The 62013-nt window shown below is 44.3% G+C and overlaps 2 pseudogenes; both read right to left on the reverse strand.

Moving 5' to 3' along the window:
* Window positions 1-17401: 17401 nt before the first annotated feature.
* LOC146170711 (uncharacterized) lies at window positions 17402-18168 on the reverse strand (annotated as a pseudogene).
* Window positions 18168-50998, reverse strand: LOC146170712 (uncharacterized; annotated as a pseudogene).
* Window positions 50999-62013: the final 11015 nt, after the last annotated feature.

Raw genomic sequence — 62013 nt, forward strand, 5'->3', positions numbered from 1 at the left:
CACACGACGTAAAACAAATCGAGGCAACAAAACTTCCTTGTTGCACTGAAGGGAAACGACGATGAAGCAGACGACGAGATACCCCCGTCGGCATAGAGTTTCTTACTCTTACCTAGAGGGAAAGCTGTGCTGCCGTCTATGGGAGTTTACATGGAGTTTTCAGATGCCAGTTCAGCCACCATGGGCGCTCAAAGCATCATGGGCCGGAGAGCTACCGAGTGCAGAACTACAACTTTTGGCCAAAACTAATGCAAAGATAAACGTTGTTCTACCGTAAATAATGTCCTAAGATTGAATATTGTGACTATAAATAACAAAAAGAGAGAGAAACAGAATGCCAGTGTGAGATTTATCCAATATAAGCGATGACTCTTTCTCCTATTGGCTTAGTTTTGAGGAGCACAAATACCAATATTTCGCACTTAATAGGCAAACTTTGAAATAAGAAAACGTTATGAAAATATTTATGGCTGTACAATCACTTAAGAAAGTTTTTAGTGGAATTTCGGGAAACAGAAAGCATTTATTGACGACGTCTGCTTTAGCGCCTTCGCTACTATGGCTTTCGCGGTCTATGTACGCACCTTCAGATGATGATGATGACAAAAAAGAAACATCGCAGTAACGCCACTCCACGTACCCGAGAAAAACCGACTGTCCCGCAACAAGTAGCACACCGGCCCATGATTCTTAGCGCGCCCATGGTGGCTGAAGTGCAGCGCCCTCAGCTTTCCCTCTAGGTAGTGTAAGGAACTCTATGCCCGTCGGCGTGTTGGCAAGCAAGCGCGCCAAAACGGAAGTTTGGGGCGTGCGGCGCAAAGCAAGAAAGTAAAAGCGCAAATGCGTCAGTTGTGACGTGTCAGTGGGCGAGGCCCTTGGAGGAGGAGCAGCCTTTGCACATGCTAGAAAGTTGGAAGGGGGAGAAAAGCCGCGAAAGCGCAGATATTCAAACTTTGATTGCAAATAATTCTGCTTCCAAATGCCATACTTCAAAACTTTTTGCGGGAAGGTTGTCTTACATCGACACTTTTTCTATGCAAAAATTGTGTCGCGAGCTCTTTAGAGCCCCTTCAAGAGAATTGGGCCCGTTGCGTGATTGTTTGCCAATGGCAGCCGCTCATTTTCCGCGTCGCAGCTTATCACACTTGAATAAGATCTCTGAATCGGTATAGTTTGGTGGGCGACAGGTCTTCGACAGCTACCGCGGTCAACCGATCGAGCTGCTGCACATATTTTTATTTTATTTTCAAATGAACGGTAATTCGCCAGACAAAGCACGCTTGCAGGGTGCTCATTTGGTCAAGTGCTCGAATGCGTATCACACCTCGCGAATCCCCAAAATAGCAGTGATTGTAGTCATCCATACATATAATACACACATTGGATCCAGAGTTAGCCTAATTACTGCATAATCAAACAATCAAGGAGTTGTTGCAATAAATCAAAAAGATATTGAAATCATCAGCTTCTCTGTGCTCAAAATGCGACTCAGATGAGCTCATCTTTTGGACTTAAGTTCCTGATGGCCCTTCATAAATTTCGCCCGAAACAAATTTAATTCTAGCATATTCCTACATGTGATATATGCTGAAGTAAATGTGAAGAAAACATTGCGCATTAAGAAAAGAATATTAATATAACAAACAAATTATTTGCAGATATATCCACACAATCACTTCGTCAACTGCAGCATGAATAACCAGTGTGAATAAGTGAAAGTGAATGCAGATTGGCCGCACAAACTGACGCACACAATCTTCCTTATATGTGCATAGTTTGTGCTTTCTTGGACACCTGGCAATAATTTGCAAGAAATGGTTTGTACTGCTCTAAAGGCTGACTCAAAAAACAGCTGGTAAATGGAGCTTCATCAGCTGTATGAGCAGGTCAACACATTCATTAGTTTTTCATGTTTGATGACACACTACTAAATGTGATGACTTTCTGACAGCACCTTATATTTACCCAATTCAACAGCTCTGTCCTCGTCTATTGCTGCGCTATAGTGTATTGGAGATTGAAGGTTTTTCTGCATATGCAGTGCACAAGAGTATTGCAAGTGTGCATAAGCACTCAATAGAATGTGGGCAAGATGTATACACAGAATCAAAACCAAACAAGCGCTGAGCATGAGCCTCAGTTCACAAGCAAACATTTCAACAAGAGGATCAGTCTTCACCAGGACAAAGAGAAGTTCTCATGTTGAAATGTTTGCTTACAAACTGAGGCTTCCCCTAAAATCTTGTTTTTATTTGATATTACATGTCCAACACTTCAATTTGTTACTTTTCTAATGCTCTATTTTCGCACTGTTAAATTCAAGGTTGAAGGCACATCATCTGGCACCATCAGTAATTGGCATGTGCCTCCTGCACCTGATATCAGATTGCTTGTTCTCTTTACAGCAAAGCATTTTCAACATTTCCATCCAGCTGAAGATTCTGTTGCATCCTACTATGCACTGTATAAGCCACACTGACTCGACGACAAGTTAGCTCTGAAAGGTGTCACAAACTGTTTTCAGTAAGCTCGCAGAATTGCGTTAACAAAATACTTTTGCATCAACATCTAAATAGTAGCGACATACTGTACATACATGACTACATGTCTGATCGACATATATTTCCCTTGAGACATATTGCTTTCGGCCACTTTTTCACTTTTCCAGCTTACATCTTTGAAGCTAAGCAGGCAACAGCAGCAAGCATGCAATTGTTCGAGTTGTGCGAAACAATAAATAAGCATCAGGTAAAAAGAACATGAGATATGACAGCCATAAAGCATAAGTACACATTATTAGTTTCTCTACAGTGCAGCTTACATGAAAGGCAAAACTACTTATTACATACAGACAAGATAATCAGCACAGCCTTTGGCTGGAACATAGTATTTCCACAATCACTGAAGCCACGCTTTATGCTTTCACTTGGGATTGACACATGAGTATTATCTATCAGTGTTTAAATTTCAATGCAGTGTTTTCCTGCTACAACTCTGACATTACTGTAGTCAGCGTGCAGTGAGTAGGAACTGTGTTGTTTTTCTCATGAGAATGCACACTCAGACATTACACATGAATTATTTTTATTAAAAACAAGGGAATGATACACTAGTTTTCTCCATGACAGCTTTGCACTCTTCTTCTGTCCTAACCTTTGAACAGCTATAACAAACACATAAGGTGGCCCTGTCCTCAGTTTCAGCAATGAGCGCAGTTACATACAGTGTCAAAGATGTTGTCTTCAACAAACACCAGAATTCGTATCATTTTGTGTAGTTTGACGATATAAGACCAGGAGGCATGCTTGAAGAGGATGGTGACAAAGCATATATTTAGTGCATAATATATATTCAGAGTAAAACTGGAAGGACCAAAAATGAATTAACCAAAACAACTACTTTCACCTTGTTAGGGCCTAAGCACCTGAATGGTTACAACCTAACCATATTAAATGACTAAGCATGGAGTACAAGCTCAAAATGGGCTGGACTACCTTATCTCAATCCCTTGATTAACAAAGAAATAAGGGCAGTAATTTTCAGTGGACAAGCCTACAAGGTTTAATAGGAATTGAGCTAATTATCTGAATGATATATGAAATGCAGAAGAGGTTCGAAACAAACTGATGGTCTTGTATAAAGATGCATGAAGCCTGCTCGTTTTCATAAATAATTTTTAGGTTAAGAAAGCAAGCTTAAGACTATAAGTTACAATGTGTGGGGTATGTGAGGTACTAGAAAATGTTTAAATTGAAAAATTGTCCCTGTATGTCCTAAAGATTTGAACTTTATGTAATCATCATCATCAGCCTGACTATACCCACTGCAGGGCAAGGCCTCTCCCATATTTCTCCAATTAACCCGGTTTTGTGCTAGCTGCATCCACTTCCCCCCTGCGAACTTCTTAACCTCATCTGCACACCTAACTTTCTGCTGCTCCCTGCTATGCTTCCCTACTCTTAGAATCCAGTTTGTTACCCTAAGCGACCATCGGTTATACTTTCTGCACACTACATGTCCTGCCCATGCCAATTGCTTCTTAATTTAAATTAGAATGTCAGTAACTTGAGTTATTTTTCTGGCCCACTCTGCACGCTTCCTATCTCTTAATGTTACCCCAACCATTTTTCGTTCCAGAGCCCTCTGCGTTGTTCTCAACTTAAGTAAAACCCTCTTGGTTAGCCTCCACGTTTCAGCCCCATAGGCGAGTACAGGTAAGATGCAACTGTTGTATACTTACCTCCTAAGTGATACCAGTATGCTGCTAATCATAATCTACGAGCGCTTTTCAAATGCACTTCATTCCAATTTTATTCTTCTTGTTATTTCCTTTTTATGGTCCGGATCTGCAGTTACTACCAGTCCTAAGTAGACATATTCGCTTACTAGCAGTGCTTCGCTACCTACCGTAGATTGCTGTTCCTTCCCGAGGCTGTTGAACATTACCTTAGTCTTCTGCATATTGATTTTCAATCCTAACTTTCCACTTTTCCTGTCTAGGTCAGCAATCTGCCTTAGCAGTTCATCTCCTGAGTTACTTAGCAAGGTAATGTCATCAGCAAATCGCAGATTACTGAGGTGTTCTCTGTCTACCCTTATCTCTAGCTGCTCCCATTCCAAATCTCTGAATACTTTATGTGGAGTGGAGCTTTATTGTACAAAATTATGAAGTTACAATCATAGATAAGCACATTAGTAAGCTCAAGGGAGTCTAGTTTTGACAGTCTAACAGTTTGTGAACAACCTTACTGAAGATCCGGTGCCTGAATAAATATTTTTACCTCCACCAAATGGCAACTAGGAATGCCCGACAGCCTTTATGAAAGAAACCGTGACTGTTGCTTTGTACACTCTTAGAAACAAGTCTTTAGATCCATAGAGTGCCGCACTGTCATAGCATAGATTCACAATACACAATAATCAGAACCGGAAAAGTCAAAGCCAACTATTTTAGATTGCATTCAGGCGCGTTGAGTCAACCACCTACCATTCAAGCGATCCATAATTGAACATAATTTACCAGCTTCATGGGCACAAAGCACCCACAGACAGGAAACTGGACTGAGGTGATGCTTATCTTGTATATCTCAACTCAGTGCAAGATAAAAAATTTTCTTTTGGCCTTCAAACAATCGTGTCTAAAGTGTAGACAGGTTTATGTTTAAGATTCGAGTAAGCAATGGATAAATATCTGATAGAAATTTTGCATGAACTATGTCTGCACATCTGCAGATATAGTTTGTAAAAAATGACAAAGAATCGAATTTTATTTCTTAGTCATGCAATACAGCACCATGCTATCTTCACGCTATAAATTTCTACAAGGTATGGAGCACCCTTTTCCTGGAATTATGAATGTTTTAGTCTTTGTGGGTGTTACTTGGCATACACTAAGTGGCATAGAAGCAAGCCTTGTTGTCTGCTAAAGATGGCATGCGCGATAATTGCAGTGATGCAATCCTTTTGATATCTAAGCCACTCAAGTGAATGTTCAGTGTCGTTTACTCGACTGTTTTTCTTTCATCTTTTGCACAGCATGTTCCACAAACATGCACTCGCTAGTCCTTTCGCATCTTTCTCCAGAAGCTATTTAGCCTTGGAAGCTTCAGTGAAGTAGGGTGACGCAGACGGCAGGTCTCTTCAGTGCATTGTTAAAATACACAATCAGAACAATGACAAATACTAGCAGTAAATGAAAAGAGCACTATGCTTCATTGAAATTGCGTAAACATAAAAATATGGTGAAGAAAGCCTCTGCAAACTGAGTACAAATAGAATAAAGAGTTAGAAAGTGATATTGGAGAAACAAATACTTCCTTTGCCAAAAATATGTAACATCGTAAGAAACATATTTAAAACAACTGTAGTGTGGTAATCTTCGTCTTCATAGCCACTGTCATGCATCGCGTGCTGGCACACTCGAGGACGAAGAAGTTGGTCGCTGCCTAGCTGATTCCCCACGCCTGACGCTCCGCAGCGAGTTCCTCCTGAGCGACTGCATCCGTCTGGGTTTACCGAATAAACGCACCCCTACAATTGGTGGAGGTGCGGGGTGCAACGATAATTCAACAAATCGAAGTCTTCGTTCGAGAAGAGGTCGCCCGCCAGCTATCACTGGTCCCTCAGTTACAAGATACTGGCCGCCTTGTTCCTGACATGGCTCCGTGTTTGGCCCCTACCATACGGGGTGCCGTGCAAGACCACATCGCTGATGTCCGCCTAGTTCCGTGCTCCCGCACAGCCCAGTGCTGCCGACCAGCCCCGTGCCAGCGCAAGTAACGGCACCATTAACGTACGCCAGAGTTGCGGCCAGGCCGCTAATGCCATCAGGACCTCTTTCCAACCAGGCCGCTCCTTCTAACCTTCCTTTGCCTTTGGCTGGGTCTGCATTCAATCTCCCTATTCCATGGGTATGCCAATGCCCTACGAACCCTTGGCGTACCGCGGACAACCGGCCAATCTGCTACTCTTGTGGGCTGCCGGGTGATGTCGCACGCCTTTGCCGCCAACGCCTTCCACCTTTTCGCCCTAACCTTTAGAACTACTCTTACGATACCGACCAGCCCTCGCCGAGAACTCCGCCCGGTTCCGACTTTGTATCTCGCGACAATCAAACATATACCACTCGCCGATCATCTTCCCCTCGTCGCCGTTCGCCATCCCTGTACGATGTTCTACCGGCGCTGTTGAGGGAAACTAGCAGTCGCAGTTCCCGGGGCAATAACTGCGCTTGGTTCGAACTCTTCAAGTCCTCCGTGTTCTCCCGCTAACGTAATACAAGTGTTTGTCGACGGCGTCGCAATACTCTCTCTTGTCGACACAGGCGCTACCATATCCGTCATCAGTGAAGCTCTTAGCCGTCGTCTTCGCAAGGTGACCACAGCGCTTTCCGACTTTTCGCTTCCACCGCCTCATCACAGCGCATTCCTCCCTCAGCGGCGTGCACGGCCCGTGTTCTCATCGACGACGTCTTATAGACCATCGAGTTTATTGTACTGTCTCAGTGCTCACACGATATCATCCTGGACTACGATTTCTTTTCCGCTCATCGCGCCGTTATTGACTGCACCCGCGTGGAAGTTCCCTTTTTACCTCTTTGTGATACCGTCTTGTGTGATGTCCCTACCTAGTCTGCAAAACTCCTTGTCGCCAATGACACAGACATTCCTCCATTTTCTGCTGCCCTCGTTCCACTCTCCTGTGAAAGCGTTACTACTTCGACTGTCTTCTTCACACCTTCCGACGCCGCTTCACGCCATCCCTGCCTCCTGCTCCCATTTGCTGTTCTGAAGTTCGATGATGGCCTTAGTGGAATGTACGTCTCAAATCCATTTTCGTGCCCGTCCGTCATGCTACGCGGTGAGTGTCTTGGTCGTATTGAAGAAGTTGATCCTGCGCTTGCATATACTCTTCCTCCCACACCTACTTCATTAGACGTTAATGTTCTCAGCTCTTGCGATATGGCGACCGCTTCGACACCACCCAATGCTCTTCAACAAGCTATTGACGCAGACGATCCACCCACACAACGCGATCAACTCGCCCCTCTTCTACAGAACTTCACTTCCGCCTTCGACCTTCCTCACAACCACGCTGGGTCGCACGTCTGTCTATACGCACACAATCGACACTGATACAACCGCACCTTTACGACAGCGTCCTTATCGCGTGTCTGCCTCTGAGCGCCAAGTCATTGCTGATAACGTGGACGGCATGCTTCGCCGGGGCGTCATACAGCCATCTAACAGTCCATGGGCTTCTCTGGTTGTTTTGGTCACCAAGAAAGATGGTTCCATCCGGTTTTGCGTCGATTACCATAGGCTAAACAAAATCACGCGCAAAGATGTCTATTCTCTGCCGCAAATCCACGACGCCTTGGACTGTTTACAGGGAGCTGAGTATTTCTCCTCTTTGAAACTGCGCTCCGGCTACTGGCAGGTACCGATGGCTGATGATGACCGCTCGAAAGCTGCCTTTATAACACCGGACGGCTTATACGAGTTCAACATTATGCCCTTTGGCTTTTGCAATGCCCCAGCTACTTTCGGGCGCCTGATGGACACTGTTCTTCGTGAACCCAAGTGGCAGACCTGTCTTTGTTATCTAGATGACACCGTAGTTTTCTCTACCGACTTTTCTTCTCACCTTCTCCGCCTAAAGCGTGTCCTCACGTGTTTCGCCGACGCTGGGCTTCAGTTGAATTTGAAGAAGTGCGACTTTGCCGCTCAAAAGCTTACAATTGTAGGCCACGTAGTCTCTAAGTACGGCATTCTCCCGACTCCACCAAACTTCGCGCAGTGGCAGAGTTCCCGAAGCCAACCTCCCTGAAGCAGCTTCGGAGCTTTATCAGCCTCTGCTCCTACTTTCGACGCTTTGTCTTGAACTTCGCCTCAATCAATTGCTCCTCTGACCCGGCTCCTTGCCGGCCGTTCCGACCTTTCCGCCTGGACTTCAGCCTGCGATAATGCCTTCGACACTTTACGCCGCCTTTTAGTTTCGCCTCCCATTCTACGCCACTGATCCGTCTGCGCCTACGGAGATCCACACTGATGCCAGCTGTATCGGGCTTAGTGCCGTCCTTACACAACGTAAGCCTGGTTACAGCGAGTATGTTGTGGCATACGCCATCCGAACATTGACGAAAACAGAGTTCAATTATTCAGTCACAGAAAGAGAATGTTTGGCCATTATTTTGCCATCGGAAAAGTTCGTCCCTATGTGTATGGCCGACCGTTTTATGTTATGACCGATCACCACGCTTTGTGCTGGCTGGCCTCTCTGAAAGACCCATCCGGTCGCCTTGCTCGCTGGGCTTTCCGCCTCCAGGAGTATGACATCCATGTGATTTATCAATCAGGTCTGAAGCATACGGACGCGGATGCTCTTTCCCGCTCGCCATTGCCGAGTGATACCTCGTCTGACCTCGTCCGTGCTTACGATTTGTCGACTCTTGCCACTATCGACATGGCTATCGAGCAGCGGAATGACCCCTGGATCAATGCACTTTTGGATTTTCTCTCAAGTCCTACTCCCGGTCATTCATCCAAAGCACTCGTCCGGCAAGCCCACAACTTCTCCATTTGTGACGGTCTTCTCTATCGCCGCAATTATTTGCTTGTTGGACGAAAGTGGCTTCTAGTCATCCCGCGTCATCACCGTGCCGACATTTGTGCTGCGTACTATGGTGACCCTCAATGTGCTCACGGTGGCGTATTGAAAACCTACGCGCGCCTAAGTCTGCGATTTTACTGGCGTGAAATGTACCGCTTTGTGCGATATTTCGTGCGCGCTTGCGAATCTTGTCCCCGCCGAAAAACTCCTCAGAAGTCCCCTGTTTGGTTGCAGCCGTTACTCTGTCCTGCTCGCCCATTTGACCACGTTGGCATAGATCTCTATGGCCCTCTTCCTAATACTTCAACTGGAAACTGGTGGATTATTGTGGCAGTAGACCATCTTACTCGCTACACTGAAACATCACCGTTACCCTCTGCCTCCGCAAGAGACGTTGCTTTGTTCCTTCTCAACAACTTGATTCTTCGCCACGGGACTCCAAAGGAACTGCTCAGTGACCGCAGACGCGTTTTCTTGTCCGACGCTCTTGAGGCCCTACGGGAAGAATGCCGCATCATTCATCACACCGCTACTTTTTACCACCCTAGACGAATGGCCTGACTGAATGCTTCAACTGTACTCTGAGTCACATGCTGGCCATGTACGTCAACGACGCTCATTCCAGCTTGGACCAGGTTCTTCCCTTCGTAACCTAGGCGTACAATACTGCGATACAGACAACCACTGGATTCTCTCCCTTCTTCCTTCTATACGGGCGCGAGCCAACCTGCACAACGGACGCGCTTTTTCCCTACCGCCCTGATGTTTCTGAATCAACGCCACTCTCGGAAGCCGCCCAGTACGCAGAAGAATTGCGTCAGCTCGCTCGTTCGCTTACAAAGGAAAACCAGTTGCACCAAAAACACCATCGTGACACTGGCGAGGCGCCGTCATATGCACCCAACTCCCTGGTGTGGCTCTGGGTTCCTACCACAACCTCCGGCCTTTCAAAGAAGCTTCTTGTTCGGTATCACGGTCCATACCGAGTCCTTCAAAAAACATCTGTCAACTACGTAGTTAAGCCTGTCACCCCCTCTGAGGACTTGCGTGGCCGTGGACGCGACAGTTCATGTGAACCGAATCAAGCCCTACTACGATCCGTCTGTTCTTTCGGCTCCATAAGTCGCCAGGATGGCTCCTTTTCTACCCGGGGGGAAAATGTAGTGCGGTAATCTTCGTCTTCATAGCCACTGCCATGCATCGCGTTCTGGCACACTCGAGGACGAAGTTGGTCGCTGCCTTGCTGATTCGCCACACCTGACGCTCCGCAGCGAGTTCCTCCTGAGCGGCTGAATCCATCTGGGTTTACCGAATAAATGCACCCCTACACAACAAATAAAAATAACAATCATATGTTGTTCCACAGTATAGTAAAAAGGTATACCACAATAAAGGTTGTTATGGTCCGAATGATTTAGGCACACCAATTTAGGCATCCGAATGAGAAAGGCACATGCATCCAGGGCATGTGCCTTGTAACAGGTAACTACAGTGTAGAGTGCAGAGTAGAGAAGCCAAAGGTGCCATAATAATTTCACTTTCACTTCAGTTGTTGAATGATTTTGCTGGTGCAAGCATCAAAGGAGAAAGACGAAATTTAGGGTGATGAACCATGCAGTCCACCAGAAAGCACTGTTTTATGGTTTAATTTCTTGTCTGCACTTTTAGCCATTTTCTCAGCAGCTTTTTTAACCCGATAACTGGGTTGGAAGTACTTTGCTGAAAGGTAGACAGCAAGGGGGCCGAGCAGCGTGTGAATATGACATAATTTGGAATTTATACTAACAGGTTTCAGGGTCACAGACCACCTTGGGGAGCAAGAATTCCCAAGGGCCTCGCTAAAGAACGAGTTTATAGTATTCGATAGCGTACTAGAATACATACGCGGATGAGGCGACGTAGACCGCAGGCATTTCGAAGGCATCACTTATCACGCTTGCACTCTCGAGGAAAGCAAATGGATACGTGCACGTCACACTCAGTCGGCGTAGCGACATAACACGCAAACGCAAGACACCTGCGTGCTAAAACTGACACTGAGCAATGCAAGCGGCACTATCAATCCCGAAAGAATTGTTGCAGTAGTTCAGTGAAAGGCGTCTGATTTTAAACGGCACTATCGTGCACAAGCCAAACCTCATCAAAAATCACATTTGTTTAAAATAATTCTGATTACTCTTCTTGCCATGTATGCCTTCATATTATTCTTGGAAACGAAAGCATACTGCAGACTGGAAAGAAAGAGGTTATCTGCTGATAGCTATCAAACAGCGGCAACAAGCTCGACGACCAGACGCTCGTACGATGAGCGTGGCGCCTTTCCATCCACGCTGAATAATTGCGAAATCGTTGAGGTTTTACCTGTTATAATATGTAAATACAGTGCAGTGCCAACGTGCTTCCGTTTCTCAGAAGCATCGGCAACGCAGTAACATGTCGCTTTTCTCCCCGGTAGATTTAATAAACACGTTCTTCAGCTGATCACTATTTCTTCAGGATCTCCAGCGGCACCGGCGCCTGAACTTAGTTTGATAGTCTCCGGTGCACTTGGGGCATGTCAGAATACAGCATGAACCGTCACAAACGAGATCACTCTTCAGAAAACACCACATATTTCGTCACAAGCAAGGAACCGCAATGCATTTTAAAAAGATGAGTTGCGCACAGACTTTAATATTGCCGCCCTCTTGCCCAATCTGGCCAGACTTCGCAGCGCACCTTGTTGTGGTGGTGGTAGTGGTTATTTTATTTATATACAAAAGAAAGGAAAAGACATTTGCCAGCCTCGGTATCTGCTATCTGATATCTGAAGCACCTGAACTGGGGCAGCAAAAATAAAGGGATGGCGAGGAAGGGATAGAGCAAATCAAAGAGATGAGCGATAGGGAGAAAGGAAAGGGTAGGTAAAAATAAAAAAGAAATATATACACTATAGAGCAATATACAGTAGTTTGCTTGAGGTCCACCCGCAACCTTGTTGTAGCCGAATACTTCATTTTTCTCTTCTCTTTCCGTGCACGCCCACCTTATCGCCATCATGACCTTTTTTTTCTCAAACCTCTATATTTATTCTTTTTTGTCTGTTACAATTGTCACAGGCATATACAAAAGGCATCAGAATAAACATACGTCAGTCTACTTTTAGTAAAATGGAAAATTGCTTTCAGGATAGTACCAGAGTCCCTCAATACTTCTTTTCTATTCACGAAACTCCGGCCAAAATCGCATATAGAGTCAGCGCTGGCCGCTAGAGGCGCAGTTGGGCTCTGAAGGGCATGCCTCCGCTGCCGGAGCTTCAGGCGACTGTCATATTTCTAGATTTATTTGCCCCTAAAAGTTCAAATTGTCTCGTGATTGACGTATTAGGTGACGTAAGGATGTGCTACCCATTAGGCAATTGCACGAGAGACGAGGACAACGCTAATGATAAATGCGTATGCCTCACCGGAGCAGACGGCAGGCGTGAAACTAACTGCACAGCATAGAACCAGCTTTGAATGAATTTTATAACGTAGCGGCACACTTAGTCCCACTCCCAAGCACCCTTTACTTGTTTCCTGCCTACACGCTGCTCTCTCCGACTGCAAAACGTGCAGTACCCAAGCGAAAACGCCCCCCCCCCCCCCAAGTCCGTGTTGAATACGTAGCGCGTCATCGCTACGCTAAAGCATAGGCACATGTCTTCGTCACCCGATATCGGTTGACAGATCGTCAGCAAGCACATTTCCTGTACTTTATTTGACCTTGTCGCTCTATGGTGATGGTCAGTGGCGTGCCGATGTCAGGTTACAGTGTCACCGATGCCACCACGTCGTCGAGATCGGAGCTGTCGGCCCGCGTCCGCCTGCACGTCGTCGCGGTGTTCTGCTGTCCTCGCCGACCAATAAACGCCGCCATTTTCTCTTCAGCCCGCCCACAGCCGCGGCGCGCGTCTGATACGGATCCCGTGGCGTTGATTTTGATCTCTGCTTCAAGCTTTTTTCGGCCGCTTGTTTTGCACTTATGTCATGAATTCGAGAAACGAATACTTAAGGATAACAGCACAAGATTCTGCACTTCGCCAGTGTGCGCGATGTTTTCCCAGGAATGCACCGATGGCGACGGCTGCACCTCGGACAGAGTACCCTCGGCGCTGCGACTGTTTACTTGCTGTATACCAACAAATATCGCTGTTTACGTCGCGTAAAATGTAATCTGAGCCAGCTCAGCTCTCTCTGTTATCACTAAATTCGGGACCTTCGCGGTCTCCCCTGTTTTCCGGGACGAATTGGTGCCGGTCGTCGGAAGATGGGTGGACGGCCTCGTCAACATCCTTCAGTGCTTGCATAGCCGGAAAGCCAATGACACACGGACGAGGAAAATGACTCCTTTATGGGTCTTGTAAGGCTGCATGGGAGTAATTTTTTGGTGGTGCACGTGAGAGTAAAAGTTTACGGCGGCCGCGCAACCGCAAGGCCAGGCAGAGCGCTTGGGCTAGTCGATGCGTGCGGACGTGAGCGTGTTCAGGCAAGGATGTGATCTGCTAGTGTTTGGGACTTCGATCAAAACTTACTATGTTAACAGTCGTTATGCTGAGGCACTGCGAGTAGCTAACATCACACGTTTTACCCTTCCAACGTTATCGACACTGAATCAGCTCAGCAGCGACCTACCTGCAGCTCTACCCTCCTTCAGACGCACCCGATATCGACATCCCTGCATGCAGATAAGCACTCTGTTACTCTCTCTTTCAACCTCTCTTTTTCCTATTCCTCTCTAAATGCCTCACTTTCAATTGTTTTGGATTCAGGCTGAAAGAGAGAAAGAAGATAACTTACAAGGTAGGAGGGAGCATTGAACAAGGGTAGAGGGGGGAAGCCTCAGTTCGCAGGTCGAGCCAACATTTCAACAAGTGGACTTCTCCACACGAAGACAGGTCCACTCCTCGAAACGTTGGCTCGACCTGCGAACTAAGGATACCTCCCTCTACGCTTGTTCAGTCCTCCTTCCTTTCAATTATTTTGTGACCAAACATCTAAGTGCTTATTGTTGTCACTAGTTGCATAATTGTTACTCAAATATTTTATAACCCATATCATTATATTTAACTAGTCTTAATTGGAAGTTTATAATTGTTGTTTCTAATTTTATAATTTAGTTTGGTATGTGGGGTTTAGTACCAAAGCGACTCAGGCTCTGCGAGACGCCGTAGTGGAGGACTCCGGAAATTTCGACCACCTGGGGTTCTTTAACGTTCACCAACATCACACAGCCATGGGCGCGTTGCTTTTCGCCTCCATCGAAAACGGCCGCCGAAGCTAGGATTAAATCCCGCGCCCATAGGAACAGTAGCCGAGCGCCGTAAGCACTGCGCCACCCCGGCGGGGCATCCCACCTTCTGTAAAGTAGGCTCTATGTAAGCTGTGGTAACAGTGCATTTTTGTCGTAAGCAGCTGTGTTATTAACTGCCACATAGCTCATGGGGTCTGCGACTCATCATTTGATGTGTCTAAAGTTCCTTTTTCTTGCATGCCTTAGACGAATTGTTGGTACTTCTACCATTCTAAAATTCTAAATGATTACAACAATATGCGCACTGGCCAATTTAATTGGCAAACTCCTAGGTTACAATTTACTGCTCACCCACCTTATTCCGAGTGCTCTTCATAATGCCGCTCACAAATTTAATTTATTTTAAATTGTTGCACCATCAAAAAGCTATCGAAAACTGCAAACATTCTCTACATATTTTGCACAGCGACAATCAATCTTTAAAAAATCGACCTATACATAGCAGGGTTGACAAAACTACATATAAACGATTAAAAAATAAAAATACAAAATAGGTATTCACAGATAGTCTTGTTTAATATGTAAAGACAGGAAAATATCATTACACAGCTGATACCAGGCATTATTGTGTACACATTTTTGAAACACGCAACCCACAAAATGCTTCTCAGAAAGCATTTTTTTAACACCAACACATATTGTACATATAGTGGAAAGAAATTTTTGCTAAGTACTTATACGATGAAATATTCAAGACGCAAGTTTCATAAAGATGAGAACACATTTGTAGCTAGAAATCAGTGAAATGAACCTCTTGCAACAGGACATTTCAATGCAGGGAAACAATAGACTGTCTTGTAGTAGAGCTTGTAAATACAAAGGAAAAGAAAGCAACCTTGAAAGTCAGCAGGCAACTCTGTGTATGAGAGCAAAAAAAAGCAGCATGTCTTCGTTGACTATGCAAATATACAAGACAAAATTATACTTTTTAAAATGAAGAATCAGAGTAATGTTCAATGCACTGGCATATAAAAAAACGATTAATGTGAGCAGTAATTCCTTTATTGGGGCCCATATATATAGTGACAGGAATCCCTGACCATAAGAATAAAATAGCCAAACAAGAATGTGCTACAGAATGTTTAGCAGGTAGTCTCCATTTCAACTCATTTCCAAAAAGGAAGATGACAATTGGTACTGGCACTAACATTTCAATTAGCAGATTAAGTACATTTCAATTAGAAGTTTAAATTATCAGTGGAAATTACAAGAAACAAAATAAGGTGTTGCATTAAATAAAGAACAAACGTACCTTAATAATGTTTTAATTTACTACACTGCCAGGGCGGCCTTCTTTTAGCAGCTAAAGCGGGAGTGGACAAAGTACGAAGAGCTTATGTAAACAGGTGCATGCGTCATATACATCGAGTGTGATGAATGTTAAACAGATACAACAGGCTGCTTTAAAAACAAGTCATGTGTGCAAAGTTTGACGAAGTGTTGTGCATCCTACAAAGAAGGAAAAGGTATATATTGAACTGTGATCAGAAAAATAGACACAACAGTTACATCACCAACAAGGCATGCGCAGAGTTCTACAAACTTTTGTGTGTTTGTCAAAAAAGAAAAGGTCTTACCTTTTGATGCATAGCCAAAAACCAAAATCACACACATTGTAGCCATAAACAGAGGAGCCAAGCTTATTTCAAGAGGAGCAACTGAGCATGTATTAATAACAGACTACCCATTTTTTACAGCAGAGTAGATGCTAAGAAAAATTAGCAGAGTGCGGCAGAGATTCAGGTGAAGAGACGGGCTTAATGTACAACAGACTAGCATAGTGTGGTTCCCAGCAGGCGCAGGGTAAAGTTAACGAAAATAAATGAGAAAGGCCTCATTCTGCAATGAATGCAATTTAGTGTGTGATTGTGATGTAGCTCCTTTCACTGTTCAGATTAAGATACCAGCTTTCTTCTACCACCTGCTGGACATACGGCACTCCCAGTGGCCCGCATCGGGTCATTCTTTTCCCTTATGAAAAAATGCAAGCATGTCCTCAGGAAGAAATGAACCACTTCTGCTGTTGTGCTTACAAAGGGAGAGTTACACCCAACAGCAGCCAAAGCAGTACGGCTGTCAAGCAGAACCTTCTCAACAATGTTCATGTAGATGCTAGTGCAAGCAATTCTGTCCACTGTAAGTGATTCGATGTGGTCATTCACAATTTTGAGCAGAGACATTAGCTGGTTTCAGGGAACTTAAAGATATCCTTAAAATCTTGCAAGTATCAGGCCAGAAGGGTTCGGTTGACACTTTTCAGTGTTTCCACACAACTGGAGCAGCTCAGTGTTGAGAATTTTTTACCAACAAGACCTGCGAGGTAGTCTAGTATACCCTCTTTTGGGGAGTTCTGATGATGGGCAACCTGGACATCAGGTGTAGTCACCAGGCTCAAAAAGGACGTCGTCCAGAAGACTGGCCAAGGAGTCAGCCTGAAATTTAAATTGGATTTTTTTTCGAGATGCAGTGCTGATTATAGAAAAGCAAAGAATTATTAGTACCGTTTCTCAAAAAGGTGGTAATTTTACTAAAATGATTAGCAAGGTTACTAGCTTTTGTAGATTGCATTTGCATCTGACAACACTTTCACTTCAGTTACACTTTCATCAGTAATTCACCTATCTACATCCCCAATCTATAGTCAGCTAGTGGACTGCATGGCACACTCTGAAGGCACTGAAAACCTAATAGCATAGCAGAGAACAGAAAAGCCCCACTACAAGAGCAACAAACTTGACAAAATGAAAATTTTGATTACGTTTTTTTAAGAGCACTATTATCCAGCTGGTTTCTACATTGTGCTGAACATTGTTTTGAGAGCCCAAAACTACAGGTTTAAATACAAATGCACACTTTTTTTAAATATAGCACTGCTCACATGGTTAGCAGCAGAGCTCTCTTTGTTGAACAGGCCTTGAAGCTTGAGAAGCAGTTGCAGCCTACCTCCACTGACTGACACTCACTTTGGTGGTTGGATTAAGTTGTTCACTGAAAGCACTCAATAGATGAACAAAAACTGCTGGACTGTTGGCTGCCCTCCATCCCCAGCAATGTGCCGCACTATACCGAAGCGTCTCTGCAAGATAAAATTTTTATTACTGGTATTGTAAAAATAAAAGTATGGTAAGAATCTTATTTACCTCCAAAGGGTCCTGTCCAATCTTTTCTACAAGTATATAGCGAAAACCAGACGACAAGAGGCTCTCAATGAGTGAAATAGTGCTGAGAAGAGTTATTCAGAGAGCCTCACATGTGGGCTTGCTAAGGAAACACACCTGCTTCTGTTTTGGATGCTTTTCTATGTATTTGCAGCAGTTATCCAGTCATGCAACATTATCTTTCAAAATCTGGAAAAAAAAACATTTTTAGGCTCAAAAACAAGAGAGGAGAAAGCATTTTACACAAAAGACTGGCATATTTTCTATAACAATGTGTTCAACTTCATTGTACTGGATGTGCTCAGGCCTTCGAGAATTCAAATGGTCAAAAAGGGTGTCTATTCTCCTGGTGAAGTCTGATGTCGCTGTAGAATCATGTAGCTTCTTGAAGATGTCATGCTTACTGGAAAATTCCATAGCTATGGCAGTGGATGCACTGAACAGCTGAAAAGAAAATAATTGCTCAGGTTACAAGACTAGCAATGTTCAGAAACTAACAGTAACACTACATATTATTCATAAAATGTGCATAAAGAATTTTCACCTGAACTGCAAGTTTGACACTCATTATGAGGCACTCTTGGACTACGAGGAGCAACAGGCTAGACTCCAGGCTGTACCAAATCTAACAAAAGCACACATACACCCAAATGCCTTTCAGAAAATAACAGTGGAATACCTCTTGTCCTTGTGACAGCTATGAAATGGGAAAGGAATTCCTGGTGAAAGCATAATCTGTGCATATCGCGAAAACATAAACAATGTTTTCCCTTACCAGAAACTTTCCAACTTTCTGCCAATTATTTATGATGCACTTCATTATATGCAGTGGATCAATGATGGGTCACAAGAGCATTTGAATGATGTTGATGGTTCTTCCATTGCACCAGTTATGCCTATAAGAAGCACACAAGTTTCATGAGGGAATCTGGTTTTACAGTAAATTTAACAAGCTTTCACAGAGATGAAATTAATGCAATGCCTGATAATTACCTAAGGACCTCAAGCCGGACCGATTGCTTATGGAATAGTCGCATGTCACTACATCAACAACAGCACCAGAATCTGAGAGGTGCACACTGCACTCAAGAAGTAGTTTTGCAATGTCAGACCCAGGAGCAGCGCTAGATGCAAAAAGTGTTTCAACTGTTTGGAACCATTCACCAAGAAAATGCCCAGTCAGAAACACCAACACATGGTCAGCATCTTTTTACCGGTCCCCCTGCATGGTGTGCCCCCCAAAGTTCACTTTCTCCAAAACTTTCATGTCAGATTCTCTAACATACAGGCTTTTTCGCAAACTCATCTCGAAAAAGATGAGTACACCTGCAAAGAAAAATATTTTATAAAAGAAGAAGAAGAAAAAAATACAACTTTGGAAAGGCCCATCAGTTCAGTTCAGTTGTTCAGTCGTGTCCGACTTTTCGTGACCCTATGGACCATGTCACGCCACGCTTTCCGGTCTCTCACTATCTTCCTAACATCACATAACCTCATCTGCAGTGCCTCGAGGATGCCATCTAACCATCGCGTTCGCTGCCTACCCCTTCTCCGACGACCCTCAACCTTTCTCAACATCAAATCTTTCTCAAGCGACTCCTCTCTTCTCATCAGATGACCAAAGTAGGTGAGCTTTAACTTTAGAATTTGACCCTCCAATGAGCAGTCAGGGTTTGTGGTCGAATATGTCGATTGATTTGATCTTCTGGCAGTCCAAGGAACTCTGAAGAGTCTTCACCAGCACCACAATTCAAACGCGTCAATTCTTCGGTGGTCCGCCTTTTTCACAGACCAACTCTCACATCCATACATCACAACTGGAAAGACCATAGCACAAGTAATACGGATCTTGGTTGGCAGACTAATGTCTCTGCTCTTTACTAGGCGGTCAAGGCCAGCCATTGCTCTCTTTCACAGAAGCAGGCGTCTTCTAATTTCATGGCTGCAGTGTCCTTCCGAGGTAATCTTGGAGCCCAAGAAGAGAAAATTTGTCACAGCTTCCACTTCTTTTCCATTGATGCTCCAGGACTTGATTGGGCAAGACGCCATGATCTTTGTCTTTTTAATGTTCAGTTTAAGCCCAAACTTCTCGCTCTCATTTCGTACGCGCATCAGAAGTCTCTTGAGTTCCACTTCACTTTCTGCCATTAAAGTGGTATCATCCGCATATCTAAGGTTGTTGATACGTTTTCCAGCAATCTTCACTCTAACTGAAGACTCGTCCAGACCGGCCTTCCTCATGATGCACTCTGCATATAGGTTAAATAGGCAGGGCGACAGTATGCAGCCTTGCCTCACTCCTTTCTCAATCGGAAACGAATCAGTAAGACCATACCCAGTTCTGACTGTGGCCTCTTGTCCTTCATACAGGTTCCTTAGGCCCATACAGAGCATTAAATATGAAAAATAATGTCAAACCTTGTCGTTCTCTCTCGGGGACTTCTTGTAGTTTCTCTTTCAGCAGAGTGAACAGGCTAGCATCAAACCCGAAGTCGGCCTTTAAGTTCTTCATATATGAGTAGAGGGTATCTTGGTTTGGCAAAGGCAGAAAGTCATTTTCATTAAGAAAATTATAGGCAGCAGTTGACTTAATTTTCAACAGTGGGCATTCATAAAGCAATTCCTTCCGATACCTGGTGGAGAAAGGTTGCAGTGCATTTTGCATTCATGCTAATTCTGTCAAATATACTTGTGTGCAAGATTCAAGTGCATTAAGGAAATCAAGCGGAGAGGCTGAATGATGTATATGCCATGACATGTGCTCTTATCAAACCACATTAATAAGTAGAAGCCCACCACAAAAATCAGAGCAAAGAATCCAATGTTACACATAAACGCTGGAAAATTATTTCGCACTCATAGACATGTGAAGTCAGACACTAAGAAATTTTGCCCGATGCACTTGCCTATGTGGAATACACATGCAATCAAATAAATGGAACCAGCCATGTGACATGCAAAACATGCAAAGTTCCCTTCAGAATGTTTCATTGCATGCGTTTGAGTAATTTTAGCACATACGTTTGGCATCTAAATTAAGAACTGCAATACAAGGCACCAAAGCCTTTTATGTATCCCATCTCTTATCCCCATGAGGGCTTTTCAAGCATGATTGCAAAACATGTGCACAAAATTAGACTGGTAATCTAGAAGAGGAAACTTAAGTACACCGGAAAAAACTGCATCCTAAGTTTTGTAATGATGCCAGCAAGAATTCATTACTTTATTTTGCTACAAAAAGCATTATTTATGAATTAAAAGGGGCATATGGTGAAAAAGAGGCTGACACAATAGGGAGATACGGAATGCAAACAAGTGACACAGTATAAATCGTCATTTAATTAGGACATTGCAGTATTTTCTGACGACATACACTATTGCGGTCAAAGATGAATGCAATAATCAATATAAAAGATGTCATATTACATTGAAAGAAGGCACATTTGCCAAGCGCGACTGAAATCTGATAGGTTGCAGATTGATAGATTACAGTTTATGCATATTAATTATTCCTTATATGTCTGAACAGTAGCACGAACTAGTAAAAATGAAGAGAATTCGATGTTTACCGCGCAGCATGCATGTTTTGATACTTACCGAAACGCTCTCGCAGACTTTGCGTTTTCCTTCATCATGCTCTGATCCAGTACCAGCTTTCCGCAATCCGAGAGCTTCCCAACGTTCTGGTGAAGCCTCTTTAGATTTTAAACCTCAACTTTCAATTTCGCCAGCTTTTTCTGGCTACACTGAAACTGCTGCTTTGCGGAACCAAGCTGGCGCTTCAATAATTGCCCTCCAACACAATTTGCACAGCCGATGAATTGTTCTGTTTGGCAGGCCTCGTCCGAGGTTCGGTCCCCATCACTGTCACTGTTAAGTGCTACTGCAGCAAAAAAGCAAAATACTGCCTAAAAAAGCTCCTCTCAAGCTTCGCACTGACAAAAAACATGCGATTTACAGATACAATAAGCAAACAAAAAATAAGGCTACAAGCAATGCTTACCGTCAATGCCATCATCCGCAGGTGCAGGATCAGTCGTAGACGAGCACGCTTTGGAGTCATCTTGAGTCGGCAGGTTGGAATATGACAACTCACGACGTCGTTTCTCCTGTTTCCGAGCTACTGGTGACCGCCTACGTGCTTTTGGCTTTGTCAAGTAGCTTGGAAGGCCTTCAAAAATCTTCCGAATAGCGTCAGGCCGGAGCGCTGGTCTCCCCCATTGTAGTGATGCCGCGTCGCCGTTCACAGTAAATTCCTCGACACGAATGATGTCCGCGGCGTGAAAGTGCTTTTAACAAACACACGCATATTTTGAATCCAAAGTGAAGTCACCAGTCTCGACTCGCGGAATTGCACGCTTCATTTATCCGACAGCTTCTTGTCAGCAAGGAAGCGAAACAACGAAACCGTCTCGGTCGCACCTTTTTAGCCAGAACGGCATCCTGGTAAGCAGCAAGTGTTCGCTGTGGTAGCCATAGCCGGTATAACAAGCAAAACTGTTTATTTATACATCAGGTAATGGCGCCCGTTTTCGCTCTGCTTGGCGCGGTCGCCCCTGTCAGGGTCTCCCGGCGGTCCGCCTGGTTAGCTTGCCGCTTGGGGCGCTGTCGTCAGCGGCGCCCACAACACCACCCTTTCTTGAAAGGTTTGATCTCACAGGTCCAGGCTTTCTGATCGCTTACAAAGACATCCACTTCTTGTGGTGCTCGTGTCCTGCAACAGTTGAAGGTGTCTTGCTGTATGTCTTGCTTGTCCTCTGTCAGTTTGTACAACATAGGACCTTGGTTCTGATGTTGGCTGTGTTACAACACCGTGTGAACAGCTCAAGCGAGGATGCGCACCGCTGTGTCTGGTGGTAAGCACTCTCGGCTCCGTACCTTGTGCCGGGTGTCGTGTGATCATTTTGCACGAGCTCTGTAGGCTTCATTATTTTGTCTGAATTTGCTGTCGTCCCACTTCGGGGCTAGCAGCTTCGAAGTGGTTGGTGCTGTGGTGTTCAGACGACGACCCATTAAGAGTTCTGGTGAAAACCCTTTCACGCTGGGTGTGGCCCTGTAGGCAAGCAGCGCTTCGTGTATGTTGGAAGACTTCCTCAAAAGCTGCTTTGCTGTCCGCACAGCCCTCTCAGCCATACCATTGCTCTGCGGGTAGTAAGGGCTTGAGGATGTGTGTGAGGCTCCCCAGTGATGCACAAGTTCTATGAACTCTGTGGAAGTGAACTGCGGCCCGTTGTCTGTGCGTATTGTCCGTGGAATACCGTACCGTGCAAACAGTGGCTCCAAGACTATGGCTATGTTTTTTGTAGCTGTCCTCAGCAGCTGTTCTAGCTCTAAAATCGGGAGTAGTAGCCTACTGCTACAACATACCCTTTCCTCTCCAGCGGGAAGAGATCCATGCCGACTGTGTCCCAACGGTATTATGGCAATGGGATTTGAAGCAGGGGTTACGTTTCCGGCTTTATATGCTCTCTGCAAGTTGGACACTTTTCCACGTAGTCTTCAATGTGCTTGCCTATGCCTGGCCACCATATGCAATCTCTTGCCCTCGCTCGGTACCTCGTTGTGCCCAATTGGCCTGCATGGAGTTTTTCCAGAACCTCTACTCTGATGTCTAGCGGGATGATTATTCTGTCGCCTTTGAATAGCAGACCATCAACGAGCGAAATTTCACTAGCCATCTGAACGTACCTTTTCAGGTCAGGTGACAGCCCATGCACAGTTGGCCATGATGTAGTGCAGAAGGTAGCCACCCTGGAAAGTGTTTCGTCTGACTGGATGCTTGCCCTGATTCTGTCCAGCATTTGGTTTGAAGCAGGGAGCTGTTCAAGTGCTAATTCTTCAAAGTCGCGCACTGCACTCTCCAGAGTTCTTTCTTTGTCTGCTGGTTTCTCAGATAGCTTCCGGGACAGAAGGTCAGCTGTGTAGAGCTTTTTGCCGGGAGTGTGGGACATGGTGTAGTCGTACTCCAAAAGGCGCATCCTGAAACGTTGAAGGCGAGGACTCAGCTCATCAAGTAGTTTAGTCGTCAACAGCAGTATTAACGGCTTGTGGTCCATTTCCACTTGAAAGGTTGATTCCATAAGGTATTTGCGGAAATGTTCGCAAGCCCATGTGATTGCCAGTGCCTCCTTTTCGATTTAGGCATATCTTTGTTCTGTATCCGTAAGGGAGCGTGATGCATATGCCACAGGTAGGAGCTTTTTATGCGACTGCTGTAGAAGTACAGCCCCAAGACCGTATCAGGAAGCATCCACAGACACTATTTGAGGCGACTGAGCATCGCAGTGAGTGAGAATCGGCGTCCTGCTTAAAGCTTGCTTGAGTTTGTCAAAACTCTGCTGCTGAGCTGGGCCCCAGTGCCAGTCGGCATCTTGGTCCAAGTGCCAGTCGGCGTCTTGGTGGAGCAAGTCTCTGAGAGGCTTCGTAACGTCTTAAAGTCTGCTAGCTCTGGAAGAAATTTCGCCAGGTGGTTTGCAGAGCCCAACAAAGACCTGACTTCTGACACGTCACGTGGTGGGTCGAGCTGGACTATATCCCCTGACCTTTTCCGGGTCGGCGCTGACTCCTGTTGAGTTTGCGACGTGTTCTAAGAATGTTACTTCTGTTTGTCGAAAGGAACACTTGTCGATGTTGAGGGTAACACCTGATCTTCCAGCTTCCTCACCACCAGCAGTAGGTTGGTGTCGTGTTCCTCAGTTGTCTTCCCTGAGACAATGATGTATTCTTGTAGACAACTCACACCATCTAGTCCTTATAGCGCAAGGAGCATTTTTCGTTGGTAGAACTCTGGCGCTGTGGAGATTCCTGAGGGAAGCCTCAGGAACTGGAACCTGCCAACTGGTGTGATGAAGGTTGTGTATTCGCGAGAGTCCTTGGACAGTGGCACATGCCAGTACCCTTCTCGTGCATCTGGCGGCTGAAAACTGTTGCACCTGCTAATCTTGCAAGACACTCGTCCACCGTAGGCATGAGCACACGTTCGCGTATTATTTGTTGGTTGAGTTGACCATAGTCCACGTAGATGCTCAGCTTATTGTTCTTGTTTCGTGCGACAACCATTGCAAAACACCACTCGGTTGCTCGCTCGATCTTCTGGATGACTCCTAAGCCTTCCATCCCCTCTAGTTCTTTCTTCACAAGTGGAAGCAGTGGAAGAGGCACGCGCCAAGGATAACTGCGTATAGCTCAGCATTCTTTATGACTTTGATGTGGTACTCAGTCTTCATGACTCCACGCCCAGATGTTAGCTTTGGGTATGATGCCAAGACGTTGGGGACATCAGTTTATTGTGCGAGGGTTTCGTCTAGCTCAAGACGGCGCTGTAGAATCCCAAGTGTCTGTAGCTGCTCGACTGAGCAGCGGTTCTTTGAATCCTTTGATGATGAAGACTGCTTCTTGGACTTCAGTGCTGCGCAAGGTGACTGTTGCATCGATGTAGCCAAAAGTGGTTATCGCTGTCTGGCCTAGGCCTATCAACAGCTGTTGCGTTCACTTGATGGGTCCCATGACGGTTCTGTCGTACTGGTCGTGTGCGATTGCAGTCACATCCGCACCTGTGTCGACCTAGAAGGTAAAAGGCAAGTTGTTCACGGTAGCAGTAATCCTACACGGCGTGCTCACTCCCACTTTGATTTCGCCTAGATATAGCTCGCCGAGACCTTTTGGTCGTTGTCGAATACTCGAGGTCTGGTCCTTCAGCTTAGATATGCAGACGCGGGCATAGTAGCCTTGAGGTGCCGGCTAGTTGGTAATACATTTTGGAATAACAGCGCGAAGGACGAGGACGAAGATAGAAGGAAAAGGACACAAACACAGCGCAGACCATGACCCACAGAAGGTTGGAAACCGCCGAACAAGGCTAAGACGTCTTCTGGGGGCGTCTTGGTTCTGATGCAGAACAGAAATATGCAGATGCAGAAATATGTGCGACATTCATGAATTCCTTGTCCTGCAGACGAGCTTCATCACAAGAAACCAATCGCAAGCCTACTGACCACTCGAAGAACGCAACTACGTTACAAGCGGCTGGGTTAAGAACCGTGGTTGAAACAGACGAACTCCCTCTTTGTGCAATTACGTGCGTGCTGTCCAACGTTTATACTAACTAAACCGCTGAGTTTTTGTAGCTGATATTCTGCATAGAATTGGCGCTTAGTAGTCAGTATCTTTTATACAAAACTTGTTTGGTGTACTCAATCGATCAGAAGTCGGATGTTTGTATCGTTTGTGGCGCTAAGGAAGCAAAAGAAACCGCTGCCACAGGCTACAGCGATGGCACCGGTGGCGCCACCTGCTTGCCTTGAGGGCTCAAAATAACTTTTTGCAACAAAACTCTTAAAATACAGCGCAGTTTTGGCCAAGCTAAACTTGATTTGTTATTGAGAGATAAATAAGTTTATAAAGTTCTTCAAACCTTCTGCAAAACAACTCTGCCCGCCTACGTTCTTTCGCCGAATCTGCATGCGCTCTACTTTGATTAGCAGCCGACATAGACGATGCGAACATCCGACTTCTGACCGAATGAGGCAAGTACGACAAACACAAAGTTTAGCGAGCCCTCTTTGAAGGATATTGCAGCAAAACACGACGAGGTTGTGGCGGCGCGCTGCATGCATGCTTATGAATGGAAGCGATACATTGCCGCGCTGTTCTTTTACCTGGAATGTATCTTCCGAGTGCGTGAAGAACAGTCGTGTACGGATAGTGACAAGAGCTGGCTTCTAGAGCACATCCGGAAGATTCCAGTCCAGCCCATTTTGACATACATTTCACATATTCCATGATGCTTGTGCGGTTGACCCGTGCCAGCCATACGTGACGTCGCATCTCGGTGAATTGTCTCGTTCGAGTGGAGTTGTTCGTGTGTACTTCCGGAACCCTAAAATGCCGAGGTCGTTCGCGCAGCTCTTCAGCCTCCGTTGTTCACACTTTTCACGCGTTTATTAGAGTCTACGATAGCTCAATAAACAACATATAGCTGCGGATGCCACTGCTTGTAGAACCGCACGACAGCACTTGATACGTACGTTCGCCCTGTTCCGTAGACAGAAAAATGGCCGTCTGCGCCTCAATTACCCACAATGCACCACACACAGCGCTTCTGTGAATATCCCGCATACCGCCCGCGCCTGCCGCGCCACGCCGTCACCGGGCACTGAAGCACACCGTTGAGGAGCTCAACTGGCTGGGCACTGTCGCGACTGATAGAAAGCCTTGTCGCTGGCATGAATTTCGACGTCTCGTGTTACGTGTAACCATAGCCTCCTTTATACACTCTGTGCCTGCCAACTCCGCGCTCCGCGGTCGCCGCCGCCGCTCCTCCTCCGTTGACAAGTTACGCCTCTGGCTGCCGAGAGATGGCGACAGCAACGTAGGGTCACCTTCGCCAGGCGAGTGCCGGGTGCGCCGTGTTGCAAAGCGGTCCGGATAGCCACGCGCTGCCGCTGTCTCGCTGTTTCGTGAACTGTTCTTCTGTGTGCAAGGTCATGCTTCTACTTTTCTCTGCCTTCGGGTGCTGCAGGAATACAGCATTGCACCAGCTGGTAAGTGCCAGCTTTGCTTTGTCCTTCCGGCGATCGCTGCGTAGTATTCAGCTGCTTTGAGGCTTGTAAAACATAGTGACAGCACCAATGTGTTTATTAAGCGCCAATACTGCAATAGTAATGTTAGATGCACACCTGTGCTTTCTGGACTGCAAGGCAAATTGCTTCCCTGCCTAGCTCGTCTGCGTAGTGTGTTAGTGTGCTCCTGCGAAGCTTTTTTTTTGCAGTATACGCTAATTACGAAAATTTGTAATAAAATTGAAACACAAGATTTACCTATTGCGAAGATGACTACTTTAAAGTGAGTTAAACCAAATCTTGCAAAGCCTATATTAGTTTCCCTTCTCGCACTCAACCGCATTAAGGCCTGTGAGAAATAATGACAGCACCAGAAGTGTGTTTATTACGCGTCAGTAAGGTAATAACAATATTAAATGTGCACGTGTATTTTCTGGACTGCGATGCGAACTTCCTCCCTGGTTAGCTTGACTGTGTGGTATGTTACATGTGCTCCAGCGCAGTATTTTTTGTTTCGCTAACTGCGCAATTCTGTGAAAAAATAAAAACACGAGCTTTGCCTATTGTGACGATTATTTTGGAGTGATCGAAACAGAAGGATGCAACGCGTATATTTGTCTTTCCTTGTTTTTCTAGTTAAAAAAAAACGTTTGTACGACGCGCTGAATCATTGCAAGTAACAGCTGATACCAAAATTTTTCTCTTTACAGATCTCAATGGCATACTGCGATGCAGTTGTTCCAATCATCTGTAAATCAAGCTGGCTTCTGAAGTGCTATCAGTGACAGCAGTCACCGTGAACTTTTTTCCCTACTTGTGGCAGCTATTCATCACACCACTTCTGCATGGTACCCTTGAAGCACAATTGTTGTTGTGAAAAGTGTAAATAAATGCTGGTGTCTTTCTTCTTAAATTTTGTTTAATTGAAGCGTAGACTAGCATTGTAAATTTTCTATTACCATTGACGCTAGCGGAGTAGTCATGCAGTTTTTCGAGCCATGCGCAATTTCTTGAAACTGCCTGACATAAAATGCAATATAGCGTTGGTGTTATTGCCTAACAAGTATCATGATCCCTTGTTATGCTTAGTGGATGTCGGCCTTACGAGTAAATATGCTGAGTATGCACGACTCATGCTTAGGAACAGTTATCCCGCTAGCGAATAACAGCGCTCCCGCCCAGCGCCGACGTTCGTCCCCGTGCGGCTCGACCCCTACGTCAGCGGCGCCCTCAGCGAGGGGACCGCGCAAATTTACTCGACGGCGCCGCTCTATTGTTCGCGCGGTGCGTTGACAGGCACAGAGTATAAAGGAGGCTGTGGTGTAACTCGTGCGCGTGGAACCATGACGAATGTTGTGGGCGCCACTGACGACAGCGCCCCAAGCGGCAAGCTAACCGGGCGGACCGCCGGGAAACCCCGACATGGGCGACCGCGCCAAGCAGAGCGAAAACGGGCGCAATTACCTGATGTATAATTAAACAGTTTTGCTTGTTATACCCGCTACGTCTACCACATGGCGGTAGCGGCGGGATACCCAATGCAGCGTGACACCCAGAAGGACAGCGAGCCCAACGTAAGCGGCCGCAGCGTCATGCCAGACACTCGCGGCGGGAACGAAGAGCGCGCGAGCGGCACTCCGAGAATGACGTTCAACCCGCTCACCGTGGAACTGCCGACAAAGCTCGATTTCCGCAAGCCCGAAGATTGGACACGATGGTACCGCAGGTGGGAACGCTACCGACGCCTCTCCGGTCTGACAAGACAGGACGAGACGACGTAAATCAACACATTCTACGTCATGGGCGAAGAAGCGGAGGACGTGCTCGCTTTTTGAAACTGACAGACGAACAGAAAAAAATCGCGGCAGAAAGTTTTTATGTTAGCCACTCACTAAGGTACCGCAGAGATATGTAGCCTATAAATGTTTATTGATTCTTATGGGCGTTATATCTAATGGTTGGTATGGCTCTAGATTTTGGATGGTGGCCATCAGTCCGACACTCAGCGACTTCTCCAGCCCACTCTACCAGCTGGCTTTGAGAGGCCGTTTAAGAGCTTGAGACCGCGCGATCTGTCTATCCTCGACGACCGTGTAGTTCCAGCGAGATGGTGGTTGTAATTATCGGCAGAGCTCTAAAATGTGACGGAAATGGGCTCTCAGAGCCTCATAAAAGCAGCATTCTGGTTTGTAATGACCTGGGTGTAAGAGCAGTGCCTCCAGTTATCCATGCCTGCAGCGTTGGGGGTTTTGCCTCCCGCTAAACCCTCTCCCATTACTGCCACTCCCTTTCCCAATAGGGCATAATTTTGGCTCCCCCTCGCGGCCACATTGCGAAGTTATTCTCGAGCAGCATGGCCTCGAGATCTCGAGGCCATGCTATCATGCTGGCAGACACTCCTCGCGCCAGTGGAGCAGCCACTTGCAGGCATTTTCCGCAAATTTTAATGGTCTTGAAGGTGTTTCAAACCAACCGAAAACCAAAATTTTATAGGATCTTTTGTAGAGCATGCATGCATAAAAAACAGCAATAAATTAAATTTGTGCAGATTATGGTGCAAGTTTATATGCATGAGGCAACCCTGCGTCTGCGCCTTTTGTGCGATCGCCTGTTTGAAAGGGTGCGGCCTCACTCATCGCCTTCGCCGGTGTTAGTGTACTAGAATGTTTTACAGTCACTCGAGCGAGGGCGCATCCTGTTGTGCGCCGCGTGCCTGCTTTGGAAGAAAGTAGCGGCGGCGCGGTCGTCGTTCGCACTGGAAGCGAGTGTGCGCTCCTGCCTTCTGCTCCTGCAGTTGCGTGTCATTGTTGGCGTCGCGGAATGTCGCGACGCCAACAACCAAGCTGCGGACTCTGATCTGGCAAGCGAAGAATGCCAAGGCACTGCCGGAGCAGACAGTGTTAGTGTCGCCGACCTCCGTGGACTCAAACTTCCAACAAAATAATGGGCGCTGCACGGGTTTCCAGATTTCCCCGAGGTGTGCTATGTTTGCTGTGCACTGGATGCGGCCACGAGCAATATTAGAGTGGCGAGAACGATGTTTTTAATGCTGAATTAGAAGGCGGCGTGCAATGTAAAGTGTGCCTATTGCGCAAGCGGGTAGAAGAAACACGTTGTGCAGTAAAACTTATTGTTGCGCTCTGTGACAACTTTGTTGTTTACTGTTGTTCTTCACGCACTCAGAGGACACATTCCCGGTAAAAGAGCAGTGCGGCAATGTATCGCTTCCAGTCATGCGCATGCATGCAGCGCGCCACCAACACCCCCTCGTCGTGTTTTGCTGCAATAAAATCCTTCAAAGAGGGCTCGCTAAACTTTGTGTTTGCCGTACTTGCCTCATTCGATCAGAAGAAGTTGGATGTTCGCATCGTCTGTGTCGGCTGCTAATCAAAGCAGACCGCATGCAGATTCGGCGAAGGAACGTAGGCGGGCAGACTTGTTTTGCAGAAGGTTTGAAGAACTTTATAAACTTATTTATCTATCAATAACAAATCAAGTTTAGCTTGGCCAAAACTGCGCTGTATTTTAAGAGTTTTGTTGCAAAAAGTTATTTTGAGACCTCAAGGCAACGAGGTGGCGCCACCGGTGTCATCGCTGTTGCCTGTGGCAGCGGTTTCTTTTCCGTCACAGACGATGCAAGCATCCGTCTTCTGATCGACTGAGGCAAGTACGCCAAACAAGTTATGTATAATAGATACTGACAACCAAACGCCATTTATATGCAGAATATCAGCTACAAAAACTCAGCGGTTTAGTTGGTACAAACGTTGGACAGCACGCACGTAATTGCAGAAAGAGCGAGTTCATCTGCTTCAACCGCTGCTCTTAACCCACCCGCTTGTAACGTAGTTGCGTTCTTCGAGTGGCCAGTTGTCTTGCGATTGGTTTCTTGTGACGACGCTCTTGGTTTCTTGTGACGTCTTGGGGTGAATCACCGAATATCTCATTCCGCACCAGGCTGCTTGGCTTGCAACAAAGGTAAGATCAACTTTTCGATAAGACGGGAAGCCGATTGTCTCGAAGCTAGGCATTGGCGGATGGCCCGATGCGGAGCGTACACCTAATGGCCAAAATAATTATCATTGTTATTAATATCTTTTACAGCTTTCTTAATAAATCATGTGCGATCGCCTGTTTGAAAGGGTACGGCCTCACTCATCACCTTCGCCGGTGAGGTTGATGCCTTGGCCCTCCCTCGCTCCCCCCCCCCCCCCCCAAATTAAAAACGGCACAGCTAGTTTCACTGCCACCACCGCACTTTTAAGGTGTTCTTCCGCACTTGCCCGTGTTCTCCCTTTTCTATTCAGACATGGACATAACCACCCCATGGTCCATACTGCAAAGTGAATGCATGCATATTATCTATTTCATTATAGTGGCGAAATTATAAACGCTCTTGCAAAGTGTAATGATGTTGATTTTAGAAACTGTTTTAGTTCCGCTTTGGTATCAATGGACAATCGTCCCCTGATGCCTGAGCGACTCATGTTTTATGAATGCGCGCTTTCAGATTTCTGAACGGGAGCAGAGCTGTTACTCTACGTGTCACGCATGAAGGCTCTTGTGTACTGAGGTTCAGATGCCATGGCAGCATGACAATAATACGTTGGAGTGGTTTGGGCGTGCGATCTAGCATGTGGGGCGCTTCTTCAGTCAATGTCGCATCGCTGCGCTCATAATATCTTGCATTTGCTACCCAATAAATACGTTCTGTGAACAAGGAAGCACTGCAGCGCATTTTTGATATCATTACGCATTTGCGCAGTTGCAGGTGGATGGTTTCTTATTCAGGTAGGCGGGGGCAAATGAAAAGGGGGAGGGGGGTCTTTGCCTTCAATGGCATCTCACGGTGCACACGCGTTTTGCCTACCGCCTCCACCGAAACGCTTCCACCGCTGCTGAAGCCTCATCTCGTTCTAATGTGAAGACTCGTGTTGTCTTACTTCATAGAACCATAACATAAAGCTATAGCAGCACTGCTTCATCACATTCTGCTCTTGCGATTGAACTCGAGCAGCCTGTTTGGGGGCAGTTGACAAGATCCTGTTGAAGCATTAAAGAGCATGCTAGCTCATTAATTTCGCAGATTGTGCGATAGTATGCTTAGTCTTTTCACATTAATTTTATAGGCATTCGTGAAACCAGCTGTTTCTGTCACATGATGACCAAGTCATTTGAGTTGTTACGTATGACCTCACCAAAGTGTATAGTCATTTAGAGAATGCCTATTTGGTTAATAATGGGCCATGTTGTGCAGAATACTTCTTACATTATGGCTCATAGCCAGAATCTGAGCCCTTTTTATGTCAGAGATATCTGAAAGCTTGAGGAGTAAATAACATTATTATATAATATAGAACAGGACTTCACAAAATGAACTAAAACTGTCACTTCAAAATATTTTATGAATGCTGAATTTGGGAATACAGTTCCGAGGCCTTTAGTACTCCTGTGTGCAAATTGTACACCAACTTTTTCCAAATTCTCTGATTTGTGAAAAATGAATTGTCAACAAAAACTATGTAGTTCATGGCTTTCTTTTCAGGGACCTCAATGCACTACAACCATACAATGACTTATGACTATAGCCATCTTACTTGAGTTGCATGTTTTTTTTTCTATTGATGTCCGATACAGTATACCTTTGCTGGCATGTGATAATTGGCTGCAACTACTAAATAATTTGGTATAAAATATTTTATCTGAAGCTATTTCATTGGCATGAGCTGAGCAAAGGCTGGAATGTGAAAGGTATCTTTAGGTGATATGCAGCATGGAAAAACTGAAATATATATATGCCAAATTGTACATTATCATTCTGGCTCTTAAAGCAGGCTGGCTGAAAGCATTGTAGTGAATTGAGAGTATGCATTGGATATATACTGCAGCTTCTTTCCATGCCTTGTGACCTAAAATCCCATTTCACCTGTGCCTTTCTTCAGTTGTCACTAGTTGAAACCCACAGAGCATCAACAGGCATTCTACCTATAAATTATTTATTGGTAGTGCAGTAGTACGGAGGGTGTTATTTCTGCATACAAACTCATGACGCATCGTTTCAAAGACAAAAACACGCACGGCAAGTTTTGATGTATTATTTAAGAGGTAGCAATTATATTATCTGCTTAAACAGAGCCTTTACAAACTGTGTGCCACAAAAAAATGATAAAAATCAAATGACGATTTTTATCACTGCCTGCTCTTCACTTCAGCTTATATTAGCCAGTGTTTGATACCCAAATCCATGGTCATTTTCAAAGGCGATTGAGTCAATCGTCTTTGGGATTTTCAATTATGACGGAACTCAGATTTGTGGTGCTACTGCACGGCAAAACTCGAAGGCTTTTGAAAAAGTTATGGTATTTGGCATCAAACTTTTATGACACTGCTATCATTGTTTTCGGTTTCGCTTAAGGAACTAAAATATTTTCATATCTGCAAAATAAAATATAACTGTGACCTTTCTTTTAATGATTGCAGGTTTTTAGTTGTTAGTATAGAACAGTTTTTTTTAAATGCATTGACATTCATACGGCTGTGCTTTTCATTGTGGTTGCTTTTCTCAATGGCACAGGCTGCAGAAATGTCGTACAATGGTAGAGAGAAAGGAAATATTGTGCCTTAGAAAAGACTAATGCTACATATAAATTTTTCCGTACACTAATATTTTACAACCTAAATTAAAGGCATGAAATAATAATGCTTGTTCATGTTTATTTTTATTATACATGCACTGTACACGTGAGTGTGCACATGGCACTCCTCAGGTCAACACTAGCAACCTTGCGCAATGTTCAAAGGCCTTTGAGACTTCGATAGAGTTCTGAGATGTTCCATTCACTCAATAGACTATCAATGCAATGACCATTGGAAATGTTCATGTTGCAGTGTTCGAAGGCCTTCAAGTTACAGACAATCAGTTCGAGGGCCTTTGAAATGCCTGTGTGACAGCGATATATGTCTTATTACCTCTTCTAATTTTCAAAAATATTAAACAGTAAACAGCAACCATTTCGTAAAACAGTCAAAAAGTTCAAAACAGTTGACTGCTGGGCTAGTTGGTTTTCATTTATTGCAATGATATTGAGTTGAAAACACACAAACACTACTCATAGGATGAAACATGAGCAATACTCCCATAAAAAATGTCAGTAGTCGCATGAAATGGAAAAAGTCAAGGTATATATATGCTTGCAGACCTCAGCAGGGGCTACTGTACATTTATCTTAGAAATCAGCCTGCAGTGCATTTAACAGATCATGCAAAAAAGCTTATCTCCTTTTCATAGAGGGCAAGGAAACTGCCAATTACACAGTCATGTTCTGCTTTCCTGAGCCTCCATATTCACAAACAAAACTTATCTCATCACCTTGCGCCCTTAACAGGGGCTTAACATGCTTCAGGATACAAACTTATGCAGAAACTAATCTTTTTCACTATCTTAGCTTAACAATAAGTGAGCATTTCAAGGGGTGACGTGGGAGCTATCTTAAAGCGCTCCTTATGGCATCCAAGATGGCTACCCACTACGAAAGTTACTTGGCATTTATCGACTTCGTCACCCTCATAAAAAAAATTGAAAGCTACGTAGGTTGCCCATAAGTGAAAACATTATGATGCATATTCATTGACCGCACCAACCCAATGAAGGAGTACAAGGATCGTGACTTTCGATCTCCCAATTCTGCTTCTCGAAGCAGGCCATTCTGCAGCTGCTAGCAATGCTGCCGCTTCAATTGAATACAGATGAATGTGGTTGCCCAGCGCTGCCACTTCTTCAGTTGTTAGTGGCATTGCGCTTCTATGGCACCGGAACCTTTAATGTAATCAGTGGTGACCTCGTGAAAATTTTGCAACCCACAATGTCGCGAATCATTAAGTGCATTACTTTGATGATCGCTACAACAATGTTTCCGGCACTCATAAAACAGCCACACTCCACACAAGCAGCACAAGTAATGCAGGATTATTATACGATGGAAGTTTTTCCTGGAATGTTTGGGTGCCTAGACTGCACTGATGTCTGCATATAGAGTCCCGTAGGTGATGATGCCAAAGTATACAGGAGTAGAAAAGGATTCTTCTCGATCAACATAAGTTTGTGACAGGAAATAAACCCTAACAGAGATTAGTTTTTTTGTTGAGTTTACATTACTTGGAAAAACATGAATGCTTGTTCTTTTATCTCAAGATGCAGGGAAATGTCCTTTCAAAATATTTGCAATGATAATACAGATTCTCAGATGCTATATTTCATAGTGAGCCTCCTAATCGGTGTTAACATGTATAGCATTTACCTCAGTATTACTGAAGCTGGTTCTGTGTGACTTCCTCGTAATGAATCATTTGAATTCAAGCACTAGCAAAGAGTCCCATATCAGAAAGCTAGCAAATTAGCTATGTAGATTGCAATGTCGTTTTTGCCACAGAACTAGCAGTACTCACAGTACCTTGCATACAATTTTTTATGCAGCCAAGTAACTTATGCCTTTGTAAAATTATTCACTACTAGACAATGAACACAATTTCTTAGGTTATTGGCTTATGCTCCTTGTGTAGAGTGTGGCCTGTGGCTATCAATCGTGTCGAGGTATGTGTCTTGCCATAGAAGTAGACCAGAAATGAGCAGGTAGCAAAAGCATCTTCGTTTCATAAGTAGCCACTAACGTTGGCAAAAAGTTACTTCACTTTGTTGTTGGCAAACCAGGTCCCACATTTGAAACATTCACAAATATAGCTTGATTTCAGGTAACCAGCTTGAAAAGCAATTATTCACATCATGCAGCAATATTGTGAATGTTATTGATAAAGATTTCATAGATTTTCTGTGTTGAGAGTGGCTTGTTGCCATTAGCCATAATGAGATGTGCCTCTTACCCTAAATGTAGGCTCCAAATAGGCTAACAGCAAGACATCTTTGCTTCACAAGTAGCAACTGGACGTCAACAACAGTTCCTTCACTTTGTTGTTGGCAAACCAGGTGTCACACATTGGAAACCTTAAAACATAGAGCTCAACTTGAGCTAACCAGCTTGCAAACAAGTGTTCACATCATGCCGTAATATTGTGAATGTTATTCATAAAGATGTCATAGATTACGTTGAGTGTGCGTGTTACTGTTAGTTGAGCTCAGTTGGGTGCTCTTGCCCTAAATGTAGGCTGGAAATGGGATAATATCTAGGGCATCTTTGTTTCACAAGCAGCTACTGAACATTTACAATTTTTCCTTCACTTTGTTCTAGGCATAACAGGAGTCACACCTTTCTAACTTTAGAAACTATGGGTTGACTGGAGTTAACCAGCTTGCAAACATGTGTTTGCATTGTTAAATACTATTGTGAATGATATTGATGAGGATGTTGTCATACATTGTCTGCGTTAAGAGGGGCTTGTTACTGTTAGTCGTGTTGAGTTGTGGCTCTTGGCCAAAACGTAGGCGAGAAAAGGGCCAATTAAGGGTATCTGAGTTTCACAAGCAGCCACTGAATGTCGACAATAGTTCCTGCACTTTGTTTCAGGTAAACCTGGAGTCACACATTTAAAACTTTTGAAATTATAGCTCGACTTGAGCTAAACAGCTTGCAAACAAGTGTTCCCATACTGCATTTTTTCTCCGAATGTTATTGATAGTCATATCGTAGATTATCTGTGTTGAGAGTGGCATGTTACAGTTAGCCATGTTGAGTTGTGGCTCTTGCACTAAATGTAGGCTGAAAATGAGCCAGGAACAAGGGCATCTTTGTTTCACATGCAGGCACTGAACATCAACAACAGTTCTTTCTCTTTGTTGTTGGCAAACCAGGCATCACACATTTGAAACTTTCAAAGTTATAGCGTTACTTGAGTTAAGAAGCTTGTAAGTGTTCACATCGTGCCGAACTATAGTGAATGTTACTGATAAAGATGTTATCATATATTGTCGTCGTCAAGGATGGCTTGTTACGGTTAGCCATCTTGAGTTGTGGCTCTTGCACTGAATTTAGGCGGAAAATGGGCCAGTATCAAGGTCATCTTTGTTTTACAAGCAGCGACTTAACATCGATGATTGTTCTTTCCCTTTGTTCTAGGCAAAATAGGAGTACCTAATTTCTAACTTTAGAAATTAGAGGTTGGCTTGAGTTTACCAGTTTGGAAACAAGTGTTCACATTGTTAAATACCATTGTGAATGTTACTGATAAAGATGTTCACATAGATTGTCTGTGTCGAGGGGTGCTTTTACTGTAAGTGTTTTGACTTGTGGCTCTTAAACTAAATGTAGGCTGAAAATGAGCTAACAACAAGGGCATCTTAGTTTCACAAGCAGCCTCTGGACATGAAAAAATTCTGCTTCACATATTTGTTGGCAAACCAGGCATCACAAAACTGAAACCTCAGAAGTTATAGTGCGTGTTGAGTTAGCAAGCTTGTAAGTGTTCATATCGCGCAGTACAATTGTTAATGTTACTGATAAAGATGTTATCATTTATTGTTTTGTGGAGGGTGGCTTGTTACTGCTAGCCATGTTAAGCTGTGGCTCCTGCCCTAAATCTCGGCTGGAAATGGGCCAATACCAAGGGCATCTTTCTTTCATAAGCAGGGAATAAATGTCGACAATTTTTTCTTCACTTTGATTTAGGCAAAACAGGAGTCACAATGTTCTAACTTTACAAATTATAGCTTGACTTGAGTTAACCAGATCGGAAACAAGAGTTCACGTCGCATTGTACTATTGTGAATGTTATTGATAAATATGTTGTCATACATTGTCTGTGTGTAGACTGGTTTGTTGCCATTAGCTGTGTTGAGTTGTCTCTGTTACTCTACATGTAGGATGGAAATAGGCCAAAACCAAGGGCAACATTGTTTCACAAGCAACCACTGAATGTGGACTATGGTTCCTTCACTTTGTTCTAGGCAAAACAGGAATCACACATTTATAAGTTAGGAAATTATTACTTGACTTCAGCTCACCAGCTCGCAAACAAGTGTTCACATTCTGCAGTATTGTTGTGAATTTTATTGGTAAAGGTGTCATAGAGTGTCTGTGTTGAGAGTGACTTGTTGCATTTACCACATTGAGACGTGCCTCGTACCCCCAATGTTGACTTAAAATAGGCCAACAGCAAGGACATCTTTGTTTCACAAGCAGCCACTGGACATCAACAATAGGTGCTTCACCCTGTTTAAGTAAACCAGGTGCCACACATTTCTAACTTTATAAGTAATAGCTCGACTTGAGTTAACCAGCTTGTACATAGGTGTTCACATTGTGCAGTACTAGTGTGAATGTTATTCATAAAGATGCTGTCATAGATTGTGTGTGCTGAGAGTGGCTTGTTTTTGTTAGCCAAGTTCACTTGTAGCTCTTGCCTTATTGTAGGCTGGAAATGGGTTAGTATCAAGGGCATCATTGTTTCACAAGTAGTCACTGAACGACGACTATTGTTTGTTCACTTTATTCTAGGTAAAACAAAAGTCAATGATTTCTAACTTTAGAAATTATAGCTTAGCATGAATTAATTAGCTTGGAAACAAGTGTTCACATCGTTCAGTTTTGTTGTGAATGTTATTGAGAGATGTCATAGATATTAGGTGTTTAGTGTGTCTTCTTGCGGTTAGTCTCGCAAAACAGAAAAGACCGACATGGGGACTATGTGGAAATAAAATGACAATAATACACATTTCATGCTCATGTAAAATACTGGACAAGAAAAGAAAAATCACTTCCTACAATTATTCAACGAAAGCATTCCTTTCCATCCTTGCCTACTTCTAGGAGATGACTCACTTGTAAACACTACATGTGTTGTTTCATTCATTAATTAGTATATACTTTTTAACCCACGTTTCAGACCCATCACATGCATAACAAACTAAACCTCGCGATTGGCACATGATGGCCTTTGTAGCCTATTTGCCAATAAACCCCACTAAACTAACCAACTGCTATTTGTCTTGTTGAGTTGTTGCTCTTGCAGTAAATGTAGGCTAGAAATGAGCCATCAGCTAGGGCATCTTTGTTTCACACGCACCACTGGATATTCCAATATTTTCTTCACTTTCTTCCAAGCTAACCAGGCATCATACATTTCTTACTTTAGAAGTTTTTGCACGACTTCAGTTAACTAGCTTGTAACCAAGTGTTCACATCATGCAGTACTATTATGAATGCATTGATAAAGATGTCATAGATTGTGTGCATTGAGAGAGGCTTGTTACTGTTAGCCATATTGACTTCTGTCTCCTGCCCTGAATGTAGGCTGAAAATGGGACAATATCAAGGTCATCTTTGTTTCGCAAGCAGCCACTTAACATTGATGATTGTTATTTCGCTTTGTTCTACGCAAGACAGGAGTAATACATTTCTAACTTTAGAGTTTTTTGGTTGGTTCGAGTTTATCAGCTTGGAAACAAGTATTCACATCGTTAAATACTATTGTGAATGTTATTGATAAAGATGTTGTCATAGATTTTCTGTGTTGAGGGGGGCAAGTTACTGTAAGCCGTGTTGATTTGTGGCTCTTGCACTAAATTTAGGCTGCAGATGAGCCAACAGCAAGGGCATCTTAGTTTCACAAGCAGCCACTGGACATGAACAATTGTTGTTTCACATACTTGGTGGCAAACCAGGCATCACAAAATTGAAACATTCAAAGTTATAGTGCGAGTTGAGTTAGCAAGCTTGTAAGTGCTCACGTCGCGCAGTACAATTGTGAATGTTACTGATAAAGATGTTATCATATATTGTTTTGTCAAGGATGGCTTGTTACTGTTAGCCATGTTGAGCTGTTTCTCCTGCCCTAAATCTAGGCTGGAAATGGGCCAATACCAAGGGCATCTTTGTTTCATAAGCAACCAATAAATATCGACAATTTTTCTTCACTTTAATTTAGGCATAACAGGAGTCACAAAGTTCTAACTTTACAAATTATAGCTCGATTTGAGTTAACCAGATCGGAAACAAGAGCTCACGTCGCATTGTACTATTGTGAATGTTATTGATAAATATGTTGTCATAGATTGACTGTGTGTAGACCGGCTTCTTGCCATTAGCTGTGTTGAGTTGTGTCTGTTACTCTACATGTAGGATGGAAATAGGCCAAACCAAGGGCAACTTTGTTTCACAAGCAGCGACTGAATGTAGACTATTGTTCCTTCACTTTGTTCTAGGCAAAACAGGAATCACACATATATAAGGAAATTATTGCTTGACTTGAGCTCACTAGCTTGCAAACAAGTGTTCACATTCTGCAGTATTGTTGTGAATTTTATTGATAAAGATTTCAGAGAGTGTCTGTGTTGAGATTGACTTGTTGCCATTAGCCACTTTGAGACGTGCCTCAAACCCCTAATGTTGGCTTGAAATAGGCCAACAGCAAAAGCATCTATGTTTCCCAAGCAGCCACTGGACATCAACAATAGGTGCTTCGCATTGTTCTAAGTAAACTAGGTGCGACACATTTCTAAGTTTATAAGTAATAGCTCGACTTGAGTTAACCAGCTTGTACATAAGTGTTCACATTGTGCAGTACTAGTGTGAACGTTATTGATAAAGATGCTGTCATAGATTGTCTGTGCTGAGAGTGGCTTGTTACTGCTGGCCAAGTTCATTTGTATTTCTTGCCTTATTGTAGGCTGGAAATGGGCTAGTATCAAGGGCATCATTGTTTTACCAGTAGCCACTGAACGTCGATGATTGTTTCTTCAATTTGTTCTGGGTAAAACAAATGTCAAGGATTTCCAACTTTGGAAATTATAGCTCGACATGAGTTAACTAGCTTGGTAACAAGTGTTCACATCGTGAAGTTTTATTGTGAATGTTATTGATAGAGATGTCATAGATATTAGGTCTTTAGAGTGTCATCTTGCGTTATTCTCGCAAAACTGGAAAGACCGACATGAGGACTATGTGGAAAAGAGATGACAGTAATACACATTTTCAGTTAAGTCATTCAGTCGTATCCGACTCTTCGTGACCCTATCAACCATGCCACGCCACGCTTTCCGGTCTCTCACTATCTTCCTAACATCACACAACTTCATCTGCAGTGCTTCGAGGATGCCATCTAACCATCGCGTTCACTGCCTACCCCTTCTCCGGTGACCCTCATTCTTTCCCAACATCAAATCTTTCTCCAGCGACTCCTCTCTTCTCATCAGATGACCAAAGTAGCTGAGCTTTAACTTTAGAATTTGACCCTCCAATGAGCAGTCAGGGTTTATGGTCGACAATATCGACTGATTTGATCTTCTGGCAGTCCAAAGAACTCTCAAGAGTCTACGCCAGCACCACAATTCAAACGCGTCAATTCTTCAGCGGTCAGCCTTTTTCACAGTCCAACTCTCGCATCCATACATCACAACTGGAAAGACCATAGCACGAGTTATACGGATCTTGGTTGGCAGACTAATGTCTCTGCTCTTTACTAGGCTGTCAAGGCTAACCATTGCTCTCTTTAGGCTCATGCAAAAAACTGGACAAGATGAGAAAAAAACACTTCCCACAATTCTTCCACGAACTCATTCCTTTCCATCTTCGCCTACTTCTAGGAGATGACTCACTTATAAATACATCATGTGTTGTTTCATTCCTAAATGAGTTATAGATTTGTTAACCATCATTTTAGACCCATCACACGCATAACAAACTAAACCTCGTTCTTGGCGCATAATGGCCTTAGTAGCCGATTTTTCATTAAACCCCACTAAACTAACTGCTATTAGTCATGTTGAGTTGTCGCTCTTGCTGTAAAAGTAGTCTGGAAATGAGCCATCAGCTAGGGCATCTTTGTTTCACACGCAGCACTAGACACTGCAATGTTTCCTTCACTTTCTTCCAAGAAAACCAGGCATAAGACATTTCTAACTTTAGAAGTTCTTGCACGACTTGAGTTAACCTGCTTGTAAGCAAGTGTTCACATCGTGCAGCACTAATATGAATGTATTGATGAAGATGTCATAGATTGTCTGCATTGAGAGGGGCTTATTACTGTTAGCCATGTTGACTTCAGGCTCCTGCCATGAATGTAGCCTGAAAATGGGCCGATATAAAGGTCATCTTTGTTTCACAAACAGCCACTCAACATTGATAATTGCTCTGTCACTTTGTTCTAGGCAAAACAGGAGAAACACATATCTAACTTTAAAATTTTATGTTGACTTGAATTTACCAGCCTGGAAACAGGTGTTCACATCGTTAAATGCTATAGTGAATGTTATTGATAAAGATGTTGACATAGATTGTCTGTGTTGAGGGGGGCTTGTTACTGTAAGCCGTGTTAACTAGTGTCTCTTGCACCAAATGTTTTGTGATAATGAGCCAACAGCAACGGCCTCTTAGTTTCACAAGCAGCCGCTAAAAATCAATGATTGTTCTTTCACATTGTTCTAGACAGAACTGAAGTAACACATTTCTAACTTTAGAAATTATAGGTTGACTTGAGTTTACCAGCTTGGAAACAAGTGTTCACATCGTAAATACTATTGTGAATGTCATCGATATAGATGTTGACATAGATTGTCTGTGTTGAGGGTGGCTTGTTACTGTAAGCCGTTTTCACTTGTGGTTCTTGAAGGCTGAAAATTACCCAACAGCAAAGGCATCTTAGTTTCACAAGCAGTCACTGGACATTTACAATTGTTGCTTCACATAATTGTTGGCACATCAGGCATCACAAATTTGAAACTTTTGAAGTTATAGTTCGACTTGAATTAGCAAACTTGTAACTGTTCACACCATGCAGTACAATTGTGAATGTTACTGATGAAGATGTTAGCATATATTGTCGTTGTCGAGGGTGGCTTGTTACTGTTAGCCATGTTCAGTTGGGGCTCGTGCCCTAAATGTAGGCTGAAAATGGGCCAATATCAAGGGTGTCTTTCTTTCATAAGTAGCCAATAAATGTCGACAATTGTTCCTTCACATTGTTTTAGGCAAAACAAGAGTCACAAAGTTATAACTTTACAAATTACAGCTCAACTTGAGTTAACCAGATTGGCAACAAGTGTTCACATTGCAAAGTACTATTGTGAATGGTATTGATAAATATGTTGTCATAGATTGCCTGAGTGTAGACCGGCTTCTTGCCATTAGCTGTGTTGAGTTGAGTCTGTTACTATAGATGTAGGCTGGAAATAGGCCAATACCAAGGGCAACTTTGTTTCATAAGCAGCGACTGAATGTGGACAATTGTTCCTTCACTTTGTTCTAGGCAAAACAGGAATCACACATATATAAGTAAGGAAATTATCGCTCAACTTGAGCTAACCAGCTTGCAAATGAGTGTTTACACCCGGCAGTATTGTTGTGAATTTTATTGGTAAAGATGTCACTGAGTGACTGGGTTGAGAGTGACTTGTTGCCATTAGCCACGTTGAGATGTGCCTCTCAAACCCAATGTAGGCTGGAAATAGGCCAACACCAAGGGCATCTTTGTTTCACAAGCAGCCACTGGACATCAACAATAGTTGCTTAACGTTGGTCTGAGTTAACCAGGCGCTACACATTTCTAACTTTATAAGTAATAGCTCCACTTGAGTTAACCACCTTGTACATAAGTGTGCACATTGTGCAGTACTATTGTGAATGTTGTTGATAAAGATACTGTCATAGATTGCCTGCGCTGAGTGTGACTTGTTAGTGTTTGCGAACTTCACTTGTAGCTCTTGCTCTATTGTAGGCTGGAAATGGGCCAGTATCCAGGGACTCATTGTTTCACAAGTAGCCACTGAATATCAATGTTTGTTCCTTCACTTTGTTCTAGGTAAAACAATAGTCAATGATTTTTAACTTTAGAAATTATAGCTCGACATGAGTTAAATAGCTTGGAAACAAGTGTTCACATCGTGCAGTTTTATAGGGAATGTTATTGATAGAGATGTCATAGATATTAGGTGTTTAGAGTGTCTTCTTGCCGTTAGCCTCTCGAAACAGGAAAGACCGACATGGGGACTATGTGGAAAAGAGGTGAAAATACACATTTTATGCTCAGGCAAAAACTGAACAAAAGAAGAAATAACACTTCCCACAATTCATCAACGGACGCATTCCTTTCCATCCTCGCCTACTTCTAGGAGATGACTGACTTGTAACCACATCATGTGTTGTTTCATTCCTAAATGATTATAGATTTTTCATCCCACGTATCAGACCCCATCATACGCATAACAAACTAAACCTCACGCTTGGCGCATGATAGCCTTAGTAGCCTATATGCCATTAAACCCCACTAAACTAACCAACTGCGGTTTGTCTTGTTGAGTTGTTACTCTTGCAGTAAATGTAGGCTAGAAATGAGCCATCAGCTAGGGCATCTTTGTTTCACACGCACGGCTGGATATTGCAATATTTCCTTCACTTTCTTCCAAGCTAACCAGGCATCACACATTTCTTACTTTAGAATTTTTTGCACGACTTCAGTTAACTAGCTTGTAAACAAGTGTTCACATCGTGCAGTACTATTATGAATGTATTGATAAAGGTGTCATAGATTGCATTGAGAGGGGCTTGTTACTGTTAGCCATTATGACTTGTGGCTCCTGCCCTGAATGTAGACTGAAAATGGGCCAATATCAAGGTCATCTTTGTTTCTCAAGCAGCCACTTAACATTGATGATTGTTATTTAATTTTGTTCTAGGCAAAACAGGAGTGACACATTTATAACTTTAAAAATAATAGGTTGACTTGATTTTACCAGCTTGGAAACAAGTGTTCTAGGCAAAACAGGAGTGACACATTTCTAAATTTAAAAATTATAGGTTGACTTGAGTTTACCAGCTTGGAAACAAGTGTTCACACCGTTAAATACTATTGTGAATGTTATCGATAAAGATGTTGACATAGATTGTCTGTGTTGAGGGTGGCTTGTTACAGTAAGCCGTGTTGACTTGTGGCTCTTGAAGGCTGAAAATTACTTAACGGCAGGGGCATCCTAGTTTCACAAGGAGCCACTGGACATCAACAATTGTTGCTTCACATAAAATGTTGGCACATCAGGCATCACAAATTTGAAATTTCGAAGTTATAGTGCGACGTGAGTTAGCAAGCTTGTAAGTGTTCACATCGTGCAGTACAATTGTGAATGTTACTGATAAAGATGTTATCATATATTGTCGTTGTCGAGCGTGGCTTGTTACTGTTAGCCTTGTTGAGTTGTGGTTCGTGTCCTAAATCTAGGCTGGAAATGGATCCAATACCAAGGGCATCTTTGTTTCATAAGCAGCCAATAAATGTTGACAATTGTTCCTTCACTTTGTTTTATGCAAAACAGTAGTCACAAAGTTCTAACTTTACAACTTATAGCTCGACTTCAGTTAACCAGATTATAAACAAGCATTCACATCGCAAAGTACTATTGTGATTGTGAAGAAAAAGAAAGGGCTCGTTCCTAGACATTTCCTTGGTCGTTTTAAAAATGAAAAGGCAGGTGTGTATACTTAGGGCACGTCTACACATTAGTGTTCATGCAGACGTGTCACACAGTGGATAACTTATGATTTCGCTGCTTTTAGGGCAAAGCAGGGAGAGAGCGCACAATATCGGCAGAACAAGACACGTGAGGCGCGAACAGCCGGATAATCCTCCATCCTTTTCCCTTTGTATGCATACATACTCTTTCGATATGCCTCTCCAAGCTGTTTTTGTCAATTGTCAATATTTCTGAGTTCACAGAGAAGGGGAAAATTCGCTTTTTTTTTTGTTTCCACAAAGAGCTCTAGGTTTCTCAAAACCCTGTCATTCGGTTGGAAAGCAGGTCTTGCGGAAATGCTTCCAAAAGAATCTGCAAAATTTCGCACCTGAGCCTTGTCTTTCGTCGCTTCGCCTGCTATTTTGGCAGCCCAAGACACAATGCTACTCAGTACCTCCATTTCGCATCAGCGGAAGCGCTTTCGTATAGCCTAATAACTGCCAGGCGCCACTCGATTGCCGCACGTGCACAAAAAGCTAGCGGAGCGTCCGCTTCGGGAGCGTCCCGCCGTTTCACATTTCACCATCACACCAGGATTGCGGTGCTACCGTTGCGCTGCGAAACTTGAGCTTGGGTTTCCTATTAAAGCGCAATACCACTGATAACTGGAGGAGGGGCGGAATGGGGCAAACACGGTCATCTGTATTCGCTTGAAGCTGCAGCATTGTCATTAGCTCCAGAATGGCCTTCGTCGAGAAGTGGTATCCGGAGAGGAACTCGCCATCCGTCTACTCTTCCATTTGGTTTGTGCGCTCTCCAAATATGCGCCATAATATTGTCACATATGGGGAGCCTGTAGCTTTCAATTTTTCTTATGAGGGAGACGAAGTCAACGAATGCCTAGAAATTTTCATGGTGGGTAGCCATCTTGCATTTCATAGGGGCACATTAAGATATCTCCCACACGTCCTTTGGAAATGCTCACTTATCGTGAAGTTAAGATCACGAAAAAGTTCGGCTTTAGTATAAGTTTGGATTCTGAAACATGTTAGGCCACCATTAAGTTCACGAAGCAATGACATAAGTATCCCAATCAACCGCCAGACGTACATCGGACGTTCGGTGTACTTCCAGTTCTGGACATGCGGATATCCGTCGGAGATATCCCATGGATATCCGACGAGATTGGGATATTCGTCGGAGATCTGCGGATATCCAACGGACCTCCTACAGATCTTCGACGGATGTACAAAAATAATTATTTGAATCTCCCATGGAGCTCCGCGCCGTACATTCGCTGGCGTATATATTGAGGATATTCGGAAGTGATGGCTCCTCTACTTACAAGAAGCAATCTATAAATTACTGCAGGCAATTATTAAATCTGGCAGAGTCCATGCACTTATTCGAGTCCATGAAATGCTTGAAATTGGGCGTGCACCCCGAAGTATGTGGGATGCATGCCTCTACAAAGTAATAGCGGCCACAAAGTACGATACATCAGATTGATGGCAATTTTATTGATGAAATTAATGCTGCTTCCAGTCTTCAAGAGTTTTTCAATCTGGTCCTACCAGCACACCATTGGGAAAAACAGCATTCTTACAGCAGGACTTGTAGCCTAAATTGGGAGGATTCTCTAAAAACAAAACAAAAATATGCCAAAGCAAAGCACTTGTATTGAAAGGCAAAGCAATTTTTTATGTTCAACATACATTATTACGAACAATATTAGAGATACGCAACTCAGCATTTCTGGAAACTTTCCTCTACTCATCGATGCATCTCCATGGCTGTCAGGCTTGGACAAGTATTTGCAGTGCATATAGTCATTATCATCATCTGCCTGAATGCAAAGTGCAGAAGCCAAATTGAGCACCATGATTTGCAGCCAGGGATAATGAGGCTGAACACTTTCAAGATGGCATTTTTATTCTGTAGCAGATATTAGGCAAAATGTTTCATTCAGAAACTGATACTCCATTTCAGAAGATGTTAGCAGCCCTGTGAAAAGCAAGGGTGACCTGCGCCATTTAGTATCTTATGCACTATGATAGGAAATAGTGCTTATACATACCTCAACCCCCCCCCCCCTCTAATTGGTGGGGTCAACAGTAGGAGCGCACATATATGTTACAGCGTGCAGAGGTGAGAGGCGTCAGGGATTGTGCCAGGTCGCCCTGACCTTGGCAGTGCTGCAAACGGCTTCGAGATGGAGTATAGGAATTCGTAGAACATAAAGGAAAAATTCACACTGTTCATGTATCCAGATGTGACAGGCAGGTGTACAAGGAGCGCAGCATCCTGTACATACATATTCATGCATATTTTATCAAGGGTTGCCAGAATGAATAGTACAAAATTTTAAACATGAAAAAAGCTAGCAGTTACTAAACCAAGGAAAGAATAAAGGAGTATTTATACTTTCTAATTTTCAGCGTTGATCAACGAGGAAACAGTATTATTTTATGGCTGAAACTTGATTTATTAGAAGGCAAAAAAGAAAAAAGAAACAGATGCTGCCAGTAGGGTCCCGACCCACAACCTCATAAAGTTTAGCATGTTTAGCTGGAAGAGCAAGCCTATATATTTTCCACAATTCATAACCCATAAGCAACAAATTATTATTTCTCGAAGTGCAATATAGGTTTCGTCATTTTTATGGAGTTTAACACCCCAAAGTGACTCGGGCTATCACCATAGCGGAAGTCTCCGGAAATTTTGGCCTCCTGGGGTTCCTTACTATGTACTGACATTGCACAACACACAGGCACCTTGCTTCTTGCCTCCATTGAAAAGTAACCACTGCAATCTGAATTTCATCTGCGAAAAGATTGGTACTGATTAGTACATAATTTTACATCGATTGGAATACCTGGCGCAATAGATTTGTTGTGCATTCCCAACTGGTAACTTTCGGCTGCTGTGTGTCAACCACACATGAAAGCAATCTACTTTATCGCATTGATTTGTGATGCCAGATACAAATATCTTTTTGACGTTTCGCGCTGTGGACGAATGGGGTGCCATAATTCAATTGTTTAGCCTTATTGGGAAAGGAGAACAGTAGAGGGTCAGGCGTCTACGCAGATCAACAGATGGTTACCTTCCTCTTCTTCAACCTCTATTCAGGAGAACATCTTTTTGACATGTCCTTGCCCCCTTCTGTGCGCATGCCTAACAATATAATATACCTGAAATTTATTCTGCTCAGATTTATTAGCTGTTTATACTAACTGCCACTGCAGCTGCGAAAAGATCGGTACTGATTAGTATATAATGTTACATCGATTGGAATACCTGGCGCAATAGATTTGTTGTGCATTCCCAACTGGTAACTTTCGGCTGCTGTGTGTCAACCACACATGAAAGCAATCTACTTTATCGCATTGATTTGTGATGCCAGATAATAAGCCAGGGCCTAGCAAATGGGCGGCACTAGGGGAATGGCGATGAAACTACATCAGTGGCACCATCTAGCAACTGAAAAGTGCAATATTTTCGAAACCTGACAAAAGAAATCTGATATAGTAAACCTAATATTTTTCACGGCTTGGTGGAAATGGCCGATACCAGTGCGTTACAGTTACTTCCTTTCACTTATTGATGGTGCTTAAAAGAATTAAGTTCGAGAAACAAATGAGGTTCAACAAAGGAGCTCACTTGGCATCTTGGTGCAGTGAAAGCAATGTAAATGATACTGATACTTTTAAAGACATTCGTGCGGTATATGTAGGTTTGTGCATTCTGTCTTGGCGAATCTGCTGCTTTCCTTTTTGTTCCTTATACAAAGCGGGTCATCGTTTCAGAGCGTAATCAAGTAATCAAATTCCGCACCCCATCGTTGGTGTCTGATGCAGCGGCGTCGACATGGGCATTCTCCATTATTATACACATGTTCCTGCGATTTTCGAAGACAGTCTTTCTCATAGAGTCACTTTACAATGTTGTAACAGCACTGCGCGGTGTGTATAAGAGGAAGTGATCTAGACGGCCGGGGAATAGTGAGTGCAGGAGACCTGCGGTTTTCGCCGATCCACTTGCACACTAATGTTTTGCTATCGATGGCTGACTACGGTATTAAAGTTAGCGACCACACAATCACTGTTGGTACTATTCTTAATAAACCTGCCGGAAACTTCCTGTTTTGCTGAACTTAAAAACATGTTCCAAAACATGTTTCAAACCTACGAATGCGGTCACTCGCCTTTAAGACAGCGGCCGGGCGCGGCTGTCTTGAAGTAAAATGGGGCCCGCGGGCACCTTTACGATACTCTGAAAATTTTCTTGCGACTCCAGCCGGCGTGGAAGGGCAGTGCCTCCTGGAGTACAGTGGTACAGTGCCTGTAGCATCGCGCCGATTCCCACAGTATTCACATTGCTCATCCGTTTGACTGACTGACTGTGTGGTCGTATGTTTTCTTTTTTTTTTGCTTTTTGCATTCCTTTTTGTAAGTATTAATCTTGCAGGCCGTATTTTATAAGCTTTAAAAATAGCACCGTTTTTGGGAAGTGCGCTCATGTCTACAAATACCTTTTTGACGTTTCGCGCTGTGGACGAATGGGGTGCCATAATTCGATTGTTTAGCCTTATTGGGAAAGGAGAACAGAGAGGGTCAGACGTCTACGCAGACGCCCCACACTGCAGACAATGTATAAAGGAGGCACTGGGCCGGGTTGCCCACCTGGCACCTCCGCGCACAGCCCTCCTACGTCACCACGACATTGGCGTTCTTCGCGCTCTCATTGGCTGTTGCAGTCCGCCGCATTCAGTCTTGCAAAAAGTTCGACCGCCGTAAGTAATCACGTGTGCGCGGTCGCCATAGTGCTGAAAAAGGACAGCACCAATGCTTGTACCCCTTGCGTCAGTGTGAATTTCTCTTGGAACAGAAGGATTGAAGTGCCGGAAGATAAAATGTGATGTTAGGAAGAACTTCATTTGTCGGAAAGACGAGTCGCAGTCGGATGTCCCCTGGAATGAAGCATCTTTAAGTAGGAGGCACGTGAGCGGGTAGGCGACGTCTGCAAAACGAGGGATCAATTGTCAAAATATGAGTAAAGCCCAAAACACTGCGGAGCTTCTTCACATTTTGAGGTTGCTGAAGCGCAGCAACGGCTACAATCTCTTGTGGATCAGGCCGGACGCCATCACCATCGATGAGGCGACCAAGCACCAACGCCCGTCGCTCACCAAAAAGGTGCTTTTTTGAATTCTGAACGAGGTCAGCTTGGTGCAAGAAGTCCAACGAGAGCATTAGGTGGTCGTTATGCTCTTTGTATGTCCGGCCAAAAATGATGCATTGCCCGCATAGCACATACAGACCTCCCATTTCAGTCCGCCTGGTGTAGCGTCCATGAATCTCAAATGTCGCGGGTGCATTGCACAAACCGAAGGGCTTAACATTAAATTCGGACAGTCCATCGGGAGGGATGAAGGCGGTCTTCTCCATATTTGCTAGGTGCAATGGATCTGCCTGTATCCCCACTGCAGATCGACTGATGAAAAATGCAATGCTGAGTACAAGCAGTCAGTGACGTCATAAATGCGAGGAAGTGGGTAGATGTCTTTTAATGAATGAATTTAGGTGGCTGTTCTCTACACAAAATCGCCAGGTACCATCTTCTGCACAAGCATTACTAGGGCCACCAAATGACTACATGACTCTTGAATGACACCTTGTTTCAACATTTCACTTACTTGCTCATTTATCTTGCGTTCGGACGGTGCCACACGGTACAGCTTTTGACGAATTGGGTTCGCATATCCGGTTTCAATGCGATGCTTCGTGCGTGACCTGGGAAAGGAGCATGAACTGGCGGCCTTCGAGAAGTCAACAACGCATGAATACATCAATAGCAGTTCTTCCAAAGCTTCGCGATCTGTGACATGAATGGAATTAGTATACTAATTATACCACGCAGTTTAACGTGCACTGGGGATGCTGCGACATGCAGCTCTCGTACATTGGTAACAAAGGCCCTTGATATTTGCGCTTTTCCACTACAAGAGGCAAGCTTCATTTCCGGTGCTAATAGAACTGACTTCGTGGAGAAATTAAGGGTCAACATCGCGTGTAGCCCTGGGTTACCAACAACAAGCAATGAGGGACTAGAAGAGATGCCTTCGCGCAGTTGGAATAATTAGTTGTCATGGCCGCATAGCGAAAACATAAAACCGGAACGCGCTGCATAGACATTGGGGCACAACGGCATCGTCGCACACGTAAAGTGCGTCCTCACAAACAAAAGGTTCTTTGAACATCTCAGGCGGAAGGCAGTCGTCAACACTGATCGCGCCCGTGCGGCAGCCTATAGTTGCGCCCCACATGTGCAGAAAATCAATGACAAGAAATACATCATGCATGGATTGGGGTAGGATGATTAATTCCGCCGAAACTACAGCTCTTGCAGGAAACACCTAAATATTCAACAGGATACAACAAATCGCCACTAACACTGAAAATGTGCATTTTCGCCAGAAGAAAACGTGACTGGATGCCAAGTTTTAAACGGTAAACTCATAACCGAAATAGTTGCAGCCGTGTATACTAACGCCACTGTGAAAATACCGTGAACAAAAAATAGATCTTATTTTTTAGCATTGTCACAGAAGGAGGTATTTCTGCAATCGTTTCCATCGGCTTCACTGCCATCGGCCGCGGCGCCTAGTTTTCTTGATACGGTGGCGGTTTTCCGGATACGGCGATCACGACATGCGGGCGGCGGTGTAAGACTCCGGTCAGAAGACGGGGAATGGTTATGAACGCATCCGGGCTGAAACTGGCCGTGCGGAGGAGGCGGCCAGCATGAGGTGAGCCAACTGGTTGACCACTGGTCCTGCCTGGGAACGCTATTCGGTCATGCCGCGATGGGGCACGATGGCGGAATTGTCTTGAAATATGCGGAAGGGCTATAAAGTGCCAGCAAATGAAGGGGCGAGTGCTCATTGGAGTAGAGTCACGGGTCCTCTCGCCACTTTACCCAAGCCCGTACTCAGAGATTCATTGGATGATTGTTTATCGCTCATTCGCTCGTCTTGACGTTTGCTGATGGAAGGGTAGGTGATGCAACACCATTGTAGCACGGTGGTGTAGCGCGCCGCCTCCTGTCTCCTAGTTCGTGGAGCTGCAGTTTCGTGTTACTTGCGTCAATGCGAGTGTATAACCTTTGTAATTTCATTTGTCGTCTAAATCGTCGAACTACACTGGCGTGTCATCCCTTCCTGCATCACCGCTTGTATATATCCCTCGCAGACGCGGTTGTCATTTGCTTTATACAACTTCTGGATCCGGCGTCTCTCATAGCCTGAGTTGCTTTGAGACGTTAACCCCACAAGCCAACCAACCAACCAACTTCTGGATCCTTCGTATATGGGCTAGCGCCCATTCAGACAACGCGTTTCACATCTATGGCTTCGCGCATTCTTCAGACAACCGTGCGGCAAGTATTTTTCATGCCATTATGAATGCAAAATGGTACAGTTATTGTTTTGCGATACCCTAATTCACAGAAGACAAAACATTTCATTGCTTCCCTTGTGCTTTCGTGCAATCAGTACTAAAATACCAGTACACAGAATGTGCCTCTCACACTTCTGCTGTGCTGTGAGCCACATCGTATGTTTCCTGGTGGTCTCGTTGCGTGGTTTGTTGTCTGAATGGCCTTGTCAATTTATTCACTAAAAACATCACGGGCGGAGCTTTGTTGTAAAGTTTTCTCATTAAAACATACAGGATGTAGTACGCCCAACAATGACCACAATTGCACTTGAGCATATTCTGGCTTGCAGTCGACGCCCAAAGTAGTTCACTGTACCCAAAGCTACCGCGCGTTGTTCGCGAGGCTCGCACGGTCGCCAGGATCAAACGTGGGGGTATTTCGTTTCGCGGCGCTGTCGAGAGGTGGCGCTCCAATTTGAGTCTTTCTGCAAGGATGATAGAGAGAGGAGGAAAGCTTGATCAAAGCCGCGTCGGCGAGGAAAGGGAAACGGAGGACAAGAGTAAAGTGCGAAGCTGAGCGCGGGACGCGGGCTCAGCTTTCGCGTAGCAAACTCAGCCTATGCCGAATGCATTGCAGCGCGCCAGAGTAGGTGCTCCTCTCTTATCTTACTCCGTGGTTTAATATTTCAAGAAATTTGCACGCTACGCTATAAACAGAGACACAGCAAAGCAGGGAAACTGACAATATCTTCTAGAGGAGGGGTTGGTCCTGAAGGAAATCGATGACGGGATGTCGATAATAACCAAGGTGACACTAATCTGGAAACCTCGATGCTCACCTAGGTCTTCGCTGGCGAAGGTCGTTATGCTGATCAAGCTGCTCAAGAAACAGGGCTTGCAAAATGTTGCCACAACCATTCGTTGGAAGATTCAGGGTGTGCTGTATGAACAGAAGAAAACACTGGCCGAGATTGCAAATTGTAGGCGGGTTTGCACGGAAAAGATGGGCCAGAGGACGCTGGTGAGGTATGAAGGCCGTTGGGATTGAACCGGAGGAGTTCTTCACGAATCATTTGCAGATAGTCGTGGTAACGTCCGAGGAGACATGCTTGCCAATGCTGAAGACGGTTGTTTGTCATATTGGCCAGCCTTCCAAACTTAGGCGTATTCACGGGTTATGAGTACTTCGAATGTAAGGATGAGCCAGAGGACCACGGAGAAATAGAGAGATCATCATTGGCAATCAGAAATTTGTAAACATCATCTGCAATGCCCTTCAAAAGGTGCCTGACTTTGTCTTCCTCCGACATGCCAGAGTCGATGGTCTTACACAGTTTTAGGACCTCTCCGGTACATTTAGTGCAGGTCTCGCCGGGTAGTTGGGCATGATGGGTAAGGGGCGGTCAGGAAAACGACGTTGTGGAGCTGAGTGCCGGAGTCCCAACAGTCGTAACGGTTTACACCTCACCCCTTGGTAGTTGCGGAGTCAGCAGCCAACGTTCACGCCAGCTGCACCAGCGAAAGGGTGGGACTGCTCCCGGTATTATGGATAAAGGCAGGAAGCCACCCTACATGGAGTGGTGAAGAGCACAGAGCACTCAGGCGGCAGCGGCATGAAAACGTGTAGCGGCAAGAGTCCACATAGGAGCGCCTACGACGAGGCTCCAGGGGCACGCCGATGGCGAGGCGATGCCGCGGCATCTGAACCGCACTCTCCAGAAAAATATAACACCATAACGGCACTACGTAATGCAATGTTACTGATACCAAAGAACTAACTTGAACCAACTAACTTGAACCAAGGGTTACAAAATAATATATTTGAGGTAGGTCAGTGAAATCAGTTGCATAAAACTACCAGCCTGCTTGTGCACTACGGGCAATTTTTTGTTTCGCAATTACTTAATTGGCTAATTATGTTATTTTTTCTAATTTAATAAATATCGACTTTAACCAAACATGTGATTTGGAAACTTGTAGAGCACCTTCAAAAACCCCCATTCCATTAATTGTAATAAAGAAAGTCTCACGTGTATCTTTTTTTTCCGGGCGCAAGAGAAAGCCCGCCAAATACAAATAATACCACGTGACTAGCGCATTTGAGTGCCGCGATTGTGGTGCTGGTCTTTTAAAGCTGAGACGGATACGGAAAGTTTGGCACCAGTATCCACTAAAGCTAACGTATTTACACCATTACAGTAACATAAACTTTGTTCTTAAACATCACAGTAGGCGAAGATGACCGTTCCGCGACCTCAAATTCATCGACCGCTCCTGCTAGTTTCCCGACAGTTGCGTTGGCGAGCGTCGCCGTGGAGACGAAGACCGTTCACGTCGCGGGGGCGGTGGTGTGAAGCTGCGGTCAAAAGCGGTAGACTCATTGCAAAAGACGCCTGGGCGAGACAGTAGTGGGCGAGGTTGACATCATTCAATGTTGTCGTGGTCACAGAAACCTGCCCAAGGGCGGGTCCAAGAACATGAGGCCTGCTGTCACCGGCGCTGACAAAACCGCGCGATGTGCCCGCGGCGGCCGCCGTTGTAACAAACGGGTGACTCACGAAACTCGTAGGCGCTGGAGCCGAATGAATTTGATGGTGGTTATAGACGATGAGAGCTGCATGACGCACGTTCGAATGTGTGGAAAATTGGCTGGTCAGAGGTGCAGCAGCGCACTCATTGCCGTAGGAATAGCGCGGAAGTTCTGGTTGCCACACCCACGAGGCTGAATGTTCACACTGCGAACTGCGCATTCCGAGCACACAGGTCGCGTTTCGACGCCTTGCAGTTGATTGGCCAGCTCTCAACTCATAACTCTGAGGACCAGAGAGGCAAGGTCGTCGTGGACAGTATTGTCAACGCTGGCGACAGTTGGGACGTTGAAAAGGCGTCCATATTTGGGTAAAATGCTCCGAATTTTCAAAGCTTCAAACGTTCGGCAGTAGTGGATAACGTCCGAAGTACTGGCTAGGGTTTCGTTTGCGATAAAAAAGTTATAAACATCTACAGCTAATCCTTTTAGGAGGTGGCCAACCTTGTCTTTTTCGGAAATGCGTCTATTAAAATGCGGCAGAACTTCAGGACTTCATCTGTGTATATCGTGCAGGTATCTCCAGGCAACTGTGCTCGTCGGGAAAGGGTTTGTTCTGCATTGCGTCTTTTTAATGCGGAGTCTCCAGAACTGGTATCTCTTCCACACACCCGTCACATGTAAAAAGGTTGTCTTCATGGTTCTCAAACCACAGCAGCGTTGTGCCGGCCAGCAAGAAGGCCACGTTCAAGAGTTGCATGGCCGGCTCCCAGCGATCGTATTTGCTGACACGTTTGTAGTGTGTCAGCCAGTCCTCAACATTCTCATCGGCCAGAGCAGAAAATGTTCTGGGCTCCCGCTGATGCGTCCAGGAGCTGAAGAGTACTTGACGCTCATGGCCTGAATTTATTTATTTACTTCAAATACTTTCCAGGCCCGAAGGCATTACAGAAAGGAGTGGTACAGACAAAAACAAAATATACAGTGCATAGCTATACAATAATGAAGTTATATGATGGCGGAAAATACAGTTTTCTTGAAATTTGCAACATCAGTAATGGCAGCAATGGAGGGAGGAAGGTCGTTCCAGTCAACGCTAGTTTTAGGAATAAAAGAATAATGACACATTTTTGTTCTCGAAAATGTAACACCAACTTTAAATACATGATCGGAACGGGATGAAATGTATGAAGGGCTTGCAAAAAGATGATTCTTTAACAGAGGGTTATGATGATACATTCTCTGGAAAATACACAGTCGAAAACACTTTCGGCGCGAAGAAAGGTCGGGTAAGGCAAGTGTGTTTTTTATGGAAGTAATGCTAGCGTGACGAGAAAAGTTACATGCTAGTGCAACGCGATACATGCATTGTTTTACATTTATTAATGTTTAGTCGCATGAGCCATTTATCACACCAGTTAGATATGCTTGTGAGATCATGCTGAAGATAAATAGAATCAGTCTGGTTAGATATTTTGCGATAGATGACGCAGTCGTCTGCGAAAAGCCTAATAGAAGAATGAGAAATGCATTCAGGAAGGTTGTTAATGTATATTAGAAAGAGAAGAGGACCCAGTACCGATCCTTGTGGTACACCAGATGTCACGGAAGTGCGAGAGGAGGAGCAGCCGTTAGCAGAGACATATTGGGTAAGATTTGATAAGAAACTTTTAATCCAGTTGAGTACGTTAGGGTCAATGTTAAGCATGCTAAGTTTAAGAATTAGGAGATCATGGGAAACAATATCGAAAGCTTTCGCAAAATCAAAAAAAAACACCGTCTACGCCAATGTTCAAGTCAGTGTGGGCAAATAGGTCATTAGTAAAACATATGAGTTGTGTTTCACATGAAAATGTCTTCCTGAAACCGTGTTGTTGTGCTGAAAAGAAGGAATTCGACTCAAGGTAATCAATCAGATGAGAATATATAATATGCTAAAAACTTTTACATGGTATACTTGTGAGTGATATAGGACGATAGTTATCGGGGGAATGAGCGCTACCTGGTTTAGGTACTGGAACAACCTTGCCAACCCTCCAATCGCTTGGAAGTACCGAGGAACCTAGAGACTGGGAAAAGAGCATCGAAAGCAAAATGGAAGAATATGGGTCAGTGATTTTCAGCATTTTAGAGTTGATTGCATCTTCACCTGACGAAGAGGATATTTTCAAATTTCCAAGGAGCTTTTGTATGCCAACCCAGTCTATACTGATAGAGTTCATTGGTAAAAAATTAAAATTAGTTACAGACGGTACAATATTAGGAACACTTTTGTGGAAAATGGAAGCAAATACATCATTTAAAACGAAACAACACTGGTTCGGAGGAATCGCGACATTATCAGAACGGGCTAGTTGAATTACCTTGTCTTCTTTGCCCCCAACAACACTCCAGAATTTACGCGGATTAGATTGCAGAACTGATGGGAGGATGTTATCAAAAAAATTCTTTTTTGCATCTTTAACAGCCATTAGATATTCTGCATAATGCGATGATATGCTGCCCAGCGTTCAGGAAGGTTGGATGCTTTGGTGCGACAAAAAATACGCTTCTTTTTGTTGCATAAGCGGCGTAGGGTTTTAGTAAACCATGGTGAGGTAGGATATGAGACAATCCTAATTTTAGGTACGTAACGATCTATTAGTTCTACCGTTTATTTTTGAACAATAACCAGTTTGCTTCAACGGTACGTTCGGAAAAGTTTAGAGTATAGCCGGATGTGAATGATTCTAGTTCAGCTGTGATGGACGCGGTGTCGGCGGCATTATAATCACATATAGTCTTCACAACTTTCTTGGGACCGACATTCTTCTTAATTGCCAAGTGAAGCAGTGAGTGGTCACTCACTCCTTCTAGGTATGTTGGCGGAGAGACCAAATCGGGAGCTGTTGTAAAAAAGAGGTCTAAAATATTAGACGAAGTGCTGGTGGTGCGTGTGGGTTTATTAATTAGCTGGGTTAGATTAAAATCGGCGCAAGTGTCTAAAAAATTACAGCACTCGGAGGATGGTTGCTTAAGGGAGGGAATACCATTTTGCCACACTATATTTGGGAAATTGAAGTCACCCAGTAAGAATAACTGTGATTTTGGGTATCGAACAACCAATTTATTAAGTGCATCATGAAGGTCAGTGCAGAAAGTAGTAGGTGAGGATGGGGACCTATAACACGCGCAAAGGATAAGGTCACCAGTTGGAAATGTAACGTGAGTGCAAACTATTTCTAATGGGGAATCGATAGAGATAGTAAAGGAATTGATAGCAGAGTTCACGGCAATCAGTACACCTCCGCCTGATCGGAAATCACGATCGTATCTGTAAAAGTTGTATGTTTTTTCGCAATCTAGTATTTCATTATTCTTGATTTTTGCCGAGAGCCAAGTTTCAATGAGCACAACTATATCAGCCGAGCATGCATCGATATGGGACTATAGTGATGTACGTTTGGTAATGACACTTCGAACATTAGTGAAAAGAATTGATATGCAGTTTGTTTGCTTTCGATCTTGAGATAGTTATGCTGAGCTTGAATGTGCGGAGGGTGAACCCGATGGTGGTACGTCTCTTCTTGGGGTAATCGCGCTTCTACTTGGTCCGATTTCGCATACTTCATCTGTAGCTGCGCAATAGACGTAGCACCTTTTACCTATGATCAATTTGTTGTGCCGCAAAGAATAGAACTGACCGCTAGCCTTGCCAAAATCGTTAAGGGCTTTCCGCGATTTACGGGTGGCTTTGCAAAAATCTTCGCCGATAGAAACGCCATCTTCTTTAAACTTTGCTTTTTGCGAAAGTATATATTCTCTCATTTTATAGGACGCAAACTTACCAACAACAGGTCGTGTTTTGCCATTTGCAAAGCTGCCTAACCTATGAGCCCTATGAATTGTGACTTCCGAGGAATTCAAATCGAGACACTTGGAAAGGAAATGATGTATCTGAGCTTCCGATTGCACCCGCGCTTCAGACGAATTGTCAGAGATGCCATAAAATATTAAGTTGTCGCGTCTTGACTGGTCCTCCAGCTCGTCCAGTCTGGACGCGAGCGCAGTGCTCTCATTTGAAACTGCCTCTTGGACTGCTGTAGTAAGATCGCTAATAGAAGGCGTGTTTTCGAGACACTCTACTGCGATTTCCACAGCAGTCATCCTATTAGAAAGGTCTGAAACCGTATCAGCTAGCGCTTCTTGGTTAACCTTAAGTTCAGCTATGGCATACATCATTTCTTCATGTCGTGTATCAAACTTGGATGATAAAGCAGCTATCGCGGCCATAACTTTGCTATGCTGACTGTCCACTTCCTTGTTAGGACCAGGATTTTGTTCTATATCTCCGGAAAGTAAGAGTAACATTGCAGTAGATACGCAATCATTCAACGTGGCAGCAAGCACTTGTGGGCAAGGGAAGAGCAGCAAACATACATTGTTTGTACGCTTGCAAAATAGCGATTCAGATTGACTAACCTGCACAAGAAAGCAGAATGGGGAACTTAGCGACCGCATGGTAGCCGCTCTCCCATGCCCACTGGAAGCGCCTTGTAGATGCCAGTTGCTTAAATAGGCGCGGTGCAGTGCTGCCGCTGACGGATGTGGAGATGTTCCACGAGACACGGGCGTGAAGGTGATGACGCTTCCCGTGCTGAGATAAGGCCTTTTGTCCGCTGTTGGTAGGCGTAGATCCAGCTTGAAGTCCCATGCAGATGTAGACGCATAACACGTGTCAGTCGGTGAGAGCCAAAAGCCATAAACAGCAAGCTGCACAAGAAAGCAGAATGGGGAACTTAGCGACCGCATGGTAGCCGCTCTCCCATGCCCACTAGAAGAGAAGAAGCTGCAGTTGAGTATGAAGAGTGACCTCCGTCATGGTCGTGGCTCTTAGGTGAGGCGGAAGCCCGTCCAAGCGTATGCTATTTTGATGTTCGATACGGTCCAGGACTATACCGCACTTTTCATCGGGGGAATGGGTTTATTATTTACAAAATGTGCGAGGGATGCATGAAAGCTAGGCACAGTCGCAGTAAGGCTTGTCTCAGAACCAGTACTCACGCATCCACTCCGTCCTTCCCTTTTACATGCGCGACAACGCGCGGCGCAGCATAATTGACGTAATAGTGTATTTATATATTGTGAGCCTTCCACGGAGCATGATTCCGTTCCCTCAACGGTAGGGTCCTCTGAGCAGCGTCACCTGGCGACAGATAGCGGAAATATTGTAAAAAGAAATAATAGCGGGTTTAAAGCGTGCCGTACTCGTTGCTTCAGTGACGCAATGGAACTTAAAAAAGAAAGTTTTAGCCGCTGCTGGCACTTTCATTCTCTTTACCCTCTTCAGTACATTCCTGCCAGGGCCTCTCCTGTATATGGCCCTATAGATGGGCTCCGGAAGAACAACGTCGCACAAACCTTTGTACAACGTTTTCTTTTTCACAGTTGATAAATAATCTTTTGAAAATCTTGCAGAAAGAAATCGCACACTTTGAACAACTTCTCTAAAGTAACCAAAAATACTTCCCGTGTAACATTCGGTTGGCACAACAAAATCTGGCAGTGCACGTCCAAGCCTAATTTGGCAGACAGTGAACAAAGATGAATCATGAACGTCACGCAGGAACAGAAATCTGCTGACAATCTGCCGCAAAAAAAGATACCTTAAGCCCCCGCCTCCATCCTTGACACTTCTGAATAAATTCGTAAATCTTGCCTATTTTGAAGCCCACACAAAAACCGCAAATATCCTATGCAGCTTCTGCACCCTCAATCTTGCACAGTGTAAAACTTGCATTACATACCACAGCCTAGAAATGAAGAAAAGGTTACACACTGTGGCTCTTGCAAAAATTGATAAACCAGTTCCTTTCCACTTATCTCCCCTTTCCCGCATGTCATCTGTGCATGCTTTCCAATATGTCTCGCTATCACGATAGCATTCTAGTGGCACGCCAATGTACTTTAGCGGAGTCGTCACCCAGGACACGTTTGCAAAATTATCAGGACCACTTTGCCATCTACCATGCCAGAGCTCCAGGGACTTGGACCAGTTTACCCTACTGCCTGTAACTTCGCTAAAGGTTTTTATAGAATCAACAACTTCGGTTATACCCTCCTGGTTAACCGTGAAAACCGCAACATCATCGGCGTGCGCCAGCAGCTTCACTTCCACGGCTTGCAAACGAAAACCAGTAATATCCTCATTGTCCAAGATATTTAAACAAAGGGTTTCAATATAAATGCAGAATAAAAGAGGGCTGAGGGGGCAGCCCTGCCGCACAGAACGCTGCACGCTAATGGGGCCCCCAGATTTTTATTTACGACTAATATCGTAGTGCAATTTCGGTACGCCAGGGCCACGCCCTCACGAATGATAAAACCAACATTTATATGGTCCATTATACAGAGTAGAATTTCATGGGCAACACGATCGAACGCCCTTTCAAGGTTAAGCTGCAGGATGGCCACACGGCCATTTATGACCCCCCCCCCCATCACAACATTCTAATACACT

Source organism: Amblyomma maculatum, unplaced genomic scaffold, assembly GCF_055883805.1.
Source record: "Amblyomma maculatum isolate TAMU_Amacu unplaced genomic scaffold, ASM5588380v1 scaffold_63, whole genome shotgun sequence".
In the NCBI taxonomy this organism is placed as follows: Eukaryota; Metazoa; Arthropoda; class Arachnida; order Ixodida; family Ixodidae; genus Amblyomma; species Amblyomma maculatum.